The following is a 72,089-nucleotide window of genomic DNA, read 5'->3' as shown; positions in this document are numbered from 1 at the left end:
ATAGTAGTGAGTGTCTCTATGCTGGCTGAGCTGTGGCTGATGTTATAGATGTATACAAAGGACTGTGAGGTATTACAGATGTGAGATAGCAGTAGTGGGTGTCTCTATGCTGGCTGTGCTGTGGCAGATGTTACAGATGTATACACAGGACTGTGAGGTATTACAGATTATACACAGGACTGTGAGTTATTACAGATGTGAGATACTAGTAGTGGGCGTCTCTATGCTGGCTGTGCTGTGGCTGATGTTACAGATGTATACACAGGACTGTGAGGTATTACGGATGTGAGTTAGCAGTAGTGGGAGTCTCCATGCTGGCTGTGCTGTGGCTGATGTTACAGATGTATACACAGGACTGTGAGGTATTACAGATGTATACACAGGACTGTGAGGTATTACAGATCTGAGATAGCAGTAGTGGGTGTCTCTATGCTGGCTGTGCTGTGGCTGATGTTACAGATGTATACACAGGACTGTGAGGTATTACAGATGTGAGATAGCAGTAGTGGGAGTCTCTATGTTGGCTGAGCTGTGGCTGAAGTTACAGATTATATACACAGGACTGTGAGGTATTACAGATGTGAGATAGCAGTAGTGGGCGTCTCTATGCTGGCTGTGCTGTGGCTGATGTTACAGATGTATACACAGGACTGTGAGGTATTACGGATGTGAGATAGCCGTAGTGGGTGTCTCTATGCTGGCTGAGCTGTGGCTGATGTTACAGATGTATACACAGGACTGAGAGGTATTACAGATGTGAGATAGCAGTAGTGGGCGTCTCTATGATGGCTGTGCTGTGGCTGATGTTACAGATGTATACACAGGACTGTGAGGTATTACGGATGTGAGATAGCAGTAGTGGGTGTCTCTATGCTGGCTGAGCTGTGGCTGATGTTAGAGATGTATACACAGGACTGTTAGGTATTACAGATGTGAGATAGCAGTAGTGGGTGTCTCTATGCTGGCTGTGCAGTGGCTGATGTTACAGATGTATACACAGGACTGTGAGGTATTACAGATGTGAGATAGCAGTAGTGGGTGTCTCTATGCTGGCTGAGCTGTGGCTGATGTTACAGATGTATACACAGGACTGTGAGGTATTACAGATGTGAGATAGCAGTAATGGGTGTCTCTTTGCTGGCTGTGCTGTGGCTGATGTTACAGATGTATACACAGGATTGTGAGGTATTACAGATGTGAGATAGTAGTGAGTGTCTCTATGCTGGCTGAGCTGTGGCTGATGTTACAGATGTATACACAGGACTGTGAGGTATTACAGATGTGAGATAGCAGTAGTGGGCGTCTCTATGCTGGCTGTGCTGTGGCAGATGTTACAGATGTATAAGCAGGACTGTGAGGTATTACGGATGAGAGATAGCAGTAGTGGGCATCTCTATGCTGGCTGAACTGTGGCTGATGTTACAGATGTATACACAGGACTGTGAGGTGTTACAGATGTGAGATAGCAGTAGTGGGTGTCTCTATGCTGGCTGAGTGATGGCTGATGTTACAGATGTATACACAGGACTGTGAGGTATTACAGATGTGAGATAGCAGTAGTGGGCATCTCTATGCTAGCTGAGCTGTGGCTGATGTTACAGATGTATACACAGGACTGTGAGGTATTACAGATGTGAGATAGCAGTAGTGGGTATCTCTATGCTGGCTGAGCTGTGGCTGATGTTACAGATGTATACACAGGGCTGTGAGGTATTACAGATGTGAGATAGCAGAAGTGGGCATCTCTATGCTGGCTGAGATGTGGTTGATGTTACAGATGTATACACAGGACTGTGAGGTATTACAGATGTGAGAAAGCAGTAGTGGGTGTCTCTATGCTGGCTGTGCTGTGACTGATGTTACAGATGTATACACAGGACTGTGAGGTATTACAGATGTGAGATGGCGATAGTGGGGTCTCTATGCTGGCTGTGCTGTGGCTGATGTTACAGATGTATACACAGGACTATGAGGTATTACAGATGTATACACAGGACTGTGAGGTATTACAGATGTGAGATAGCAGTAGTGGGAGTCTCTATGCTGGCTGTGCTGTGGCTGATGTTACAGATGTACACACAGGACTGTGAGGTATTACAGATGTGAGATAGCAGTAGTGGGTGTCTCTATGCTGGCTGAGCTGTGACTGATGTTACAGATGTATACACAGGACTGTGAGGTATTACAGATGTGAGATAGCAGTAGTGGGTGTCTCTATGCTGGCTGAGCTGTGGCTGATGTTACAGATGTATACACAGGACTGTGAGGTATTACAGACGTGAGATAGCAGTAGTGGGTGTCTCTATGCTGGCTGTGCTGTGGCTGATGTTACAGATGTATACACAGGACTGTGATGTATTACAGATGTGAGATAGCAGTAGTGGGTGTCTCTATGCTGGCTGAGCTGTGGCTGATGTTACAGATGTATACACAGGACTGTGAGGTATTACAGATGTGAGATAGCAGTATTGGGTGTCTCTATGCTGGCTGTGCTGTGGCTGATGTTACAGATGTATACACAGGACTGTGAGGTATTACAGATGTGAGATAGCAGTAGTGGGTGTCTCTATGCTGGCTGTGCTGTGGCTGATGTTACAGATGTATACACAGGACTGTGAGGTATTACAGATGTGAGATAGCAGTAGTGGGTGTCTCTATGCTGGCTGTGCTGTGGCTGACTTTACAGATGTATACACAGGACTGTGAGGTATTACAGATGTGAGATAGCAGTAGTGGGTCTCTAAGCTGGCTGAGCTGTGGCTGATGTTACAGATGTATACACAGGACTGTGAGGTATTACAGATGTGAGATAGCAGTAGTGGGTGTCTCTATGCTGGCTGAGCTGTGACTGATGTTACAGATGTATACACAGGACTGTGAGGTATTACAGATGTGAGATAGTAGTAGTGGGTGTCTCTATGCTGGCTGAGCTGTGACTGATGTTACAGATGTATACACAGGACTGTGAGGTATTACAGATGTGAGATAGCAGTAGTGGGCGTCTCTATGCTGGCTGAGCTGTGGCTGATGTTACAGATGTATACACAAGACTGTGAGGTATTACAGATGTGAGATAGCAGTAGTGGGTGTCTCTATGCTGGCTGAGCTGTGGCTGATGTTACCGATGTATACACAGGACTGTGAGGTATTACAGATGTGAGATAGCAGTAGTGGGTGTCTCTATGGTGGCTGTGCTGTAGCTGATGTTACCGATGTATACACAGGACTGTGAGGTATTACAGATGTGAGATAGCAGTAGTGGGTGTCTCTATGCTGGCTGAGCTGTGGCTGATGTTACTGATATATACACAGGACTGTGAGATATTACAGATGTGAGATAGCAGTAGTGGGTGTCTCTATGCTGGCTGAGCTGTGGCTGATGTTACAGATGTATACAAAGGACTGTGAGGTATTACAGATGTGAGATAGCAGTAGTGGGAGTCTCTATGCTGGCTGAGCTTTGGCTGAAAGTAAGATGCATACACAGGACTGTGAGGTATTACAGATGTGAGAAAGCAGTAGTGGGCGTCTCTATGCTGGCTGAGCTGTGGCTGATGTTACAGATGTATACACAGGACTGTGAGGTATTACAGATGTGAGATAGCAGTAGTGGGTGTCTATGCTGGCTGAGCTGTGGCTGATGTTACAGATGTATGCACAGGACTGTGAGGTATTACAGATGTGAGATAGCAGAAGTGGGCATCTCTATGCTGGCTGAGATGTGGTTGATGTTACATATGTATACACAGGACTGTGAGGTATTACAGATGTGAGATAGCAGAAGTGGGCATCTCTATGCTGGCTGAGTGATGGCTGATGTTACAGATGTATACACAGGACTGTGAGGTATTACAGATGTGAGAAAGCAGTAGTGGGCGTCTCTATGCTGGCTGAGCTGTGACTGATGTTACAGATGTATACACAGGACTGTGAGGTATTACAGATGTGAGATAGCGATAGTGGGGTCTCTATGCTGGCTGTGCTGTGGCTGATGTTACAGATGTATACACAGGACTATGAGGTATTACAGATGTATACACAGGACTGTGAGGTATTACAGATGTGAGATAGCAGTAGTGGGAGTCTCTATGCTGGCTGTGCTGTGGCTGATGTTACAGATGTATACACAGGACTGTGAGGTATTACAGATGTGAGATAGCAGTAGTGGGTGTCTCTATGCTGGCTGAGCTGTGACTGATGTTACAGATGTATACACAGGACTGTGAGGTATTACAGATGTGAGATAGCAGTAGTGGGTGTCTCTATGCTGGCTGTGCTGTGGCTGATGTTACAGATGTATACACACGACTGTGAGGTATTACAGATGTGAGATAGCAGTAGTGGGCGTCTCTATGCTGGCTGAGCTGTGGCTGATGTTACAGATGTATACACAGGACTGTGAGGTATTACAGATGTGAGATAGCAGTAGTGGGTGTCTCTATCCTGGCTGAGCAGTGGCTGATGTTACTGATGTATACACTGGACTGTGAAGTATTACAGATGTGAGATAGCAGTAGTGGGTGTCTCTATGCTGGCTGTGCTGTGGCTGATGTTACAGATGTATACACAGGACTGTGAGGTATTACGGATGTATACACAGGACTGTGAGGTATTACAGATGTGAGATACTAGTAGTGGGCGTCCCTATGCTGGCTGTGCTGTGGCTGATGTTACAGATGTATACACAGGACTGTGAGGTATTACGGATGTGAGATAGCAGTAGTGGGAGTCTCTATGCTGGCTGTGCTGTGGCTGATGTTACAGATGTATACACAGGACTGTGAGGTATTACAGATGTATACACAGGACTGTGAGGTATTACAGATGTGAGATAGCAGTAGTGTGTGTCTCTATGCTGGCTGTGCTGTGGCTGATGTTACAGATGTATACACCGGACTGTGAGGTATTACAGATGTGAGATAGCAGTAGTGGGTGTCTCTATGCTGGCTGTGCTGTGGCTGATTTTACAGATGTATACACAGGACTGTGAGCTATTACAGATGTGAGATAGCAGTAGTGGGTGTCTCTATGCTGGGTGAGCTGTGGCTGATGTTACAGATGTATACACAAGACTGTGAGGTATTACGGATGTGAGATAGCAGTAGTAGGTGTCTCTATGCTGGCTGTGCTGTAGCTGAATTTACAGATGTATACACAGGACTGTGAGGTATTACAGATGTGAGATAGCAGTAGTGGGTGTCTGTATGCTGGCTGAGTTGTGGCTGATGTTACAGATGTATACACAGGACTGTGAGGTATTACAGATGTGAGATAGCAGTAGTGGGCGTCTTTATGCTGGCTGTGCTGTGGTTGATGTTACAGATGTATACACAGGACTGTGAGCTATTACAGATGTGAGATAGCAGTAGTGGGTGTCTCTGTGCTGGCTGAGCTGTGGCTGATGTTACAGATGTATACACAGGACTGTGAAGTATTACGGATGTGAGATAGCAGTAGTAGGTGTCTCTATGCTGGCTGTGCTGTAGCTGAATTTACAGATGTATACACAGGACTATGAGGTATTACAGATGTGAGATAGCAGTAGTGGGTGTCTGTATGCTGGCTGAGCTGTGGCTGATGTTACAGATGTATACACAGGACGGTGAGGTTTTACAGATGTGAGATAGCAGTAGTGGGTGTCTCTATGCTGGCTGAGCTGTGGCTGATGTTACAGATGTATACACAGGACTGTGAGGTATTACAGATGTGAGATAGCAGTAGTGGGTGTCTCTATGCTGGCTGTGCTGTGGCTGATGTTACAGATGTATACACAGGACTGTGAGGTATTACAGATGTGAGATAGCAGTAGTGGGTGTCTCTATGCTGGCTGTGCTGTGGCTGATGTTACAGATGTATACACAGGACTGTGAGGTATTACAGATGTGAGATAGCAGTAGTGGCTGTCTCTATGCTGGCTGAGCTGTGGCTGATGTTACAGATGTATACACAGGACTGTGAGGTATTACAGATGTGAGATAGCAGTAGTGGGTGTCTCTATGCTGGCTGTGCTGTGGCTGATGTTACAGATGTATACACAGGACTGTGAGGTATTACAGATGTGAGATAGCAGTAGTGGGTGTCTCTATGCTGGCTGAGCTGTGGCTGATGTTACTGATATATACACAGGACTGTGAGATATTACAGATGTGAGATAGCAGTAGTGGGTGTCTCTATGCTGGCTGAGCTGTGGCTGATGTTACAGATGTATACAAAGGACTGTGAGGTATTACAGATGTGAGATAGCAGTAGTGGGAGTCTCTATGCTGGCTGAGCTTTGGCTGAAATTAAAGATGCATACACAGGACTGTGAGGTATTACAGATGTGAGAAAGCAGTAGTGGGCGTCTCTATGCTGGCTGAGCTGTGGCTGATGTTACAGATGTATACACAGGACTGTGAGGTATTACAGATGTGAGATAGCAGTAGTGGGTGTCTATGCTGGCTGAGCTGTGGCTGATGTTACAGATGTATGCACAGGACTGTGAGGTATTACAGATGTGAGATAGCAGAAGTGGGCATCTCTATGCTGGCTGAGATGTGGTTGATGTTACATATGTATACACAGGACTGTGAGGTATTACAGATGTGAGATAGCAGAAGTGGGCATCTCTATGCTGGCTGAGCTGTGGCTGATGTTACAGATGTATACACAGGACTGTGAGGTATTACAGATGTGAGATAGCAGAAGTGGGCATCTCTATGCTGGCTGAGATGTGGTTGATGTTACATATGTATACACAGGACTGTGAGGTATTACAGATGTGAGATAGCAGAAGTGGGCATCTCTATGCTGGCTGAGCTGTGGCTGATGTTACAGATGTATACACAGGACTGTGAGGTATTACAGATGTGAGATAGCGATAGTGGGGTCTCTATGCTGGCTGTGCTGTGGCTGATGTTACAGATGTATACACAGGACTATGAGGTATTACAGATGTATACACAGGACTGTGAGGTATTACAGATGTGAGATAGCAGTAGTGGGAGTCTCTATGCTGGCTGTGCTGTGGCTGATGTTACAGATGTATACACAGGACTGTGAGGTATTACAGATGTGAGATAGCAGTAGTGGGTGTCTCTATGCTGGCTGAGCTGTGACTGATGTTACAGATGTATACACAGGACTGTGAGGTATTACAGATGTGAGATAGCAGTAGTGGGTGTCTCTATGCTGGCTGTGCTGTGGCTGATGTTACAGATGTATACACATGACTGTGAGGTATTACAGATGTGAGATAGCAGTAGTGGGCGTCTCTATGCTGGCTGAGCTGTGGCTGATGTTACAGATGTATACACAGGACTGTGAGGTATTACAGATGTGAGATAGCAGTAGTGGGTGTCTCTATCCTGGCTGAGCAGTGGCTGATGTTACTGATGTATACACTGGACTGTGAAGTATTACAGATGTGAGATAGCAGTAGTGGGTGTCTCTATGCTGGCTGTGCTGTGGCTGATGTTACAGATGTATACACAGGACTGTGAGGTATTACGGATGTATACACAGGACTGTGAGGTATTACAGATGTGAGATACTAGTAGTGGGCGTCCCTATGCTGGCTGTGCTGTGGCTGATGTTACAGATGTATACACAGGACTGTGAGGTATTACGGATGTGAGATAGCAGTAGTGGGAGTCTCTATGCTGGCTGTGCTGTGGCTGATGTTACAGATGTATACACAGGACTGTGAGGTATTACAGATGTATACACAGGACTGTGAGGTATTACAGATGTGAGATAGCAGTAGTGTGTGTCTCTATGCTGGCTGTGCTGTGGCTGATGTTACAGATGTATACACCGGACTGTGAGGTATTACAGATGTGAGATAGCAGTAGTGGGTGTCTCTATGCTGGCTGTGCTGTGGCTGATTTTACAGATGTATACACAGGACTGTGAGCTATTACAGATGTGAGATAGCAGTAGTGGGTGTCTCTATGCTGGGTGAGCTGTGGCTGATGTTACAGATGTATACACAAGACTGTGAGGTATTACGGATGTGAGATAGCAGTAGTAGGTGTCTCTATGCTGGCTGTGCTGTAGCTGAATTTACAGATGTATACACAGGACTGTGAGGTATTACAGATGTGAGATAGCAGTAGTGGGTGTCTGTATGCTGGCTGAGTTGTGGCTGATGTTACAGATGTATACACAGGACTGTGAGGTATTACAGATGTGAGATAGCAGTAGTGGGTGTCTCTATGCTGGCTGTGCTGTGGCTGATGTTACAGATGTATACACAGGACTGTGAGGTATTACAGATGTGAGATAGCAGTAGTGGGCGTCTTTATGCTGGCTGTGCTGTGGTTGATGTTACAGATGTATACACAGGACTGTGAGCTATTACAGATGTGAGATAGCAGTAGTGGGTGTCTCTGTGCTGGCTGAGCTGTGGCTGATGTTACAGATGTATACACAGGACTGTGAAGTATTACGGATGTGAGATAGCAGTAGTAGGTGTCTCTATGCTGGCTGTGCTGTAGCTGAATTTACAGATGTATACACAGGACTATGAGGTATTACAGATGTGAGATAGCAGTAGTGGGTGTCTGTATGCTGGCTGAGCTGTGGCTGATGTTACAGATGTATACACAGGACGGTGAGGTTTTACAGATGTGAGATAGCAGTAGTGGGTGTCTCTATGCTGGCTGAGCTGTGGCTGATGTTACAGATGTATACACAGGACTGTGAGGTATTACAGATGTGAGATAGCAGTAGTGGGTGTCTCTATGCTGGCTGTGCTGTGGCTGATGTTACAGATGTATACACAGGACTGTGAGGTATTACAGATGTGAGATAGCAGTAGTGGGTGTCTCTATGCTGGCTGTGCTGTGGCTGATGTTACAGATGTATACACAGGACTGTGAGGTATTACAGATGTGAGATAGCAGTAGTGGCTGTCTCTATGCTGGCTGAGCTGTGGCTGATGTTACAGATGTATACACAGGACTGTGAGGTATTACAGATGTGAGATAGCAGTAGTGGGTGTCTCTATGCTGGCTGTGCTGTGGCTGATGTTACAGATGTATACACAGGACTGTGAGGTATTACAGATGTGAGATCGCAGTAGTGAGTGTCTCTATGCTGGCTGTGCTGTGGCTGATGTTACAGATGTATACACCGGACTGTGAGGTATTACAGATGTGAGATAGCAGTAGTGGGTGTCTCTATGCTGGCTGTGCTGTGGCTGATGTTACAGATGTATACACAGGACTGTGAGGTATTACAGATGTGAGATAGCAGTAGTGGGTCTCTAAGCTGGCTGAGCTGTGGCTGATGTTACAGATGTATACACAGGACTGTGAGGTATTACAGATGTGAGATCGTAGTAGTGGGTGTCTCTATGCTGGCTGAGCTGTGACTGATGTTACAGATGTATACACAGGACTGTGAGGTATTACAGATGTGAGATAGCAGTAGTGGGCGTCTCTATGCTGGCTGAGCTGTGGCTGATGTTACAGATGTATACACAAGACTGTGAGGTATTACAGATGTGAGATAGCAGTAGTGGGTGTCTCTATGCTGGCTGAGCTGTGGCTGATGTTACTGATATATACACAGGACTGTGAGATATTACAGATGTGAGATAGCAGTGGTGGATGTCTCTATGCTGGCTGAGCTGTGGCTGATGTTACAGATGTATACAAAGGACTGTGAGGTATTACAGATGTGAGATAGCAGTAGTGGGTGTCTCTATGCTGGCTGAGCTGTGGCTGATGTTACTGATATATACACAGGACTGTGAGATATTACAGATGTGAGATAGCAGTAGTGGGCGTCTCTATGCTGGCTGTGCTGTGACTGATGTTACAGATGTATACACAGGACTGTGAGGTATTACGGATGTGAGATAGCAGTAGTGGGTGTCTCTATGCTGGCTGAGCTGTGACTGATGTTACAGATGTATACACAGGACTGTGAGGTATTACAGATGTGAGATAGCATTAGCGGTTGTCTCTATACTGGCTGTGCTGTGGCTGATGTTACAGATATATACACAGGACTGTGAGGTATTACAGATGTGAGATAGCAGTAGTGGGTGTCTATGCTGGCTGAGCTTTGGCTGATGTTACAGATGTATACACAGGACTGTGAGGTATTACAGATGTATGATAGCAGTAGTGGGCGTCTCTACGCTGGCTGAGCCTGTGGCTGATGTTACCAAACCAAAATGACTGAAGTACTAATTAAGGGCCTGATTCAGATCCGGACGCTATTTGCGCTCGCTTGTTGAGAAAAACGGGCTGGCTATTTAAATGAACCGTTCGCTCTTTGCGGTCTGTTCACGTCTCTATGTCTGAATGAGTGAACAAAACATGCGTACGTAATTTTGAAAAAAACGCCCCCTGGCCGCTCGCATCATACGTCATGTCCGCTATTTATTAGATTAATCGAGTACATGGAAAGGCATCTGAACTGCTCGCTATTCTTGTGGTTGGTTTTTCCTACCACAATCTTGCGAGCAGTTCTGACTATAAAACAACCAAGTGACGTGGTCAGTGACGCTGCTTTGTTAATTATGCACACCCTTAAAACGCCCGTTTTGACATTTAAGCACGCCTGCGTTCGGATCTCCACTCCCCGTTTGCAAGCACCTTCCCCTGTTACCACCCACAAATGCCTCATCCTGTCACTCAAAATAGCAGACATTCGCTATTTAGCGAGCACACGATTTTCGGCCGCACTGACTGGTTCGCGCATGCGTACTAAAATCCGTACGCATGCGCAGTTGTGCGAACATCGGTAGGGACAAACGAGCGGCTGCTTACGAGCGGCTCTGAATCAGGCCCTAAGTCACCAGTACTCACCCATGGACATATCCTGAAAACCTGGACTGTTAGGGACCTGGAGCAGCCAGTTTGGTTACTATGGGGGCTGCTGGGCATTCGGATTTACCAAGCTCCACAATGCGATGGCGTTAGCTATAGCAGCCTATAGATTACTGTAACTGGGATTTTTCCAGGTCCCTCTCTGTGTCCCCTCACTGACACAAGCATCGGCCGATGACTGCACGCAGTAAGCTCATAGACGCCGTAGAGTAAGCCGTACATCTTCGCCGGGACTGGCTGTTATCGGAGCCCGCCTCTCAACAAGAGCAAATGGTAAATACCCGGGAAAATATTCATTTGTATGATGCGAGTTGAGACGATTAATTTTTATTACATCTGCATTAAATATCCAGATAGTGATAAATATTCCCCTATAAATAGAGGGATAGCTTTGTATGTTGTGCAGACTGATTTTGTTTTTATTTTTGTATATCTGTCTCCTATCTGCCTTAGAGCCACCGTCAGTACCTGTATACGCCAACTGCCTGGACCCAGGAACTGGCGCGGAACCTGTATCCAAGAACATGTATCCGCACCAAGAGCTACAGTTGTTATTCCACTACCTAATGCTTCACAGGCACCACCCTACTCTGAGGGCCTGATCCAGAGATGACCGCCAATGCGATCGCAGCTCCGTATTCATACGCAACGCAACTGAGAAAATATGGTAATGTCTGCAAAGATCACCTGAGCATAAATACACCCACTGCTGTCTTCTTACCTGCGTGCGATGGCGCATATCTGCGTAAATATCGGTACCATCGACGCACATTGGCGGCCATCTTGCCCTTGCGGCAGGTCCGACCAGCCACTGTCTCGGGAGCTCTCCCCTCACGCAGAGGGCTTTTATGTTGCGTATGCAATCACAGTGGCTAATTTATGCATGCCCATATAATGGCGTTTAAACGGAAAGGCACGCCTGCGTTTTTCTGCCACACCCCCCCATCACCACCCCCAAACACTGACAATCTGTCAGTCACTGTGCAATGTATTCTGAAGTGCATCCGTAATGCCTATGTGAACGCAGCGCTCGCGCAGTGTGACAAACGCATGCGCAATGGTAAACAATCGTTCGATCTGCAAACGTAGTCGCCATTGCGTTCATCTCTGAATCAGGCCCTTAGATTGTAAGCTCATTTGGTCAGTGCCATCTTTAGCTTTTCCTTCATGTCAATGCATGTTAATGTCCTTGTACTATAACCCCCTCGCTGTACCGCGCTACGTCATATGTCAGCTCTTTATAAATAAAGGATAATAATAATTTAGGACCCTAGCGGGGCAGGTGGGGGGAAGGGACCCCGGGAGCTACTGCTCTTATTTGGGTATATTAATTATCTAGCTATTATCTTCTAGAACAGGGGTGGGCAATAAGAAGCCCCACATCTGTTGTAGAACTACACATCCCAGCATGCCCTGATCTTGTTTTGCTATTTAGCCATGACAAAACTGTTGCAAGGCATGCTGGGATGCATAGTTCAACAACAGCTGGAGGGCCGCGGGTTTTTAGATGTGGAGACGTTGCCCATAGCAACCAATCAGAATCTAGCTATTATCTTCTAGAAGGTGCTAGATAAATGTTAAGTAGAATCTGGTTGGTTGGTATGGGCAACATCTCCACTTTTAAAAACCTGCACGTTAGTAAATATACCCAATTTCGGACTGGGGCATGAAGGGCCCAGCGGGGAATGCAGTGGTAGGGGCCCATGCTTAAGGGGTGTGGTTATCCATCAGAGGGGGTGTGTCCAGTCATCCAAAATGCTTGGCTAATCAATAAGTCTGGTGTAGATTTTATAGAAGGGAACCAATCACCCATATTGATCAATGGTACTGCTCCACCAGATAACTGACCATCTAATAGAGTAACAATGTATAATTTGAGGTCTGGAACTTGACACCTTGAAGAGGGGGCGGGCCCTTAGGCAGTGGGGCCCACCGGGGATTTCCCCTGTACCCCTGTGGGCCAGTCCAACCCTGAATAAACTCCCTAGCCTCTATCTCCAGCACAGGGATCATGGGCTGTCCGATGTCTGTACAGCCAGCAGAGTGATTAACAGAAATCAGATTGGGAAGAAGTGTGCTCCCTCCGAATACATAGCCTTCTCCATGAATCAGCCTGACCTCGCCATTCCGGCAATTGGTTCTTATTGTTCCTAGCTAGAAGCCCCATAATGGAGGCTTTATGAGAAAGCGCAGCGTACAGACACTTTGTATCATCACTCAGAATAACGGCGAGTGGGTTTTTAATACCAGCATCGAGGTATTGCTGTTTCCTACTCAGGCATTTTATTCCAGCTCAAAAAAAAAAATGTCAGCATCGCTTCACCTACAGCCCATTTCTTCCTTACAGGTATTTATTTAAAATGATAGATTTCTATGCCTGAATCCGCCACTTATCTCTCCATTAGTGCTGCTCCTATTATGGCCTCTGTCGACACTTCCTTTTTTGACAGTTTATTGCATCTAGAGATGGCGGAAAATTGGGACACATGGAGAAAAATGATTTATTAGAGCTCGGCGCTGGCAACTATATAATATAAAATATAATGAGAATGATTTGTTTATATAAGGTGATGCTCACATCTAGTTGGGCTCTGACTCGCGTGACGCTACGCATTCCATTACAGAACACGCTGGCAGCAAGTCACAAGTGAGTGCACAGATGCAGACCGACCGATCGACTGAGCGCACGTACAAATTGCGCCATTATATACTACACCGTGGTAACGTATGCAGTCCCGTGCCCATATGTACTGTTCCCTGATACTATAAGCTGACCTGCAATGTCCCGTGCCACTATATGCTGCTACGTTACAGGACATGCCAGCCGCCATCTTCTCCTATATCTACCATAGAAGTGAAAGTTTGAAATATACATGAAATTAGACTTTTTCGCTTTATTCTGTCTGAGCAGAGTGTCGGTTCTGTTATATTATGTATATAAGTGTATGAGAAAGTATAGAAAACTAGCCAGGAATTACATTACATTGAACATTAATGAGCTAAAGTATATTGCTCATTTGACAGATAATAAAATTAAGATTGAACTTTGCTTCCCTGTCCAAAATAAATATGTTCTATGAATCACCCCTTATATCTTTAGGGCAAAAAGCTACAATGCAAAGCAGAGCATGTCAGTTATGTTTGCTGTGGCACCACGGACCCTACCCCGTATATGATTTTACCACAGAGCAGTCAGTACAGAGCATTTGTTAACCCCAATACTTGATGGCCAATCACACAAACATGGTGGTTATACAGGTATGTAAACGCAGGAATTAAGGGCCTTACTCAGTGGTGCACGCTAGTTCACTGTTGAAGGCAGATTCCCAAGAATCGGGAATCTGCACCGGCGCATGACCCGTTGTGTGCATGTGTAGCACGGGTTTGTGATCCCGCACAGAGAATGACAGCAGACTGGCAGTGATTGACAGTCTGCTGCCGTGAGTGGGCGGGAAGGGGGCGCTGCCGTTGGGGGGGAGGGAAGAAACCAGGATCTCCGTCGGCTGAAGAAGATATCCTGGCTTCGTCCTCTCATCTGCAGCGACCGGCTGCGTGACGGTTCCGCAGAGTATCCGATGCTGCGTTGGACAACACAGCTCGGATACGTAATGCAGCAGGAGGCGTGATGCCCCCCCGCATTACCATATCAGCACAGACAGAAATGCAAAGCTGCTTGCGAGTAGCTTTGAAATTTCGTCCGTAGCTGAATAAGGCCCTAAGTTCTAATTCATTACTAGGTGCTGCATTAGTGGCGGTGGGGGGTGTCATGTATTAATACAGGCCTGACCATATTTGCTTACTTTTCAAAAAGCATTTCAGGGAGAGGGTGAAAGCAGCACCTATGAGCGCAGCGGTAAAGTGGGCGTGTACTGCTACATCTGAGAGGCGTGTCATACATGTGATGGGTGTGTACTGCTAGATCTGAGAGGCGTGTCATACATGTGATGGGTGTGTACTGCTAGATCTGAAAGGCGTGTCATATATGTGATGGGTGTGTACTGCTACATCTTTGAGGCGTGTCATACATGTGATGGGTGTGTACTGCTAGATCTGAGAGGCGTGTCATACATGTGATGGGTGTGTACTGCTAGATCTGAGAGGCGTGTCATACATGTGATGGGTGTGTACTGCTAGATCTGAGAGGCGTGTCATACATGTGATGGGTGTGTACTGCTAGATCTGAGAGGCGTGTCATACATGTGATGGGTGTGTACTGCTAGATCTGAGAGGCGTGTCATAAACCTGACTTGGAGCCTAATTCAGAGCCGCTTGCAAGCGGCTCGATGTTTTGGCACTGCTCATGCACTGCGTCCAGCATGCGCATGCGCGCGCCCCGACGAGCAACTGAGCTTCAGTCGCTGGGGGCTCGCTACAAGATGGGGCAGCTGTCGATGGTGAGTGACAGCTCGGCCCGTTTTGTAGGCGTGTAGGGGGGGGGCTGCACAAACGCAGGCGTTCCCTTAGGAACGCCTGGCGTTTGTGGGAGGACCTACTGATGTCAGTAGTGGACTTCCTGCTCTATTAGAGCAGGGAGTCCACTCAGGCTTGCGACAGCCGAGACCCTACCCCAGGTTCTCGTTGCAAGCTCGATGGTCGCGATAATCGCGACGGTCTCCAGCCCGCTTGCACAAGCTGTGGTTGGATACCCACAGCTTTGCGAGCGGCCTGGAGAAAAAAAAAAAAAAACGCCCACAGACCCTGCGAGCTGCCTGCGGTAGCGAGCGGGTTTGAATCAGGGCCTTACATCCAAACGTAAACGAGCCCCAAAGCAGTTAGTAAGATCTACGTGTTGATGAAAACAGACTGATACTCCTCAGACAATGCATGTAGCCATAGGGATCATTGTGCCTTATACCCAATGCAGGGAAATTATACTAATCATCCCATTTGAATGTATATATCTCTGTTGGTTTTTATATACAGCTTCATAATGGGGATAAGATGCAATCAGGGAGATTGCTGGACTCTTCATGGAGACAGGGAGATTGCTCCTATTTCAGGGAGTCTCCCTGACAATGAGGGAGAGTTGGCAAGTATGGGTCTGGCCAACCAATGGCTCTCCAGTTATTGTGAAACTACAAGTCCCAGCATACCCTCCCACCAATCAGCTGGTAAAGCATGCTGGGACTTTTAGTATCACAACAGCGGGAAAGCCACTGCCTGTATTAGTACATGTCCTGCGGGCATATGGCTGCTTACAGTGTGGGGTCACAGGGCTGACATTACAGGGTGTGTGTGTTTTTTTTTTCTGGGGGGGGGCATGACTGGTATAATATATTGGTTATTTTCCCAGTAATGTATAACTGACCAATGTTAAATGTTGGTCATTGTGGAGTATGATCGGCTTTTTAATATGACTTGTACAGATATGTTAATGTTTGTAGCACCTCACCCCCTTCCGCTAAGTCCCCCCTTTTGTTAGAGTGACTCATTGTTCGGCTATGTACTAGCTCATCCTAAGTTTTGTATTTAATTACCCATGTCTGCCTTAATGCAGCGGGGACACTATACTGTGACAGGCCGCCATTAGGCAGATATCACTAATATTCCTATAATTGTCTGTGCAAAGGGACCTATAATCGTCACCCAACACTGATCTGCATGTGTACAAATGACAGATCGGGGAGGAGTTCTGGAGACTCCTGTAATAAAGCGCCATTTAAATCAGACACTAAACTTGCAGATATAAAGTTATAAACCTCCGCGCTTGTCAGGAGCAGATAAACCCAAATGACTGTGATACTGAACTCGTTAGCGTGACTTTACTACGATGGGAGGTTGCAGCATCTGATGTATTACAATGTTATTACGGAACGGATGACAGAACGCCCACATTGCTGGTCCCCGCTCTGCGCTGCGTTCATTCAGCTGCTTGTGCAGAAAATATTCATGTTCAGAAAATAGCTTATTGTGAAGGAGAGGGGACGTCTCAGTACCCAATGAGGGTCTACAGTTCCCCTGAGGAGTGATCATCCGCTATAATGTGCAGTCTACGAGCCAGAGTTCTTCATGTACATTTACGTCCAGCGACTGTGCCAGCCTTGAAGCAATGGGGAGACAGAGCCACCCCCCAGTATGAAGTGGGCATGGTCACATTCGCACCACATTGGGAAGCCCGGGCACCAGATATTCCACTGGGTGTTGCAGGCACAGACCAGCCAGACACACCCGGCCCTGGGACATTGTACCCATTCCACTAAGCGCCCCTGGATACAGACACTGGGTGAGGGACTGAGTTGTGGGCTCCTAGCAAAATGTTCCATTAGTCCCCAAGCTACGGTTCTTGTGGCGCCCGCTTTGCCGCCGTACCACCTCTCAGCTGGCGGAAACCGTATAGCAAGCACATCATTCTGAAGTAGTAACTTGGCCCTAATTTACATTCTAAGGCGGGTCTGTGGGTGGCATGAGCTCTTTGCTTTAAAACGTACAGTATAAGGGAAAATTTACTGAAGTGAGAGTTTTTAGAAGTGATGTTGCCCATAGCAACCAATCAGAATCTAGCTATTATCTTCTAGAAGGTGCTAGATAACTGTTAAGTAGAATCTAATTGGAAAATATAGATATATTAGTCTAGATGTCAGCTCCCAACACAAAAACAGTAACGAAAACATAATGTCTGGAGGTGGAAATCCGATGTCACAAAGGGCCGTGAGCAGAGACAACCACTTTTATTCATAAATAGTTCATAATAAATACATTTTGCTTGCACAGATCTTCTACAGATAGCCACATGCAGACAATGAGATGGGCACATTCATCCGCTCCCACATAATCTCATTCTCACTTCTGGCAGAGTCCTGCGTGACAAGAACAAGTGGCTGAGATCAGGGAAAATCCTACAGGGCGCGTTCATTGGACTGGCTGCAGAATCCGCACACAACGGAACTCATTGGGGTGAGCGGGGACACCGATGATTTGAATGACAAAGTTATCATACAGTAACAGCAGCAGTTTGTGCGCTGCTTCAAAATCGCAGATCTATCTCACCTGAGGTTTTACCACAAGAAGCTGGAGACGAGAAGGCGGGAAAGTCAGATAAGACAGTTTAGTGTCCTTATCTGCAGCCATGCAGGTGTGGTGGTGCTGTGCCAGTCAACCCGCAATGTAACCCTGACCACTTCACCCCCCCCCCCCATCCATATTTGGTTTGCCTAATGATCTCACATCCGCCATGATGGTACAATTCACAGGTCTCCTAGCCTGACTAAGGCTGGACACAGAACAATGTCGGACAATTTTGTAAAAATAAATAATAATAAAAAAAATATATATATATAATTATATATATAATACAGTATATGTACATACATATATATTTTTTTTCCAGCAATCATAGCTGCACTGCACTCAAAACAGCTTAGCCTAAGATTTAGCAATATCCAACACTATGGTGTCCACTTATGGACATATCTCATATCATGACCGACAAACATAACAATGAATTTCACACTCGTTCCCACGCTGTGTTTGAACCGTTGGCTTCTTCCCCCCGTCTAAATGGCCTCATCCTGTGACCACACTGCCCACAACACAAGATGAAGGATAAACAAAAGCACAGAAAAAAATACTGAAGTAAAAAAATAATAAAAAAACGTAAATAGACAAAGTACAGCCGTAATAAAATACTTCGCTCTTTTATTTCTTTGTCAGAGACAGCTGCTCATGTTTTACATAGGATAATGCATCTCCTGTTTTGAAATTCAAGCACATCACCTCAGGGTAGCACAGCTGCAGGTTGATAAAGTGTCCAGGTAGCCTAAATGCAGCTAAGGCAGCCATTTTGGAACTGTGAACGACTTTACTGAGACAGGAGTTTCTTACTGAACTGATTGATGATGTCATAAGTTCTCTCATTTAGGGGCCCATTTATCAACGAGTTTTATCATGCGCAACGACTTTTAAAACTTGTTGCGTATGATAAATGGTGCTCCAGCCAATCAGCTCCCGGCTGTCAATTTTCAAACAGATGACAGTTAGGAGCTGATTGGCTGGAGCACCATTATCATACTCAACATGTTTTAAAACTAGTTGCGTATGATAAATTTCGTTGATAAATGGGCCCCATAGTATAAAGGAGATGAGGAGATCATTGAGGTAAAGAGGCGGTGGGCGGGGCTTGTTGACACGATTTGCATCATGTGGTTTGGGAAAATGCCTCAGTACAGAACACAATTCACATGAGGCCGCCTGGTGGTGGGCATAGCTGGAGGATGATGATTCGTGTCATATCGCTGTCCACCTTAGGGTTTGTAGGTGCCCTCCGGGAGACTTGCCCACTGTATTGGGGGTCTGGAGGGGGTCCCCCTAATTTGGGGGGTCTCCTGGACATTCAGGGAGCCTAGTAGGACCTATGGGTTACTTTCTCACCCAGTGGTGGAATTGCTGCTTTTGCAGGCGGTGCAGTGTCTTGGGGCCAGGAGCTCTGTCAGGATAGCTTAGGGCCATAGGAAGTTTCAATTGTGGTCTAAAGAGGCACCGGTCTGTATTTGAGCACAAAGTGGGCGCCTCAGTCCTTGCACAATCAGAGGCACGTTTCTACACCAGGGGAGGGCTTGTTGCAGCATTTGCATATAGTCACAGAAGCAATACCAGCAAACGAAAATAAACTAATGAATACTATGGCAATGCCGTCACACAGCCAGCATAGAGACGGCCACTACCACTATCTCACATCCGTAATGCCTCGCAGTCCTGCGTATACATCGGGAACATAGAGTAACATCGGCCCCTCGCGCACAATTACAGCAGCTCTGACCTTACTCAGACATTGCTAACCTCGTCGTACGCAGTGAGTACTGAAGCTGCGTATGCCGTCGCTGTGGCTAATTTATGCACGCTCATGCAATGACGTTCTAACGGACAGGCACGCCTGCGTTTCTCCAACCTCTCCCGGTCACCATCTCCAAACGCTCGCACTGCGATGGATTCCTGTCTGCGTAGGTGATGGCAGTGCAATGCTAACTCACGCATGCGCGCTGGGATGCATGTGCAATACGCGCTATCGGTGATCTGCGTATGCTGTTGCGATCCGTAATAAATCAGGCCCGATGTCCTCTATAATGGTTGGTCAAGCCTGTCTGGTGGCTGCAGACAGCCTTTAAGCATGGGCCCCTTCCACTGCCTTCCCCCAATGGGCCCTTCATTCCCCAGCCGGACACTGTATACACAGTATATACACAGAATGACCTGTATGGAGGGATTTTCCAGTATGCCCTTTAATGCTACAATGCTTATCACAGACTTATTACATGCATAGGGTGCTGGGCCCATCCCTGACTAAACGACCCCCTTCCTTCAGAGACCAGCGAAGCGTGGATTACTCTGCTCCCCCCCAGCTCGCCGCAGCCTCCGAATCCCTGCAATGTTTTCCAGCTCTCTCAGCATTGCTGTTAATGTGATTTTTAAATGAATGCAAAGCGCAGACATAAAGAAAACTATAGAAGATAATTACACTGTGGAAAGCTCCTGTGTGCCGGGGCAGCCCTGTAGCAAGGGCATAAGAACAGGAGGAAGCGGCAGGCAAGACGAGCGATTCTGCTTACCTGCAAAGCGTACCCTTAGTCTGGTGAGAAAGCAGAACACAGAAGCAGGATATTTATGGCATTGTCTGCAGGCTAATAACACCAGATACGATCTGCTGCTTGTTCTATTCTTACAGCGGAGAATAGACCGTGTTCCCAGAGCGCGTAAAGTCGCTGCGTATCCACTTTCCACTCTCTGGGGGGTATTTTGATTTTAAGTGCTTGTGAGGTCGGTTCTGTCTCTTTTTTCTTAGGGCACAATGGAAATATTTCAGCCTCAAAGAGAAGAAAATACTGCAATGGAGGACAGAAAATCCCATCATTGTCTGAGCGACAGCGGCAAATATCCCCCCACACCCCCAATGACTGCGTGCAGGAGCAGACCCCAACGTAGATACTGGTATAGGCCCCAAATCTGCCCTCTTCCTCACCACCCAGCTCTAGTCACTTAACCCTTGTTCTTCATATTCCCGAAGAAAACGCTCTTCTTACCGTCCCCAGAAGGCTCGATCTGCTGTAGGATTACCTTTGGGTCCCCAAACACCTAGCGCCTATACGCCATACAGCACGAGACGCCTGGCGAGATGCTCCGAAAGCTGCAGAATCTTATTTGCCTTGCAGACGCAACAAAAAGCCGCTCATTGTGTTCTAGAGATACTAAGGTGCAACTTAACCGCACAGGAATTAGTGTTACCCACATTCAAAGTAGGGATGTGCAAGCTCGGATTAGTTCGGATTTTCCCGCCAAATTCAGATTTTTCCCGCCAAAAATCAGGTCTTAGAAAGAGGCAAAACGTCATCTTTCATGAACAAACATCATCTTTCCTGGACTTTTGTCCAGGAATGATGATGTTTGTCCATGAAAGATGACGCTTTGCCTCTTTCTGAGATCCAATTTTTGGCGGGAAAAATCCGAATTTGGCGGGAAAATCCGAACTAATCCGAGCCTGCACATCCCTAATTCAAAGTCACGATGAAGCACAACGTAACTTGGCGTGTGAAAAAGCTGCGTCTGCTGCATCGCAGCGCATCTTACGCAGATTCAGACTCAGTCGCACACAGAGATGTACTAGTGTCACCCATAAAACTGATCAGTGTATGCCAGCAGTGTCGTTTTGTAGCTCCCAGTTGTTTTATATATGGGCATAAAATGCAAATTTTCAGCCAGAAAGACACTCGGCGCGGCTGAGTCACCCGGAACTAATTTCCGCGACTTGAGCAACAGTGTGTGATGGCACAACTGTATAAGCAACAGCACATCAGACATGCTGGGGCTTGTAGTTCCACAACAACTGGAGGACAGTAGGTTGCATAATAATTACATACATCCATAATAATAATTTAATACATAAATTGCTATCAACTTTTATATTAAGGTCTGAGGACCTTATTCAGAGGCGGCCGTACGGTCTACGACCGCACGGCCGCCTCGATGTTTGGCCAGTGCGCATGCGCACGAGGGAGCCGGCTCCCTCGTGCGCATGCGTGAGACCCGCTACGACCGACAGCGCTGGTCGTAGCGGGTCTCTTTCCAAAGGGAGCGAGCTGTCGATGTTGATTGACAGCTCGCCCCCGCTTGGAAGGCAGGCCGGGGGGGTGGCAGTCCAAACGGAGGCGTTCCCATGGGATGGTGATGTCAGTGGAGAGCTTCCGGCTCTGACAGAGCCAGAAGCTCTCCGGGGCTTACGACAAGTGAGACCCTACCCTAAGGTCTCGTCGTAAGCCCCGATGGTCGCGAAGGTCCCTGACCATCGCGACCATCACCCGAGCGGTCGTTAGAGCTGTGGGTGTAAACCCACAGCCTAATGACCGAAACAGAGGCGGGCGGTCAGGATGCAAGCAGCCGCCCAGTTTCTGAGCGACCGCTTGCATCCTCCGACCGCCTCTGAATGAGGTCCTGAGCTCCTTACCAGATGACCATACCCCCGAAATGTCCCGATTTTGGTGGGACAGTTACGCTCTTCGGCCACTGTCTCATCTTCCCGCCCATGGGCCGCAGTGTCCCGTGGTGAAGGGTGCCACTGCTGCCCTGCAATGGTGAAAGCTGCTGCACAACATCCACCTAGTGTTGTGAGAGACTGGGGGGCATCCCAGCAGATGTCGGAGCTCTGGGTTCGCCCCCAGCTTGATGAGGAACTGGGCGTTATGTGCAGTCATGAGCACAAAAGGTCACACTGCGGGGGCATGGCCGTGCGGAGACAAAGCCACACCCCTTTTGGTGCGCGCAGGATGTCCCGCCTCTGCCCACGTAAAAGTTGGGAGGTATGAGATGACAATTGTCGAACGCTCTCTCAACCTAGATTGTTGTAGCAGGGGGAACCAGCTCTGTATTCCTCACTTTCTTTGCAGTGTCAAAACATTTGACCGACGAACCCGGAATTCCAAAGGATGACCAGGAATGGGCAGGGAACATAAGCGACTTGTGTTATGTCTATATGACAGTGACATAGGAACTTCCTATAATACCCGAAGGACTATACGCTCAGTCTCCTCTCTTAGAATGTCTCATAGGCAGGCTTATGTCACTGCAATCCTGAGTCTTGGCTGCGATCGGCCTCCGAGAGTCCCCGGGGTGGTTTCCAGATGATGAAGATGATGTGTTCGGTGTAGTTTCAGAATTTGTGGAGTTTTCCCTATTGCTGGCTGGGCCGGGAGCCATATGGAGACCGGCGCGGTCGTTGCCTGAAATGTAAATGTTTTCTTCTGCATCTGTTCTCCAGACTGCGGGTCCCATCTATCATGACAGCCCTGATGGCGGCTATAAGGAAGATTTTGTGTCACAATTTAGCAATAAGATATCGTTTGGCCAACCAAAAAAAGCAGATATGTACTGCAGGTATCTCTGCAATGTATGGGATTGCTTCATTAGTTATAGTATATATGTAAAAATTGGGCGTAGTAGGTATTACTGCCGGCCGGCGGTTCAAATCCCGACAGAGGTGAAGATCCTGACTGCTAATTAGGTAAGTATCACCAGGGCCGTAGCTAGGGTAGTGCGGTCAGTGTCATCGCACAGGGCACCACAGGTCAGGGGGTGCTGTTTGGGCCTGTCAAATTTTGTTTATTATCATTCTCACTTGTAGCTTCCTCTTATTTCATCCCCAGCGTCTCCTAGCCTCCCCTATCTCTTCCCTGGCCCTTCCCCATGAGGCCATGGCCCTCTCTCAGGTGCACTATATTATGTCCCTATTTATCCCCAGCATCTCCTGGCCTCCCCTATCTCTTCCCTGGCTCTTCCCCATGAGGCCATGGCCCTCTCTCATGTGCACTATATTATGTCCCTATTTATCCCCAGCATCTCCTGGCCTCCCCTATCTCTTCCCTGGCCCTTCCCCATGAGGCCATGGCCCTCTCTCAGGTGCACTATATTATGTCCCTATTTATCCCCAGCATCTCCTGGCCTCCCCTATCTCTTCCCTGGCCCTTCCCCATGAGGCCATGGCCCTCTCTCAGGTGCACTATATTATGTCCCTATTTATCCCCAGCATCTCCTGGCCTCCCCTATCTCTTCCCTGGCCCTTCCCCATGAGGCCACGGCCCTCTCTCAGGTGCACTATATTATGTCCCTATTTATCCCCAGCATCTCCTGGCCTCCCCTATCTCTTCCCTGGCCCTTCCCCATGAGGCCACGGCCCTCTCTCAGGTGCACTATATTATGTCCCTATTTATCCCCAGCATCTCCTGGCCTCTCCTATCTCTTCCCTGGCCCTTCCCCATGAGGCCATGGCCCTCTCTCAGGTGCACTATATTATGTCCCTATTTATCCCCAGCATCTCCTGGCCTCCCCTATCTCTTCCCTGGCCCTTCCCCATGAGGCCACGGCCCTCTCTCAGGTGCACTATATTATGTCCCTATTTATCCCCAGCATCTCCTGGCCTCCCTTAACTCTTCCCTGGCCCTTCCCCATGAGGCCCACGGCCCTCTCTCAGGTGCACTATATTATGTCCCTATTTATCCCCAGCATCTCCTGGCCTCCCCTATCTCTTCCCTGGCCCTTCCCCATGAGGCCATGGCCCTCTCTCAGGTGCACTATATTATGTCCCTATTTATCCCCAGCATCTCCTGGCCTCTCCTATCTCTTCCCTGGCCCTTCCCCATGAGGCCATGGCCCTCTCTCAGGTGCACTATATTATGTCCCTATTCATCCCCAGCATCTCCTGGCCTCCCCTATCTCTTCCCTGGCCCTTCCCCATGAGGCCATGGCCCTCTCTCAGGTGCACTATATTATGTCCCTATTTATCCCAAGCATCTCCTGGCCTCTCCTAACTCTTCCCTGGCCCTTCCCCATGAGGCCATGGCCCTTTTTTGGGTGCATTAAGTCCCTTTGAAAAATGAGGGGGGTGCCAATGCTCTTTCTGGCACAGGGCACCAAAAAGTCTAGTTACGTCTCTGAGTATCACTAATCTAATTGCCTACAATAATCCTAACCCTCCTTTAGGGGTGCCTAACCGTAACCTCCCCCCCAAGTGCCTAACCCTAAAGCCCCTCTAAGTGCCTAAACCTAACCCCCTTCCCCGCAGCCTAAACATAAGTCTCCCGGAGGGGTGCCTAACCCTAACCTCCCCCCGGGGATGCCTAACCCTAACCCCCCTTCCCCTAGCCTAAACCTAACCCACCAGGGGGGGTGCCTAACCCTAAGTCCCTCCGGGAGCCCTAAAACCTAACCCCCCATGGCTGTCCGCGCCCGTCGCCCGGCTTATTTCCGTTTGGTATGCAGGGCGTCGGGCTCCCAGCATAGGTTTAATGACAGGTATTGGGATTCCGACACCTGTCATTAGTACCTTGCCGGGATTTGACAGTTGGGAAGCCGGCGGTCGGCATTTAGACTGTCGGCTTCCTGACTACATCCCGTAAAATTCAGGACATTTCTTAATATGAAGTCATTGTATCCTATTTTATTTATCTATGTATTGTATTATTATTATTGAAGCTGAGGTGGGGGCTCCAATCACCCCGTGCAGTACAAAACTTCTGGGGCTTGTGAAGGAAAAGGGCCCAGTTCTCCCCATCCCTCCCAGAACCTAAATTCCTCTTAGGAGGTAAAAAGGGAATCTTTAGGTTCTCCGTCACCAAAGCTAGGAGAAAATCACTTGATATCCCCGACCACAGAGCAAAAAGTCCTTTAGGAGGCCATGGTCTCCATTCTTCAAGTCTTGGGGTTACCCGTTTTTCTCCAGGGTTGGTGGAAGTTTCCCAGTGGAGAATGAATTCTTTGGCTCACCCTGTAAGGAGAGAGCCTCTGATACATTGGGGTCAACCAAAACCTCATAGGAAAAAAACAAAAAAGATGATACCCACACAATAAACGTGGATAGGTGAGGTGTAGTGCTAAAAATGTGCAATATATAAATAAATATAGCAGCACAGAATATAAAAATGATCCTCGCCCCGGCCAAAAGGCTTGGGCAAAGTAAAAATGGTGCTACCTGAAAATCGAAAGCACAAAAAGTACCATACTAAGGCCCTGATTCAGAGCCGGACGCTCTGACAGAGAGCTCGCTCTGAATCAGGGCCGTCCTTCATTTTGAGAGCGGCCTCCTGGCCGCTCGTATAGCTGTGGGTGACCTCCCCCAGCTATACCGAGTGGCAAGGAAGATGGCCGTGGTGGTCAAGACCATTGCGACCATCGGGCTTGCGATGAGACCCTTGTGGTAGGATCTCGTTGCCACAAGCCCTGGAGTGCTTTTCACTCTATCAGAGCCGAGAGCACTCCCACTGACATCACTTGTCTGAATTAGGCCCTAAGTGCAAGGTGGGTCCACAGTGATGTATGACTTTTAGGGCACTCCCGGCTTAGGCAGCACCAGGGGCACATAGCACCTCGAGTTTTAGGCAGCCGGCCTCTTGGCCAGAGGACCAGGTGACGCCCCATTGACTACTGGTGGTACCTTTAAGCCCTACAGTGCACATGGGCATCTACACCTGCTCTTAGCCAAAAGATGGAGAAGTAATTGTATTCTGTTGCACCACCAACATGACAAAAGAGGGGTGGGAAGAACATGATATTAAAATGACAGTGATAAAGTGGAGAGCGATAAAGTACCAACCAATCAGCTCCTAACTGCCATTTAAAACACAGCATGTATACTAACCATTAGGAGCTGATTGGTTGGTACTTTATCAGTCTCCAAGGCTTAGGCGTACATCTCCCCTCTGACAGGTCCCCTATTTGCTGCCCATATGAAGGTGCAGGTCAGCAAAGCATCCTTATAGAATGTGTTATATTTCTCCCGTTTGCATACAAACATCTCGCAGACACTTCTTATAGAAATGATGGTAAATCACATCTTACTATTCACAGATACAGACACCACGTTGCTGAAATGCAAAGAGACACACACAGAGTAGATCCTAATATACATTTACTTGCAAGGGAGCTGTTTATCCATATAGATGTGCCTATCAAACTCAAAAGAGGGGCACCACAGAGGGACAGAGGGGTTCTAGGTACAAAACAGGGACATTTGGTAACTGGAAAGGGCCCTTGCTCTCCAAGCATTTTGGATTATAATGCCTGCACCATGAAAGAGTCCCGAAGCTGCTCACAAACCTGATCCCTGACTCTCTGACCAGTGGCAAACGCAGGATTCCTAGAGGGGGGGTTTCCAAATGCTTGATTTTAGAGTGAGTGTAGCCAGTCCATAAGTAGGGTAGAATTATCACTTAACCAGCTTTAATATGTGTCATACAAAGTATATTGTGTGTCATAATCCCAGCATATAGAGGACCAGCAATCACAGAAGCCATTATATGTGTCATACAAAGTATATTGTGTGTCATAATCCCAGCATATAGAGGACCAGCAATCACAGAAGCCATTATAAATGGCAGTAGGTCCATCCTGCCTGAGCTGAATGCTTTTATTTTAGATGTGGGCACCATTCCAGAGTATTAGAGCAAGTCCGGGAGTCTGGGGGATCAGCAGAAGAACCTAGCACTGCCCTGGACATATATGTACATATTGGGCTCTATAGCAGCATATCCCTAACAGTGAATGTTTTCCAGATATCCTAGTTGGTGCACAGGTTATTTATTAATGACTGATACATGATAAAAGATCCACAGGTGGTGCTAATTATTTAATTTGTAAAATTCTGTTACATTACTATTTCTATTGTGGTCATGGTGTGGGCTTGGGAGGGGGGCTTCCAGGCAGACGGAAACCCCCCCTGCGTTTACCTATGCTGACAGTTGACAAATCTTCCTATAACCTCATTAACACATCCGATCATTTATTGCTTAAGGGGGCTAAATAATATTAATATTGTATTTTTCTTAAAGAAAAAAAAAAAAAGAAGAAGTAGTAAGAGTATTAACTCCTGTAATTTCAATAAAGAGAATTAAGATAAAGATTTGTGAGATTAAATGTTTCAGCTTTGTCTAATTTTCGTCCGGCATTTATTTGTAGTAAAGGAACCGAGAGGAAGGAGGCAGCTAATCTCCACTGTGAGCACTGGGGAGCCAGTTGTGCGATAAAGGCGTCTATACGTCTCGCAGCGCAGTTCTATTTTTATGTCCGTGGTGTTTTTTCTTTTTTTTTAAGCTGTGTCTGCAGCGACCAGCAACAACCTGGCATTTATTACACACTATAAATTGTTACAGACATTTTCTGCTAGTGATAACTCCCCTGCTGCTCCATTACTCCCCTCATTTTTAATTTGATTAAGTATAAAGATGGATTAATGACCGGTAGACATGCGTGTAACTGATACCGTCCAGTTTACACAGAGGGAAGAGACACCGATTTGCCAGGACGCTCGCTGGTGCATGATCCGGAACCAATCTTCTTGTAACCTCTGCCGATTAGTCTGTCGGTGACAGGTATAGCTCATTTACGCTTCTGTATCTTGTCCTAAATGAGTAATTACACACCCCAGATGCTGCTATCACGTTGTCCAACGCTAAAGGCCAACGGGCGAGGGAAAAATAAAGGTGGTAATGAAAATAAAAGTGGCGATAGAGTCCTGTACAGTAAATAAGTGGCTATGGATCAATTTGCAGATTGGACAACATTTACTGAAACACAAACTTATTCAAAATATGTGTAAAGCTGCATATACACACAACGGTTTAGTAAATGAAGGATTTTAGTAAACGATTTTCGTTCATTTTTTCAAGGGAAAACTGAACGAAAATCGTTTACTAAAATCGTTCATTTACTAAATGTAATGAACGATTTTTTTTGAACTACAAACGATTTTTGCATATTCCCTTACTGAAAATCGTTGACTTGGTCAGTCTGACTGAACTACAAACTACAAACGTGAATGCGCATGAACGATAATCGTTCATCGTTTTAACTCAGAAAGTGAACGATTTTTTCAACGATTGAACGATAAACGATATCGTTATTGATAATCGTTCAAAAAATCATAGGCCTTCATTCAGAGGCGGCCGTACGGTCTACGACCGCAAGGCCGCCTCGATGTTTGTCAAGTGCGCATGCGTACGAGGGAGCCGACTCCTTCGTGCGCATGCGTGAGACCCGCTACGACCGACAGCGCCGGTCGTAGCGGGTCTCTTTCCAAAGGGGGCGAGCTGTCGATGTTGATTGACAGCTTGCCCCGCTTGGATGGCGGGCCGGGTGGGTGGCAGCCCAAACGGAGGCGTTCCCATGGGAACGCCTACCGTTTGGGGGAGGCCCCACTGACATCACTTGTGATGTCAGTGGAGAGCTGCCGACTCTGACAGAGCCAGAAGCTCTCCGGGGCTTACGACAACCGAGACCCTACCCTAGAGTCTCGTCGTAAGCCCCGATGGTCGCGATGGTCTCTGACCATCGCGACCATCACCCTAGCGGTCGTTAGAGCTGTGGGTGTAAACCCACAGCCTAACGACCGAAACAGAGGCGGGCGGTCAGGATGCAAGCGGCCGCCCAGTTTCTGAGCGACCGCTTGCATCCTCCGACCGCCTCTGAATGAGGCCCATTGTGTGTGTATACACCTTCGAGGAGCGTACACACTAGACGATATGCTCCCTGAGCGATATCGTCTAGTGTGTCCCTGGCAGGGTGTGCTCAATGTTGTTCATGACATTGAGCACACCCGCTGAACAATATCATTAACGATATAGTTCAGCGCCGGGCTCTCTCCCCCATTCCATAACATGCAGCAACCTGACGACATCATCAGGTTGGCCTGCATGTTAACCCAATGAACGATAATGACGAACGACCCGCGGGAACGAACTTTATCGTTATCGTTCATCTTTTTTGTGTTAAAAATGGACATTAGAGTGGACGACTGAAAGATAACGTTTTTGTTCAGTCGTCCACTTTAATCGCACAGTGGGCTTGTTTCAGAGCCGCTCGTAAGCGGCCGCTCGTTTGCTCCGAGCGATGTTCGCAAATCTGCGCATGCATATGGTTCGTAATGCGCATGCGCCAACCAGTCAGTGCGGTCGGAAATCGTGTGTTCGCAAAATAGCGAGTGCCTGCTAATTTGAGTGACAGAATGAGGCGTTTGTGGGTGGTAACAGGGGAAGGTGCCAAACGGTCAAAACGGGTGTTTTAAGGGTGTGCATAATTAACAAAGCAGTGTCATCGACCACGTCACTTGGTTGTTTCTTAGGGCTCTATTTACTACAATCCGTATATTGAATGCGGATTGTAGTGTGATATTACCGAGTGAATTCGCATTGCGAATTCAGGCAATATCACAGGGATTTACTATAAATCCCTTGCAAGGACAGAGCTTGCGATAAAGCTCTGTCCCTGCGGATCCCATCCGCACTCTAGTCGCGGTATTTTCGGAAAAAATACCGTGACTAAGAGCCCGCGCATGCGCCGACCGACCACCGCTACTACCCCCCCACCGACGCTAAGCCCCGCCCCCGACACTAAGCCCCGCACCCCCGCGATCGCAGACCCCCTGAATGTAGGCTGGGTACAATAAAACCGAGTTTGCGTAATTGTACTTTAGGCAGACCCACAATATGGCTGAGCGTATGAGTGTATCTGATCTACGTCTGATATAAACCTGACACAAATGGATGTATATAGATATTCTTATCGGCGCTTGCCTTCATTGTTTGATTATTTATTTTTTACACATATTGGAACGATTCTGAGTTGGACGCCAGCGGACATGTGGACGTTTCTTAGGGATATCTGCATATTGCCACTGCGCCGGACCAGGCTCATGGACGGATTAATCCATTGGATGACGACGCACTCAGTAAAAGGGGCGCGTCTGGGCAGTGAATGGGGGCGGCGACCATGCAGACGTTTCATCTAGTGGGAATGTTGTGGGCGTGCAAGCCGACGTCCACGCTCGCTCGCAGCACGCGCACAGAGATGGGACGTCTGTTTCAGATGGTTCTTTTGCACTCAGCCCTGGGCGGGTGATTGTCCAGATACTAGTGATGATGGCACGGCTGCTACGGAAAAGCAGTGGATGGGGCGGACTTCTACATGCAGACGGGCGGATACTGGGCATACTTGGGCAGATTCTCGCATTAGGAGAGGATAGTGAGGATGCTGCCGCCGCACTTTTCATGCATCTGACTGAGATCCACCCCAGCATAGTTTGCAAAGCATCACGCAGTATGACCGTCATGCACACGGACCTGCAGTAACGTATGTAGAAATGAGAAGAACCAACAAACCAATCCCAGCTCTGCAGCCGACAACCGATTTCCCTTGAACTCCCCCGGCAAGTCCCCGGCACTCCCAGACAAACGATATCTTGCATAAACTGTCCAATCTGACAAACGATCTTACCAACGCCCTCAATCGTGTTAACGAGATTGTCAGATCTTACCTGCTGTCGGCTCTTGCTCTTTCTCTCTCTGAAGATGCAATGTAAGACCTGCGGGGACTCGTATCGTCATCGCCATCATGAGTGGACACTCACGATTTGGACATATTTTACACGATTTCTCATTCTGATGCGTCCAAATCGGGCAAATCGGGCATAATATCGTCTAGTGCAGGGGTGGGCAATTAGCGGCCCTCCAGCTGTTGTTGAGCTTCAAATCCTAGCTTGCATTGCAACATTTTTCACATGGCCAAATAGTAAAACCGTGGCATGGCATGCTGGGATGTGCAGTTCTACAACATCTGGGGGTGCGCTTATAACCCACCCATAGTCTAGTGTGTGTGCACCTTTAGCCTGTGCCCTGCAGGAGCGAGGGGCTAGGTGACAACAAGAACCAATATAATGGCTGCTTGATCGGTTCCATTATCCTTTACTATCGCCCTCCCCGCGTTACAGGAAAGTTTACCAGTCTGTAAGTAAAACACACATCCCTGATGCTGCCAGCTACCTGAGTATGGGGAGGGGGCATCACAGAGGGCACATGCTGATGGAGACACATATACAGACCATAGGGCCTAATTCAGAGCCGGACGCTATTTGTGGTCGTTCATTCTGAAAAAAGGGGTGGCTATTCAAATGAACCGTTCGCTCTTTTATGTTCTGTTCACGCCTCTATGTCTGAATGAGCGAACAAAACTTGCGGTAGTTTTTTGGGAAATTACGCCCCCTGGCCGCTCGCATCCTACGTCATGTCCGCTATTTATTAGATTAATTGAGTACATCGACCAGCGTATGAACTGCTCGCTATTCTTGTGGTTGGTTTTTCCAACTGCAATCTTGCGAGCAGTTCTGGCTATAAAATAACTCAGTGACGTGGTCAATGACGCTGCTGTATTAATTATGCACACCCATAAAACGCCTGTTTTGACCTTTAAGCACGCCTGCGTTCTGATCTCCACTCCCCGTTTTCAAGCACCTTCCCCTGTTACCACCCACATACGCCTCCTCCTGTCACTCAAAATAGCAGGAATTCACTATTTAGCGAACAAACGATTTTCGGCCGCACTGACTGGTTCGCGCATGGGTATTACGATCCGTACGCATGCGCAGTTGGGCAAACATCGCTTGGAACGAACGAGTGGCCGCTTACGAGCGGCTCTGAATCAAGCCCATAGCGTTAATTACGGATATATGGCCACAGATAAGAGTACTGTTACTGTACATACATTATGTAGCAATGCACTATATGAGTCCTTCTGACAACCCCCTGAAGTTCATATTAATTAGCATATTTCCAGGCAACAGAAATCTGAGAAATTACATTTTCAGGGTGTGATGTTCTGCAAACACGCTGATAATTATATATATATTCTATACTTGAACTCAATAAATGACATTTCTTTCCACAATTACCTGATGGCATTGGTTATACAGAAAAAAAGTAGAGATGTGCGCCGACCCCCGTGTTTTGGATCTGGATCCCCCCTGGTTTTGGATCTGGATTGGTTTCGCCAAAACCTCACCTCCGTGTTTTGTTTTTCGGTTTTGGTTTTGGATCTGGATTTTTTCTTTAAAAATCATAAAAACAGCAGAAATCACATAATTTGGGCCTTTTCTTGTTCCTACGCTATTAATAACCTTAATAACATTAATTTCCACTCGTGATGAGAACACAGATACTTTTCAGAAAATGCCAATGCAGGGAGATGATACTGATGATCCCATTTGAATCATACTTACCTCCCCTCCCGAAATGGTTGTGAGCCTCCTGAAAATTGGGTGGTGCTCCCGGCCACCCAGAAGACTAGGCAAGTATCCTGGAACTGGCACGCGCCCCGTTATCGCCCGCACTCCCCCCGTGACCGCCCACTTACTGTGCAAAAGTGGGCAGTCCGGGGGGGGAGCGATGACGCGACTCATGCTGAATCGCATCATCGTAGCCCCTTCCCCCGCTTTACAATGCCTGTACTATCGGCTCTGTACAGCAGGGGCGGGGCCACAATGACGCAATTGAGCCGCCACGTCCCCCGCGCCGCCCACCTACTGTGAGGAGAGGGCTGACCTAAATGTCGGTAAGTATGATTTGAATGTATATATCGCTGTTTTTTATATATATAAATAAAAGTATTCATAGCAGGTTAGTGTGTGATAGGATGATGATGTCAGAGTGAGTGCAGTGCAGTCACACAGTCTATGTAGCAGGTTAGTGTGTGATAGGATGATGATGTCAGAGTGAGTGCAGTGCAGTCACACAGTCTATGTAGCAGGTTAGTGTGTGATAGGATGATGATGTCAGAGTGAGTGCAGTGCAGTCACACAGTCTATGTAGCAGGTTAGTGTGTGATAGGATAATGATGTCACAGAGGGAGCACAGTGCAGTGACACAGTCTATGTAGCAGGTTAGTGTGTAATAAGATAGTGATGTCAGAGTGAGTGCAGTGCAGTCACACAGTCTATGTAGCAGGTTAGTGTGTAATAAGATAGTGATGTCAGAGTGAGTGCAGTGCAGTCACACAGTCTATGTAGCAGGTTAGTGTGTAATAAGATAGTGATGTCAGAGTGAGTGCAGTGCAGTCACACAGTCTATGTAGCAGGTTAGTGTGTGATAAGATAGTGATGTCAGAGTGAGTGCAGTGCAGTCACACAGTCTATGTAGCAGGTTAGTGTGTGATAGGATAGTGATGTCAGAGTGAATGCAGTGCAGTCACACAGTCTATGTAGCAGGTTAGTGTGTGATAGGATAATGATGTCAGAGTGAGTGCAGTGCAGTCACACAGTCTATGTAGCAGGTTAGTGTGTAATAAGATAGTGATGTCAGAGTGGGCGCAGTGCAGTCACACAGTCTATGTAGCAGGTTAGTGTGTAATAAGATAGTGATGTCAGAGTGAATGCAGTGCAGTCACGCAGTCTATGTAGCAGGTTAGTGTGTAATAAGATAGTGATGTCAGAGTGAGCACAGTGCAGTCACACAGTCTATGTAGCAGGTTAGTGTGTAATAAGATAGTGATGTCAGAGTGAGTGCAGTGCAGTCACACAGTCTATGTAGCAGGTTAGTGTGTGATAGGATAATGATGTCACAGAGGGAGCACAGTGCAGTCACACAGTCTATGTAGCAGGTTAGTGTGTAATAAGATAGTGATGTCAGAGTGAGTGCAGTGCAGTCACACAGTCTATGTAGCAGGTTAGTGTGTGATAGGATAATGATGTCACAGAGGGAGTACAGTGCAGTCACACAGTCTATGTAGCAGGTTAGTGTGTAATAAGATAGTGATGTCAGAGTGAGTGCAGTGCAGTCACACAGTCTATGTAGCAGGTTAGTGTGTAATAAGATAGTGATGTCAGAGTGAGAGCAGTGCAGTCACGCAGTCTATGTAGCAGGTTAGTGTGTAATAAGATAGTGATGTCAGAGTGAGTGCAGTGCAGTCACACAGTCTATGTAGCAGGTTAGTGTGTGATAGGATAATGATGTCACAGAGTGAGTGCAGTGCAGTCACACAGTCTATGTAGCAGGTTAGTGTATGATAGGATAGTGATGTCAGAGTGAATGCAGTGCAGTCACACAGTCAATGTAGCAGGTTAGTGTGTGATAGGATAATGATGTCAGAGTGAGTGCAGTGCAGTCACACAGTCAATGTAGCAGGTTAGTGTGTGATAGGATAGTGATGTCAGAGTGAGTGCAGTGCAGTCACACATTCTATGTAGCAGGTTAGTGTGTAATAAGATAGTGATGTCAGAGTGAATGCAGTGCAGTCACGCAGTCTATGTAGCAGGTTAGTGTGTAATAAGATAGTGATGTCAGAGTGAATGCAGTGCAGTCACGCAGTCTATGTAGCAGGTTAGTGTGTAATAAGATAGTGATGTCAGAGTGAGCACAGTGCAGTCACACAGTCTATGTAGCAGGTTAGTGTGTAATAAGATAGTGATGTCAGAGTGAGTGCAGTGCAGTCACACAGTCTATGTAGCAGGTTAGTGTGTGATAGGATAATGATGTCACAGAGGGAGCACAGTGCAGTCACACAGTCTATGTAGCAGGTTAGTGTGTAATAAGATAGTGATGTCAGAGTGAGTGCAGTGCAGTCACACAGTCTATGTAGCAGGTTAGTGTGTGATAGGATAATGATGTCACAGAGGGAGTGCAGTGAAGTCACACAGTCTATGTAGCAGGTTAGTGTGTGATAGGATAATGATGTCACAGGAGGAGCACAGTGCAGTCACACATTACATGTAGCAGGTTAGTGTGTGATTAAATGGTGATGTCACAGAGGGAGCACAGTGCTGTCATACAGTCTATGTTGCAGGTTAGCATGTGATTAGATGATGTCACAGGGGTAGCACGGTGCTGTCACACAGTCATAATAACACCTACAATTAACTGTAGAGGGCTATGCCAGATAGGCAACTGTTACTCTCAGTTATGGTGCGTACCCACGGAATGGTCAGTCAGCGATAACGATATTACTGACTGATCTCCCTGCACCTTCCCGGTGTGCTGGATGATCGATATCGTTCATCCAGCACACCACCAACGACGGGGCAGCGAATATGTAACCTGAACGATATTGTCCAGGTTGGCCTGCATGCATGGCCGATGGACGATACCGTTATCGTCCATAAGTGCCAGCGCATCGCTGGTCGTTTGAGGGTTGGAAGGCAGAAAAAAAATGAACGATCTGAATGATAACGATATGAACGATATCGTTATCATTCATATCGTCCATTAAAATCGGCCCGTGTGTACGCACCATTAAGCTCCCCACCACCTTGCAAACTTCATAGTGGAACCCTTGCAGTGGGTCTCAGGCCACCTCAGGAGATCTACCACATCTTCTGAAAGACCAGAGCCGTCACTGCAGCAGATCTTCTCATGGGATGGGGTTTTTCCCACTGAAAACGTGTGAGACCCCTATGGCGCGAGTATTACAGATGCTGAGTGAAGGTCTGCACCCTATAATCAGCACTAACACTATAGTGGAGACATAAGAGCGGCTCTGTACACCGGCAATATGCCTTGCATAGAAAGGACCGTAAGGAGAAGGCTGGGCTCCGGTAGAAACCTTATCCTAAAGGTTCGTTTGTCATTCGGAAAACCTGCGTCTGAGGGAAATGTGAACCTCTGTTGTTTATTCAGTAGAAAAGCAATACTATTCTATTAGCCCCCTGGCCCAGGCGCTGCGCAGGATGATATTAACTTCCTCCCTCACAACTGTAAAGAGAGCGGCTGACAGGATATACGGCAGCTATTAACCTCTTTCCGGTGCCAGGATCCACGAGGAATTCCACCTTATCCACCTCTCAGATTCAGAACATAATGAGCTGCCCAATATTAGCCCCTTATGAAGGGAGCAGCGATTTCCCGCCGCCCACATCTGAGGCCTGCAAGGGAGCAGATTATTCAGCGATGTTATCACCGGGCTGCGCTTCTCCGCACGGCAATTCTATGACTTTCACTTCTCGCTGTGGGCAATCACTCCCACCCAGCCCCCAACCCCATTTATAATTAGTTCATAATTACTGCCTGGCTTCATGGGGAACCTCCCTATTATCTCTGCTCCTCTGACACAAATTTCTCAAGGAAAAATCAGCGCAGTAATGGCCTGCTGTGGTTCCTGTGGTATCATACTTATATTAATGGATGAAATAAAATTCATGTCACGGTGCAGAGATACAGGCGCGTATCTGGCGACAGGTGAAGGGCCCTATCACTATCATATTGTCTGAAGTATGGCAGGGGTTCACGCCGAGCGGTAAGACTTGCCGGTATGCATGGGGAATCCCGTTTATCGAGTTCTGCAGTCTTACTTGTATCGCCACAAGCAGCACAAAATCATTGCAAGAAAAATACTTTCTTATGACAAATACCAGCACTTTTATTAAGTCCCATACTATATTTAAATATTTTTTTTTCAATTAGTTCAATATATTTGTAGCCTTTTTTTGTTCATTAGTGGATCTGAAATCCAAATCTAGGATATTATTTCTATAAAGCGCTCGGAATGTCTGTACGTACTGGTCTAACGAAGCAGCAAGTTAACCCTTGGGGTAAATTTACTAACGTTCAGGTTTTTTAGAAGTGGAGATGTTGCCCATAGCAACCAACCAGAATCTGCTTAACATTTATCTAGCACCTTCTATAATATAATAGCTAGATTCTGATTGGTTGCTATGGGCAGCATCTTCACATCTAAAAACCCGCATGTTAGCAAATTTACCCCTTATACCCTTTTTCACACAGGAAAGCAAATGACCTGGTAAAGCACTTTTATACCCCTTTTACACCGGAGCTAACACCCGAGTTATTGCAGGGTTAGCCCGGGCAACTCCCTGGTGTAAAAGGGAGAGAGGGTTGGATCGCCGGGTCGAGTGACCCGGCAATCCAACCCAGGTAACTAGCAGGGTTTAACACAGGCGTAGCCCATGAAACCCTGCTGTGTGTACGGCGCACTCCGGGTCACGATGACCTGGAGTGCGCTGCTAGCCGGCCGATTGGTCCGGCTTCAGTGGCGCTTGGAGATGACATCATCTCCAAGCGTCCACTTTCACGCCGGAAAATCCGAGTCTATGCAGACCCGACTGCAGTGTGAGCGGCGCCGACTCGGGAATATCCAGAGTCAGCGCCGGCTAAATTCCGGGTCTGATCGGATAGGAACCCTGTTCCAACTCCGGGTCAGACCCGGAATTTTGGTGGAAAAGGGGTATTACCCGGTAATGTGATGATCAAAACGTCGTATTTTCCTTGTGAAAGGGTCAACACGGGAGGTAATTCCCAGGACTTCGACTTGGAGACCTGGCAATTTTGACCCGGGTTGACCCTTTCACACAGAAAAAAAACCTGTGTTGATCAGCAAATTACTGTGTAAAAGTGCTTTACCCGGTAATTTGCTTCTCTGTGTGAAGGGGAGGTCAGGCTAGAACCATCAAACCGACCCATCACTCAAATGGCGGTTAAAAACAAGAGATATGGTAAGAACTTACCTTTGTTATCTCTGTTTCTACGAAGTCCATAGGGTCCACAGGGTTGACCTTGGGGGTATAGGTTGGGAACCAAATCCGGGCACCACGCAGTTAAAGCTTTTAGCTCCCAGGATGCACTTGGGTCCACTCTCCCTATAACCCCACCCCCAGCCAGAGGCACCTCAGTTTGTAAGTAGCCAAAGGCCGGAGGAGGAGAAAAAAAAAAAAGAGAGAAAACTGGAACACTCGATAACCATACTCACAGAAATGGGAGACGGAAAACCGGTGACCAGTCACACAGCCCATTTGAAGCCAGGTGCGTCAGGGCGGGCGCCCTGTGGACCCTATGGACTTCGTAGAAACAGAGATAACAAAGGTAAGTTCTTACCATATCTCTTGTTTTCTACTTCAGGGTCCATAGGGGGTCCACAGGGTTGACCTTGGGGATGTCCCAAAGCAGTTCAACCAAGGGAGGGGACGCTCCTGTGCTGAGAGGAGAATCCGCCGCCAAAAAGGAAGCATCCTGAGAGGCAAAGAAAAACAATGCCCAGAACCTTAAAAAGGTGTGGACAGAAGACCACGTGGCCACCTAGCAAGGCAAAACAGCCAAGGCGCCACAGCGAGCCACCCACGAGGGTTACATGGCCCGAGAAAAAACAAGCAGCAACAACAGAAAGGCCTACCCATGGGTAGGCCCCTGAAGAAGACATACGAGGCCGTCCAGCCAACATATGGCCATAGGCCGGCCATCCTTTCCTGTTAAAACCAGAAATCTCAGACCACCAATAAGGAGTCCGATTTCCGTCAGGAACTTGAATGGATCACATAAATCCACAGAGGCCAGACCACAGTCAATGAGGCCACACCAGCCGAGAGGACTGGGGACTGAATGGCCGCACCATAAGTTCCAGAATAATATGGAACCTGAAAATCACTAAGAAGAAACACAGGGTGAGAGCAACTCACACCCTGACAAGATGCCCTCCAGAAGAGGGAGCCACATGAGAACGCTCCCAATTCCGACACTCACCTGGTTGATATAAACTCCCTGATAGAAAGAGAGAAAGCCAAAGCAATAGACCATGTAATGGCTATCACAACCAGCGGTTCCATTAACTTTCCCCGGAGTTAACGAAGAACCACTCCTAACTCCCAAGGAGTCCCTAGGGAGGACAAATGGAGGCATAATCCAGAAAACACTCCAAAGGATGAACTCAGAGCGGAGCAATTCCATAACCTAATCATACTGACAGTGTAGAGATCTGCACTGTCAGGAAGGCCAGGCTGAGGGTGAAACCCAAGCCAGCCGGAAGGAATGCCAGAATATCTGGAAATCCTGGACACCAGAGGATCGTATCGATAGGTATAATACCATAAGAATTATGGCTGCCACAGTTTGTGGTAGGTCCCAGCAAAAGCTGATCCATGTGCTCCAATCATTCCAACGATGACAAAGCCATGGAAGCCGTAAGACCACTGTAGGGACGTAGTCAAAGACAAACGACCCAGGTCCAAGGCAAACCCCAAGACCCTGAGACAACAGGTCTGGGTAGTGAAGCATCAGGAATGGAGTATCGATGGAGAGACTCCGAAAAACCAAGTACCCCTGACATCTGGGGCAATCAGGAGCCACCAGCAGGAAAGCATCTCTGTCTCGATTGAAACACTTCCCTCGAGGAAGAATGGAGACTGGAGAACACAGGTACGTAAATTGGAAGAACCCCTTCACCGACAAAGAGTCACTGAAGGTTGCTTCAGAATCCCCAGAGTTGGACTGTAACACCATAGTGTGATAGAGTCAGAAGGCCATGAGTGTCACCTCAGGAGGGCCGCCCCCCCTGCTCACCAGGAGATGAAACCTCTCTTGGGGAAGAGACAAGTCCCCGGGATGCACGTCGTAACGGCTGAGGACTCCCGCTTCCCAATGGAGAGCACCTGAAATGAACACTGTCGAGATGGTCGGGAGGAGACCCTCAGACAATGTCCGAATGTATGACATACCTGACATTGCCACCCAACGAACAGTATTGCTAAAAAGGAAGCCACTGTTCTGACCCTGTCGGACTGAACTTTTTCAGGTTCACCGGGAAACAAGGGCTATGCCAGAGTGAAGGCCCAAGACAGGCTAAAGTTCCAACAAGTTAATTGACAGGGTGGAATCGACAGACATCCAATTGCACTGAAATGGATGCGAACCAGACACTGTCCTTAGCAAAGAATACCCTGGACGAGATGGTCATAGTCACCCGAAAAGGGACAGACTTGCCTCCGGGGAGAGCAGCATCATTTGAACAGTGATCAGACAGAAAAAAACTTGTTCCATCTGGAGATAAGCCAATTATGGAAAGGCCTGGAATGGAACTAAGCCCATTCCACCCTTTCAAAGGCAGACACTGAATAGTGGACCATGCATCCCAGAGTGCAAAGACATATGTCGACTGCGCAGACATCCATGTACTCCTAATGGAAGAGTGGAGATGCCGTCTTACGCCAGAAGAATTCTCAGATTCTGAGAATCCAGCAGGGCTCCTAGGTGAAGAATACCCAGAGAGGGATGCAGGGAGGACTTTTTCCCCATTGATTAAACTTCTGCACCCTGAAGAAGCCACAGTCAACCTGACCCGGCTGTAAAGTACCCCGGTGATCCTGCTAAGAGCAGGAGGCCATCCAGGTACAGGAGCATTGGGATATACTGAACAGAAGAACTGTCAGAAAATCCAAAACGCTGGTAAACCCCTGTGGGGCTGAGAACAGTCCCAACAGGCAGAGCCCGAAAACCATAAGTGCTGTGATACAGCAAACCTCAGTCCATGCTGAGGCAAGGTCTCTGTAAGTGCCCGTAGGCACGCGTCCTGTATATCCAGTGATACCATAAAGTCCCCAGGTTCCAAACATAGTATGATGGAGCATAGGGATTGCCTCCTGAGCCCAGGTAGCTTTAGGAACTGGTTCAGGGAATTGAGACAGAGAATAGGCCAAAGAGGACCATTCAGCCACCGCACCAGAAAGAAAGCAGAACAACCAGTCCCTCGCTGTGAAAGTGGGGATGGCCCAATTAGCTCCGCTTACCCCAACAACTGTATAGCTTTCTGGATTCGTAAGGCCCTGTTCGGGTCCGAATAAGGGCCTGCGTACCATCACATGGAAATAGGCCGCCTGAGCAAAGAGAGGGCGTACCCTCCTACCCACGTAGCCGCGGCAACTAGACACTAGTACCGGGCGAACTGAGAAAATCGCCATCTCCCAGTGGTAGGCCTGTCTCGTCATGCTGACGATATATCCGTAGGTTCAGAAGCAGGATCGGCTGGCAGTCCAGGCCTGCTCGGTTGAAGAAACAGACCTTTAGGCTGACCCAGAGGACAAAAAGACTTAATAGACTTAGTCTGAGGCCCTGTAGTGGGCATAGCTGAAAGTGGGAAATTTGTACTGCCACTGTCAAGGTCAGGACCCAACAAGATCTACCCTATAGATGGTATCTACACCTCTGCATTCCCAGAACGCAGCCATAGGGTATTACGGAGGATACCGTCGCAGCCGGAACTCTGAAAGTTAGGAGACTGGTATCCAATATAGGCATGTCCACCTATGACAACTGCATATATTACATGAGCGACCAAATACATTTGAACCCCAGACGTGTTGGTGGGGAAAAAACATTACAAATGCATCAGCTCAGTATGCAATAGTATTAACCAACCATGCTATCGCCATGGTAGGATGGGTAACAACCCCTGAAAGCGAGTATACTGATTTCAGGCAGAGTTACCACCTACGGATCAGAAGAATCCGACCACGCAGGAATGGGATGCATAGTAACGTCTGTAATCTGATGAGTAACACGCCCATCCACCCCATGAGGGGCTCGTGATGACCCTCAGGGAATTTGGGACAGGAGGCCAAACACTGTTGTAATACCTCATAACTGACAACAGCCAGAGTCCCGCCATGCGATCCCCCCGCTAGTCAGCAACAGGGAACCAGAAGGCACGCAATACTGAGGGTGTATGATACAGGTGCAGGTCAACATTCACTTTAACCAGAATGGACCTGCCACCAGCCCAAAGCAGGGATAATAATACTTGAAATAGGCTTCCCCCCGTGTAAGAGGGAAAGAGCCCAAAACAGTATCCAGTTCACGCAGAGCCAACAGGGAAGTAACCACAGGGCGTCAACCACGCCAATTTGCGTTTCGGAGAAAACGACATCCACCCAGGGTGGCCGTGGGAATCCCTGCAAGGGGAATGACAGACTATGGTGGCACCAGGGGGATTTCATATACTGCGAAAAACCCCTGCAGGGAGCAGTAGTCTGTGTCACAGGGGAAGAGTGCAAGAAACTGCGAGATACCCTGAGATGAAAAGGGCAGTATGGTGAAGTAACCCCCAGGTGAGGTACAACAATGGGGCCCACCCGGCGATCCGCAATTGAGAGGATCCCGAGAAAACAAACCTCCCAAGGGGGTCGTGAAAGGGGCCACCACCAGATGACGCCACACACAGAACCCTTTATGAAACAAATCCTCCGCACTAACACCTGCAGCACATGACTTGCAGGATAGCAAAAATGGGTGCAGTATAACGCTCTATCTCCTGGTCAAACATGTCTGACCAATCTTGGCGGAAATATCAAGCAGTGCTATACTGGTCCTGACTGATGCTAAAATTAGCCGCAGGGACCCATTTTCAGCGTATGCAACACACAGTTCCAACGAAAATGTGGCAACGTGCAGCACGCAACAGTATGTGACAAACCTCACAAATATCAACGAGTATATAAATGTGAGGTCTCAGAACCACCCCAAGTACAGCTGTATTAGGGCAGATAAGGAAAAGGGATAGATATACACTGACAGGTGAGAGAATTAAATACAGACAGCACTAGCATAAGTCACATACCATGCAGATATATACATATATACATAAACATGTCATATAATATACTGCACTATTACACTGCATTCAACTTACCCAGAGTCAGTGTCTGGGAAGGCTACAGCGCTGTGTACACTGACCTGATGGTGAGGTACGCAGGGGGACTGGACTCACTGCCATCTCCGGAGCTCTGCTGCTGCACCACAAGAAAATGGCCGCTGGAGACCTCAGAAGAAGCGTGGCCCGCGGAGGAAGCAGCTCAGCGACGCCAGACTATACATACTGAAAGGCGCGCTGAGCTGAGCTGAGGGGAGGAGCCGCTGTAACAGGGAAAGCTTCCTCCCCTGGCCGGCTATTAACCCCCGGGACGCCGGCTCCCAGTGCCGATGAGTAAGTCCCTGGTGGTCTAGTGGACACACGGGGTATGGGGGGCCCGCTGCCACTGCCGGCGCCTCCGGTCTGTGCCCGGAGACCGGAGGCACAGGACTGCATATTAAAAGCGCGGATCACCGCAAGCAGTGATCCGCGACCTTACCTGCTCCCCGTAGATCCGGCAGCAGTCCTGGGCGCCCGCAGAGTCTGGCTAGTACAGACTCTGGGGTCCCGCTGAGATCCCCAGATCTGTACTGGCGTCTCAGCGCCAGCGGGGTGACGGAGCGGCAGCTTAGACGTCCTATGGACAGTCCGACGCTGACGCTCTGAAAGTCCAAAGTAAAAAAATAAATAAAAAATAAAGCTTAGGGGCTGCTAATCAGCTCCCACTGCACTAAACGGTGACCCGACTCCGGCCGGGCACAACTTAAACTGAGGTGCCTCTGGCTGGGGGGCGGGGTTATAGGGAGAGTGGACCCAAGTGCATCCTGGGAGCTAAAAGCTTTAACTGCGTGGTGCCCGGATTTGGTTCCCAACCTATACCCCCAAGGTCAACCCTGTAGACCCCCTATGGACCCTGAAGTAGAAAGCTGGGATTTTGCACACATTCTGTGTGAAAGGGGTATTAGTGTCCAGGACAGAGATATTGCTTTTCTCTATCACAGGCTAGTGCTGTGCTCGGCCCAGCCGGCTATAGCTCCGTGATTCAAAGAATGGAGAACATTCAAGGTTTGCGCAAATCCTTCTTTATTATTATTAACGCCATCTCTGAGAATATTCTTAGAAATAAAATTGCTGTTTTTTTTCTAAATTATGCATTTTTTGTCTGAAATACCAATGGCGGTGTCATCAGCAGCGTGAACCAAAAAGTAACACGTGTGCAATTTGGCGAAGCCATGTACAGTAAAGTGCAGGTGGGCGCATGGATGCCTACCCTCCCGATTTTTAGTGAAGCCTCCCCCTGCCCCGCAAAATGTGCGTTAAGGGCCTGATTCAGAGCCGGACGCTATTTGCGGTCGTTCGTCCAGAAAATAGGGGTGGCTATTCAAATGAACCGTTCGCTCTTTGCAGTCTGTTCACGCCTCTATGTCTGAACGAGTGAACAAAACTTGCGGTCGTTTTTTGAAAAAATACGCCCCCTGGCCGCTCACATCCTACGTCATGTCCGCTATTTATTAGATTAATCGAGTACATCGACCAGCGTATAAACTGCTCGCTATTCTTGTGGTTGGTTTTTGCTACCACAATCTTGCGAGCAGTTCTGGCTATAAAATAACCCAGTGACGTGGTCAATGACGCTGCTGTATTAATTATGCACACCCTTAAAACGCCCGTTTTGACCTTTAAGCACGCCTGCGTTCGGATCTCCACTCCCCATTTTCAAGCACCTTCCCCTGTTACCACCCACATACGCCTCATTCTGTCACTCAAAATAGCAGGCATTCGCTATTTAGCGAACAAACGATTTTCAGCCGCACTGACTGGTTCGCGCATGCGTATTACAATCCGTACGCATGCGCAGTTGGGCAAACATCGCTGGGAGCGAACGAGCGGCCGCTTACGAGCGGCTCTGAATCAGGCCCTAACTCCCGGTATCTGCTTAACACCGGACTGCGCATGCGCGAGTCCGGAATGCCGGGGGCGGGGTCTGCGGGGGGACGTCACGTCATGTGACGCCATGTTATTGAAGCCGGCCACTGCGAGGTAGTGGGTAGCAGTGGCTGGCTTGTCAGCAGTGCACACATACCTGTAGTGTGCTTGTCCGCGGCTTCATCGGCGCCCCCCGGCGGAGGTAACCGCAGTTCGGGTGTCGGGCAGCAGTCAGTGGTGTGTGGTGACCTTTACTCCCCCCATGTTGGCCGGCTCCAAAGTAAGTCAACTGCGTCATGTATATAATATATAGGCCCTCATTCAGAGCCACTCGCTAGCGGCAGTACGCTCGTTCCGAGCGATGTTCGCACATCTGCGCATGCGTACAGTTTTTAGTACGCATGCGCGAACCAGTCAGTGTGGCCGAAAATCGTTGGTACGCAATATAGCGAGGGCCTGCTATTTTGAGTGACAGAATGAGGCGTATGTGGGTGGTAACAGGGGAAGGTGCTTGAAAACGGGGAGTGGAGATCCGAACGCAGGCGTGCTTAAAGGTCAAAACGGGCGTTTTAAGGGAGTGCATAATTAATACAGCAGCGTCATTGACCACGTCACTTGGTTTTTTTTAACTCAGAACTGCTCGCAAAATAGCGGTTGAAAACACCAACCACAGAATAGCGAGCAGTTCATACACTGTACGATGTACTCGATTAATCTAATAAATAGCGGACATGACGTATGGTGCGTGCGGCCAGGGGGCGTTTTTATCAAATAAACGAGCGTATGTTTTGCTCGCTTGTTCAGACTTAGAGGTGGGAACAGACTGCAATTTGCGAACGGATCATTTGAATAGCCACCCCTTGTTTTTGAACGAACGACCACAAATAGCGAACGGCTCTGAATCAGGCCCATAGTCCATGGTGGCTGGGTGCTGAGTGTCACAGGCATGTATCCTAGAGTGACAATAGACACACCCATAGGTGGAGCTAGACACTCCCTTTGGGCGGAACATGACACGCCCCTTCAGTGGGAGGGGGCGTGTCCTAGCTAAACTCCAGTGTAATACTTTTCTTTTGTAGCTAAGGATTGGTTCTCAAAGTATAGTCATTTCCTCTGGTGGGCCCGGGGTGCTGCACCCCACTCCAAGCCGGGAGGCTGAGATTTAGGCCCCCATCGAAATAACAAATCACCAGCGTGCGATCTGCAGGGAAGGTGCTACGCCTACACGCCGTTTATATTCAATCCGTCTATTCCGCCACCACTGCCTGCACTAAGCTGCGGGCCTGAGCGTTTGATCCTGCATGTCAAGTGTTAATCCGAGCCAGCAACAAAAAAAAAGAAAAAGGGTTAATGGAGAGGTTAATCTTCCTGGCTGCTCTCAGGATCCGTCCTGCTTCTCCTCTCCATCTTCCTCTGTAGGCTGTGTTGTCACGATAAGCCGTCATTCACTGCAGGTGGCCCTAGTGGGCCTCTCCGGCAGTAATTGATTTGGAGCGAGGCAGGCAAGCTTATATCCCACGTGGAGCCCAAGGCGCAGAACATCTAAAGATTCAATCACAAGCTCGTCGGAGGCTCTTCTTTCACCGCTATTGTCTGGATCCATCACCTTGTTGTGTCCTTACTACGTCGGCTTGTGAGCGGCAGCTGGTGATGTGTAATCGGGAAATTGCAGGTAACAGAGGCCGCGCTTCCCCCTATGGATCCTTGCAGTGACAGAGCGCTGTAGTACCCTGCAATAGGTGCGCTGGGTAATGCCCCACTACACCTGTATGTACAGTATCTGGCGTAAAAGTGTTAATGGAATATGCTGTTAGTATATAATGGACATCACAGGTCAGCCTCTGGCGTCACACACCTGTACGATGAGTGGGGACAGCACTTAGGCCTTAGGGCCTGATTCAGAGACGCAGGCGGTATTGATTCCCAACGCAATCGGCCGATGTTTTCAGTCTGCGCACGGGTTCCAGTCGCACTGCGCTCGTGTCCCGATGGTCACCACTCTGAGGCCCAGAACGGATTTGGATGCAGAGAGACAGTTTCGGTGGTAATAGCGGCTGGTTAGCCAGACGCAGGCGTGTCGCGGTCAGTGCGTTATACGACGGAGATTCTGCGACTCCAAAGGGCTGGTACAATCTACGAAGGTGCATCTGAAGGCGCATCTTAATAGATTAGCGCCGCAGCCGGTGGAAATCTCGGTATGAAAACCATCAGCCACGCCATTAGCATAAAGACACAGTCGCGCTGCGGCAAAGGACACGGCCTGATTCACTACGGATCACTATTCTGCTTATACGCACGCACCTGCGTTGCTAATATCAGCGGTGACATGTAAATGTTTGCATTTGCATTGCGGTCGCAGCCTGACATACGGACGCCCACTTACCCTTACTCACATCCGTATACTTGGCCAACATAGCGAAACAATCGGTAACATCGACTAACATCGGACAGTTAATGAAGCCTAGACCTCACTCAGGAATTGCTTACTTCAGCGCACGCTAAGAGGCCTCAGGCAACCTCTGGTATCATAGTGGCTAATTTATGCACGCCCCTGCAACGCCGTTGAAACTCACTGGCACACCTGCGTTCTCCCGACCACTCCCCCATTACCACCCACAAATGGCACTTCCTGTCAATCACTGCAATGGGTCTGCGTATCCTCTGCGATCGCTGTCCCGATCGCAGTGGCTAGTTCGCGCACGTGCACTTCGTTGCATATGCGTGCCCAGTACGCAAAACAATCGACCGATTGCGTGCATATAAACAACTGCGTTCCTTGCTGAATCAGGCCCACAGTTGCAGCTTCCATGGCGTACGCCTCTTAATCAGGCCCGGATTGGTCTGTTACCCTGGGAGTTCTGCCCCTGGGATACTGTATTGTCCTAGATATATTCATTAGAGATTCCTAGAGGAAAGTACAGAAAGTAGCAGTAATTAGCGCAGACACTGAGATATCGAGTGCTGATAAGTTATGAGCCCCATGTTACCAAAACTGGTGCTTAGGAGGAAATTAAGGTCCTGACCTCCTTCACCCAGGACCTATCCAGGAGACGTCCGCGAGCCAGCTTCACGCCCCACGGGCCCGAGCTTCAATTAATAATGCATTTGACGGTTACTGCAAATAATGTATGTTATTAATAATAAATCAGGTACTGATTATTTTTAGGCCATGCTAGTTACTTAGAACGGTGTGACAACATTTCTGCAGACACACGTAGGACAGAACTGGGCTAGACTTCTACAGTCCACACGCAGAGCGCCCTCAGCTTGAAGGGATAACGTGACCACCGATGAGCCGGCTCGTCACATTTACTGGACAGAATCAGTCAGCTCTCATTACTGTTGTTATACAACCTCTAGGACTGGACTCCTTAATGACTTCACGGTGTCACTTCCAATACTTCACCCTCATCGCCTCTCTTGCGTGTCAGCTCGTGTAGCACAGGACACTGGTGACATACAGGAACATATGTGTGACGTGTATGGCGTGATGAATTCTGCTGGAACGAGATATATAACAATCATCGTGTCTATTGTGTGGCCAAGTGAATTCACTGCACAATCATCTAATTGAGGCAGAAGTACATTTACTATCATTGCTAAGTAAAAGCCTTTGTTCCTGCGCTTGTATACCTGCTCCTTAATTAACCTGAAAACACGGCTTACAGTACGCAGCCAAAAGAGCCTTAAAACACACATTGCAGAGGTTACCGTGCAAATTTAAAAGCCAGACAGATCCACTTGTGAGCCAGTAAAAAGGCATTGTGTTCAGCGTTTCATTTAGAAGATCGGAATAGGCGCAATTTAAATGGAAAGAGGAACAGGATGAGGGATAATTGAGAATCATGCAGAACAGGTCAGCGCTGAACAATACCTGCCATCAATCACATCATATTGTTATATCAGCGAAAGGATGGGGCGTTTGGCAAATTTGCTGGACTTGTTTTTTGGCATGAGCGATGCCTGTGCTGGAGTCCTGCACAACACACATTAAGCACATGCTAAAACTAACATGTAATGGGCCCAAATTGGACAGCCCAGGACTTCACTTTGCCAAATGACAGTAATCTACTATGTGCACGATACGCAGGAACCAGCACACCAGGCCACCGAGTGCCCGTCAGACAGCGAGACTGGCACAGCTGAGAACATAGAGGGAAGAGACCTCTGAGATATATACTGTACTGTGCCACTTAGCAGGAAACAGATGGTGAGCGGATTAACCCAGAGCCAATGTAGCAAGGCTTCCCAGTCCAGAACAGGACCATGTTTAGCCGTGAATAATGTAACACACAGCAGCATCCAGTGGAATTAGTACATTTAATAGGAAAATATGCAGAAGGCCCTATTCATAACGCACAATTGATATTATTTGTCATAGGGATGGTGGAAATATTGGTATATGATCTGTACATGCCATCATCTTGGCACAGAGGGGGTCATTCAGACCCGCTCGCGAGCAAAGGATGCTCGCAAGAGGGTCGATGTTGCCCCACTGCGCATGCGCACGACGGAGGGAGCTCCATCGTGCGCATGCGCGAGACCCGGATAGCGACGGGCTCTCCATCGCTCCGGGTCTCGCACCAAAGGGGGCGTGCTGTCGATGTTGATTTACAGCACGCCCCCTTTGGTGGGCGTGGGGGGCGTGGCTCCCAGATGGAGGCGTTCCCATGGGAACGCCTACCGTCTGAAGCCGGCCCCACTGACATCACTAGTGATGTCAGTGGGACTGATTTTGGCTCTGATAGAGCCAAAATCACTCCAGGGCTTGCGGTCACCGAGACCCTACCGCAGGGTCTCGTCGCAAGCCCGATGGTCGGGATGGTCAAAGACCATCGCGACCATCTTTTTGGCCGCTCGCATATGCTGTGGGTGGTCACCCACAGCTATGCGAGCAGCCGGGAGGCCGCTCCATTTTCAGGTAGGAGGGCACTGATTCAGAGCGAGCGCTCTGGTCAAAGCGTTCAGCTCTGAATCAGGCCCAGAGAGCGGATATCTTTCATAGGAAATCAGTCCTGCACCAGGGATGTGCAGTCAGGGGAGGCAGGAGAGGCAGAGCCTCCCCTGTCCTACTCCCTGCCAGACTACAGAGTGTTAACTATAACAAGAATCAGAATAATGCAAAGATATTTATAACTTATAAATATCTTCTTTATATTATTCTGATCAGTTTTATAGACAAAACTCACTAAAATTGCAGCACTACCTGGAAATACAGGGAGAGATGAGGCAGTAGGAGCTCAGCCTCACCTCTGATCGCTCAGACACTGCCTGGAGCTGGGGGCTGGGCCACAAAAAAGCCCATAAAACAAAGAGAAAAAGAACTCATGGAGGCATGCCTCACTGTGAGGGGGCGTACCTTGAGCTCTGATGGACACCTCTGACGATCAGGTGACCAGTCCAGAAAGTACTCAGGCATCGCAGCTCAGCAGCACAGAGGAGGGAAGGAAATTGGCATATGCAGAGGAAACATACAAAGGAGAAAGAGGTGAGGAGGGTCCACTGCTAGGGGTAGATTTGTGCGTGTGTGGTGGAAACCTTTGTGTTAGGGGGGCTCTGTGTGTGCGGGGGGGAGGAATCTGTGCAAGTGGGGTAGATTCATATGGTATATGTGTGTATAAATCTGGCTGTGATACTAACCCGTGCCTCCCCATCCACTGACCTCACCATACGTCCCTGTCCTGCACATGTGTAGAGCTGATCTCTTTCTGCAATCCGGCCCATCAGCAGCGATGTAGCGGTCTCTGACCGCCAACATCACATGTCAGTGTTACGCCCCAGAATATTATGCGATCGGCATTCTAGAGTACACGTGCCGATAACATGCGTGTACTTCAGTGCAAAGGGGGAACTTAAATTCCCCTCTGAGAGCTATTTCGATGATCTCTGCACTAAGAATCTGATTCTGAGCCGCACGCCAATCCGCACGCAACGCCAATGTTTATGTTGCTGAGCGATTATTTGCTACTGCGCATGCGTAAACATGTCAGAAACCCCCCGATGGCGAATGCGTTACACAGAGTGTAGCCACCTCGGTCTGGTTGTGATCAATTCAGATGGTAGCAGAATAGTGCTGGGTGGTGACTGGGAGGTGACTGGGAGCAGTGGGAGATAACTGGGAGGTGGTTAGCAGTGCACTCTTTCACCAAGACAGGAGTCATACTCAACGGAGAAGCTGCACCTGCTGGTGCAAGTTTCGATGGTGCAACCGATAGTGGCGTATGAGGATGGTAAAAGTGGGCGTCTCAGGGCCTGATTCACTATGGCTCGCTATTCTGCTTATACGCAGTTGCTAATATCAGTGGTGATATGTAAATGTTTGCATTCGCATTGCGATCGCAGCCTGACATACGGACGCCCACTTCCCCATACTCACATCCGTATACTTGGCCAACATAGCGAAACAATCGGTAACATCGGACGTTAATGAAGCCCAGACCTTACTCAGGAATTGCTTGCTTCAGCGCACGCTATGTGGCCTCAGGCTGCGCATGGTATCGCAGTGGCTAATTTATGCACGCCCCTGCAACGGCGTTGAAACGCACTGGCACGCCTGCGTTCCCCCGACCACCCCCCCGTCACCACCCACAAATGGCACTTCCTGTCACTCACTCTGCCATGGGTCTGCGTATCCTCTGCGATCGCTTTCCTGATCGCAGTGGCTAGTTCGATGCATACGCGTGCGCAGTACGCAACAATCGTCCGATTGCGTGAGTATAAGCAAGTTCCTTGCTGCATCAGGACCGCCAGTAGACCCGCTCCTACCAGCGCGCGACCACTACTACCCCCCCAACCCCCTGCCACCCCACAATAGAAAGTGACTCATAGGTCACTTCTCACCCAGCCGCAGTCTTGCTCACCCTCCTACCTACGTCGCAGCTGCCCCATGCAATTAAGTTTTTCTTGTTAGCCGGCGTGACGTGACGTCATGGCGTTATGCCGCGCCGCTGAATGAGAGAGGAGCCATGGCATGTGAGGACTGAGGAGCAGCCAGAACAGGAGAAGAAGAGTGACGTAACTAAGGTAAGTGTCTGGGATTGTAGGGGGGCCGGGTCTGGGGGGGGGGGGCTGCCTATTTTGGCAGTCCTGGGCCCTATAATTTCTGATGGCAGCCCTGTATGGCACTTGGGTGCATTCCCCCAGCATAGACTGGTAGAAGTAGGATAGAGGTCGGAGAGGGGGTGGATCCTGGTGTAGGTTAATAAAAAGGGTAGAACTAAAGTGACATGAGGGTGGTCGTGCTGTGACGCTGACCCTCTTACACAGTTTGACCCACTAACCTGAGTGTAGGCACCATGAAGGGTGCTGGGCAGACCACCTAGGCACATCGGCACAAAACCAAGGCGATTGCCACAGCGCATTCAGTACACCTTACATATGATGTTACAGTCAAACCCACAGATATGGATTCTTCAATCCCGATGGTATGTACGTCAGGCAGAACTCACTGGGTATAAGAGCTATTTTAGTATGTGTCAGTCACCTACCTGTATAGAGCATAGCACAACCCTACCCCACTGCGGCAACTCTTCCATATCCCATATATCACAACACAAGACCTTCAAACAAAGGGTCAGACGACCGTGTCTTATTAACATCTACCGCCATTCCCATATTTCTAATTATCGCTGACTTCTTAATGATGACTTATCGCTAACAATTACAATTAATGACTTTTCTGTTAATTAAATAGTCTTTTAGTGAGCTGGGCTAATGTTCTCCTGGAAAAAGAGCCTCTTACCTGGCACACATCAAGGGCAGGGTTGTCCCGTTAACTGCTTCGGTGCCTGGCACAATTGCAGAGAGAGGTGGCAGAGCCCACAATCCTTACATGAAACATGGATAACCCACTTGGGATCAATGAAGGGAACAGTTTTATGTTCCTCAGTAATTAGGTGACATCATGTTATGTACATTAGTTGGCCATTAGGGCCGACGCAGGATTGAATGGCCGTCGGGTGAAATTGCATCCACTCTGCTCGCACGGAATTACGGGATTCTGGGTCACACACAAAGGCGCACACAGCAGCGCCAATTGGCGGTAGGTCATCTGCGACTTTTTGCAAATTCCTCTACAAACGCCTTCCCCTGTGTACATCCGAGTGGCTGATTGTGCAAGGACCGAGACGCCCACTTATAGCGTCAGTGCACGCTGTAAGACCGATTGGTGCGTCCTTACATTCCACCATCGGTCACACCTCCAAAAATTGCTCCAACGCTACGGCAGGTCCAGTGTTTCTGTCTGACCATGGCCTCCTATACCTGCACCTGTGCGCAGGGGCGTCTCTAGAGAGGAGGGGGCCCGTGTCCATACCCTGTCCAGGGCCCCCTCCTCTCTTCCTGGTGGCCGGCAGCCGACTGATGCGGCTGGCCGGCCACCAGGGCATTAGTAGACTCTGGGCACTAGAGTGTGCCCAGAGTCTACTGCGCATGCGCAAAATGCCGGAAAAATGGCTTTTTATACAGAGCTGACAGCCCGGCGCGGGACCTCGGAGAGGTAAGTTTTAAAAAATATAAGTGCAGGGTGTGTGGTGCAGGCCCCCCTGGACCCAAGGGCCCGTGTACACCGCACACTTTCCATCCATTATGGATACGCCCCTCCCTGTGCGACTGGGAACGCAGTCACATGTATTGATTGACACGCCCACAACACTCCCTTAACACGATTACCGAATGGATCATTTTTGCGTTCATTTCTAGCCACCGCCCAAGAACGTTCCATTGCTTTCCCACAACATTTCCGTCTCGATCCCAGCAGCGCCGTGTAAACGCATGCACCAAATGAGTCTTTGTCATTGTGGGTGGATGTCGCGCTGCTCAGAATTAGGTCCTATATGTGGATATTCGCTCATATGTAATAATAATTGTATTTACATATCGCTTTTCTCCAATAGGACTCAAGGCGCTTAAAGTTGTACAAATCTCTGCGCCCGCACCGCCCCTATCCGTCCGCTTGTGTAATAACCATCAACGCCATCTGTGGGCCCCAGTACCAGCCCTGTCTCTGCTGCGAAAGATGCGAATGAAAATAGACTTAATAATTAGATGCACGCACATCTCTGCAGCGCCCACAATTCCACTGAAATGCCCTACACACGCCTTCACTAAACTCTGCCGCGAACGCACCGTTACCACCACCCAGTTACGCCACTACAGGTGCAAATGGAGATGCTGCACTGTGTCAGTCTCAGGATCGCCTGTAGTTGCGTCGAATCAGCCCCCTGACCTTGCGCAGTGCGAAAACACGCAGGATCTGCCTGCAAAAAGGGCTTGCGTACAGCTCTCACGTTTCTTACATTAATGATGGTGATTGATCAGATCTTTCTGTGGCGCGTGTACTGGAAATAACGTCTGCGTTACATCGAGCGAAGCGTCAGGGAAAATGATCTCTGCCCCCGGTGATGCTTCCGTCTTATGTTTTCCTGACAGATACTGAGATTATAATGAAATATTCTGGCAGCAGAAAACAGCAGCAACGTTCTCACAATATTATTTGTATTGTGTAATCTCTCTCTGGTATCTTCCCATCATTACTCAGGAATACAGTAATTACTCCCTACTCTGCAATAGGCTAAGGGGTATATTTATCAGCAGTGGCATCAGGGCCCCTGAACATATCATGTCTTGTGGCCGGGCATTGGAGAAATTATTTTTCAGGCTAATTAACGATAAACCTTCTTTTCTACTGTATCTGATACTGTAACACTGTAACCGTTCTCTTCTCATACAATCCTTACCAGGGTCGGATTAAGGCTTGTGGGGGCCCCAGGACAATTTAGCTGTGGGGACCCCCTTTAAGCCACACAGAGCCGAGCCTACCCCCCCCCTTCCCCAGCCCCACACAGACACCACTCACACATACACAGTATAGAGTACACACACTAACACATATACACATTAACATATACATACACAGTATGCACACCAACACATATGCACAATATCACTTACATACATACTGTACATACATACATACACACACACTAAGGGGGTCATTCAGACCCACTCGCGAGCGAAGGTCGCTTGCTAGCGGGTCGATGGTGCCAATTTGCGCATGCGCACGATGGAGGGAGCTCCGTCGTGCGCATGCGCGAGACCCGATTAACGATGGCAAAGCCGTCGTTATGGGTCTCGCACCAAAGGGGGCATGCTGTCGATGGTGACTGACAGCACACCCCCCTTTGGTGGGCGTGCCGGGGGCGTGGCTGCCAGACGGAGGCCTTCCCATGGGAACGCCTACTGTCTGAGACCGGCCCCACTGACATCAGTAATGATGTCAGTGGGAGTGATTTTGGCTCTGATAGAGCCAAAATCACTCCTGGGCTTGCGGCAGCGAGACCCTACCGCAGGGTCTCGTCGCAAGCACGATGGTCGCGATGGTCTTTGACCATCGCGACCATCATCATGGACGCTCGCTATAGCTGTGGGTGGTAACCCACAGCTATGCGAGCGTCCATGAGGACGCTCCAAAAAAAGGTAGGAGGGCCCTGATTCAGAGCGAGCGCTCTGGTCAGAGCGTTCAGCTCTGAATCAGGCCCTAAAACAGTACACTTACCCTTGATGCAGCAGCAGGTTGCAAAAGGACCCGTCCGGCACCAACTCAATTCATTAGGCTCTGCCCCCGCGATTAATGACGTGATTCGCGGGGATTTGGGAGTGGGGCTTATCGTATTTGCTTCACCCCCAATGCGGCCAGCAGAGGCATCGGCGGGGGTAGGAGGGATTTATGCACAAGTCACGTTAGACAGACTGTATGCAGCAGCACAGTTAGCTTTGCTGCATCAGCTGTCTAAGGGAGAGAGAGGGCCAGCTTCACTGTGACTGTCACAGTGAAGCTGGCCCTCTCTGTCCCTTAGACAGCTGATGCAGCAAAGCTAACTGTGCTGCTGCATACAGTCTATCGAGCAGCGCGGCTCCAGAGCCTCTACCCAGGAACAGGTGTCGCTGGACACCTGTTCTCGGCAGGGTCACATCGGCCCTGTGTGGGGGCCCCTGGATGACCGCCCCTGTCGCCCCCCCCTTAATCCGGCGCTGATCCCTACAGTAGGGGATAAATTTACTAAAGGCCGATTTTACTCAATTTAAATCGATTTCAAATATATCTAAATCGATGTTTTTCTGAGGCTAAGGGCTCTATTTATTAACATTATTTTTACTAAAATAAAGTGAAAAAGGCTGTTTTGTGTTTTCACACTCTTTTCACATTATTTTAGTATCACCAATAGTTATTACAGGGCAATTGGAGTAGAATTCGTAACATTCTACTCCAACCCCTAAGTATCACTTATTATTAGTAATCAGATCGCATTTCCCATAATTGTAATGGGAAATGTGATCCGACCAAAGTTATTAAAAATAAATTGTGGAAAAATACCGGGGAAAGCCCTGTGATAATAACACGCCACCTGGAGGTGACGTTATCCAGGGTCTCCCCCGGTTACCGGACTCCTGCTCTGCTCTAACGGGGAGAGCAGAGCCCGGAGCCGGTCCCAGTGATCAGCTGTGTGGTCTAAACAGACCGCAAGCTGATTACTGTAAAAAAAAGAAAAAAAAATTGTCAACATTTTTTTTTACTTACCTGACTCCAGGGACCAGTGATCGGGCCTCCGGTGATGTCTCCCCTCCAGTCAGCTGGTCTCTCATACTGCACTGCGGCCCGGTCATCAGGTGATCGGGTCCCAGTGCAGTATGGGAATATCACCTGACTGGACGCATAGAGGACATCACCGGAGGCCCGGATCATGCAGGTAAGTGCTATTAAGGGAGGGGGGTCGCAGGGGGGGAAGGGAGGGGTCGCGGGAGGTCCGCAATCGTGGGGGCGGGGCTTAGTGCCAGGGCTTAGCGCCGAGGGGGTAGCAGTGGCGGCCGGTCGGCGCATGCGCGGTCACTTTGTCACTGTATTTTTTGCGAAAATACCGTGACTAGTGTGCGGAGGGGTTTCGCAGGGACAGAGCTTTCTCGCAAGCGCTGTCCTTGCAAGGGATTTGTAGTAAATCCCTGTGATATTGCCTGAATTCGCAATGCGAATTCATTCGATAATCTCACACTACAATCTGCATTCAATATGCGGATTGTAGTAGATAGAGACCCATATCACACATTTACTAACACTTAAATTTTTTTTAAATTGTCTGTTTGTAAATGTGTGATATAGAGGTCTATGGCGTGATTCAGCACCGATCGTAACTGCGAGTACACACGTAATCGGCCTGTTGTTGCATTCTGCACATTCGAATGCATCGCAGTGCGCATACGCGTGCTCTCCACTGCGATCGGGACTGCGATCACAGTGACTATGCAGACCCATCGCACAGTTACTGACAGGAAGTGCCATTTGGGGGTGGTGACAGGGGGGGCAGCGAAACGAAGGGGCGTACATAAATTAGCTATTGTGAAGCCATACGCAGCTTGTGTACTCACTGCGTGCGACTAGGTTAGAAATTCCTAAGTAGGGTCAGAGCTTGTGCAAGTGTGCGCGAGGCTGTGATTGTACTCGATATTACCGATGGTTTCGCACTCTTGCTAAGTATTACGGATGTGTGTAAGGTAAAGTGGGAGTCCTTATGTTGTGTTGCATATGGCACAGCAATTGCAGACATTACCATACCTTCGCAGTGAAACTGCGTGTGTAGTGCTATTGCAATCACAGTTGCGATCCCTACTGAATGAGGCCACTCTCCTATCCTACTTATCTAATCACTCTCTCAGTGTTCCCCTCTCTGGGTCTCTGCTGTATGTGACACTGTGACTGCTCTCTCCTCATACAGACACTTCATCTCCAGGTCCTCAGGTCACTGTCCTATCCTGTGTTTCATCCTACTTATCTAATCACTCTCTGTGTTCCCCTCTCTGGGTCTCTGCTGTATGTGACACTGTGACTGCTCTCTCCTCATACAGACACTACATCCCCAGGTCCTCAGGTCACTGTCCTATCCTGTGTCTCATCCTACTTATCTAATCACTCTCTCAGTGTTCCCCTCTCTGGGTCTCTGCTGTATGTGACACTGTGACCGCTCTTTCCTCATACAGACACTACATCCCCAGGTCCTCAGGTCACTGTCCTATCCTGTGTCTCATCCTACTTATCTAATCACTCTCTCAGTGTTCCCCTCTCTGGGTCTCTGCTGTATGTGACACTGTGACTGCTCTCTCCTCATACAGACACTACATCCCCAGGTCACTGTCCTATCCTGTGTCTCATCCTACTTATCTAATCACTCTCTGTGTTCCCCTCTCTGGGTCTCTCTGCTGTATGTGACACTGTGACCACTCTCTCCTCATACAGACACTACATCCCCAGGTCCTCAGGTCACTGTCCTATCCTGTGTCTCATCCTACTTATCTAATCACTCTCTCAGTGTTCCCCTCTCTGGGTCTCTGCTGTATGTGACACTGTGACTGCTCTCTCCTCATACAGACACTATATCCTCAGGTCCTCAGGTCACTGTCCTATCCTGTGTCTCATCCTACTTATCTAATCACTCTCTCTGTGTTCCCCTCTCTGGGTCTCTCTGCTGTATGTGACACTGTGACTGCTCTCTCCTCATACAGACACTACATCCCCAGGTCCTCAGGTCACTGTCCTATCCTGTGTGTCATCCTACTTATCTAATCACTCTCTGTGTTCCCCTCTCTGGGTCTCTCTGCTGTATGTGACACTGTGACCGCTCTCTCCTCATACATACACTACATCCCCAGGTCCTCAGGTCACTGTCCTATCCTGTGTCTCATCCTACTTATCTAATCACTCTCTGTGTTCCCCTCTCTGGGTCTCTGCTGTATGTGACACTGTGACTGCTCTCTCCTCATACAGACACTACATCCCCAGGTCACTGTCCTATCCTGTGTCTCATCCTACTTATCTAATCACTCTCTGTGTTCCCCTCTCTGGGTCTCTCTGCTGTATGTGACACTGTGACCACTCTCTCCTCATACAGACACTACATCCCCAGGTCCTCAGGTCACTGTCCTATCCTGTGTCTCATCCTACTTATCTAATCACTCTCTCAGTGTTCCCCTCTCTGGGTCTCTGCTGTATGTGACACTGTGACTGCTCTCTCCTCATACAGACACTATATCCTCAGGTCCTCAGGTCACTGTCCTATCCTGTGTCTCATCCTACTTATCTAATCACTCTCTCTGTGTTCCCCTCTCTGGGTCTCTCTGCTGTATGTGACACTGTGACTGCTCTCTCCTCATACAGACACTACATCCCCAGGTCCTCAGGTCACTGTCCTATCCTGTGTGTCATCCTACTTATCTAATCACTCTCTGTGTTCCCCTCTCTGGGTCTCTCTGCTGTATGTGACACTGTGACCGCTCTCTCCTCATACATACACTACATCCCCAGGTCCTCAGGTCACTGTCCTATCCTGTGTCTCATCCTACTTATCTAATCACTCTCTGTGTTCCCCTCTCTGGGTCTCTGCTGTATGTGACACTGTGACTGCTCTCTCCTCATACAGACATTACATCCCCAGATCCTCAGGTCACTGTCCTATCCTGTGTCTCATCCTACTTATCTAATCACTCTCTGTGTTCCCCTCTCTGGGTCTCTGCTGTATGTGACACTGTGACTGCTCTCTCCTCATACAGACACTACATCCCCAGGTCCTCAGGTCACTGTCCTATCCTGTGTCTCATCCTACTTATCTAATCACTCTGTGTTCCCCTCTCTGGGTCTCTCTGCTGTATGTGACACTGTGACTGCTCTCTCCTCATACAGACACTACATCCCCAGGTCCTCAGGTCACTGTCCTATCCTGTGTCTCATCCTACTTATCTAATCACTCTCAGTGTTCCCCTCTCTGGGTCTCTGCTGTATGTGACACTGTGACTGCTCTCCCCTCATACAGACACTACATCCCCAAGTCCTCAGGTCACTGTCCTATCCTGTGTCTCATCCTACTTATCTAATCACTCTCTGTGTTCCCCTCTCTGGGTCTCTCTGCTGTATGTGACACTGTGACCACTCTCTCCTCATACAGACACTACATCCCCAGGTCCTCAGGTCACTGTCCTATCCTGTGTCTCATCCTACTTATCTAATCACTCTCTCAGTGTTCCCCTCTCTGGGTCTCTGCTGTATGTGACACTGTGACTGCTCTCTCCTCATACAGACACTATATCCTCAGGTCCTCAGGTCACTGTCCTATCCTGTGTCTCATCCTACTTATCTAATCACTCTCTCTGTGTTCCCCTCTCTGGGTCTCTCTGCTGTATGTGACACTGTGACTGCTCTCTCCTCATACAGACACTACATCCCCAGGTCCTCAGGTCACTGTCCTATCCTGTGTGTCATCCTACTTATCTAATCACTCTCTGTGTTCCCCTCTCTGGGTCTCTCTGCTGTATGTGACACTGTGACCGCTCTCTCCTCATACATACACTACATCCCCAGGTCCTCAGGTCACTGTCCTATCCTGTGTCTCATCCTACTTATCTAATCACTCTCAGTGTTCCCCTCTCTGGGTCTCTCTGCTGTATGTGACACTGTGACTGCTCTCTCCTCATACAGACACTACATCCCCAGGTCCTCAGGTCACTGTCCTATCCTGTGTCTCATCCTACTTATCTAATCACTCTCAGTGTTCCCCTCTCTGGGTCTCTGCTGTATGTGACACTGTGACTGCTCTCCCCTCATACAGACACTACATCCCCAAGTCCTCAGGTCACTGTCCTATCCTGTGTCTCATCCTACTTATCTAATCACTCTCTGTGTTCCCCTCTCTGGGTCTCTGCTGTATGTGACACTGTGACCGCTCTCCCCTCATACAGACACTACATCCCCAGGTCCTCAGGTCACTGTCCTATCCTGTGTCTCATCCTACTTATCTAATCACTCTCTGTGTTCTCCTCTCTGGGTCTCTCTGCTGTATGTGACACTGTGACTGCTCTCTCCTCATACAGACACTACATCCCCAGGTCCTCAGGTCACTGTCCTATCCTGTGTCTCATCCTACTTATCTAATCACTCTCTGTGTTCCCCTCTCTGGGTCTCTGCTGTATGTGACACTGTGACTGCTCTCTCCTCATACAGACATTACATCCCCAGATCCTCAGGTCACTGTCCTATCCTGTGTCTCATCCTACTTATCTAATCACTCTCTGTGTTCCCCTCTCTGGGTCTCTGCTGTATGTGACACTGTGACTGCTCTCTCCTCATACAGACACTACATCCCCAGGTCCTCAGGTCACTGTCCTATCCTGTGTCTCATCCTACTTATCTAATCACTCTGTGTTCCCCTCTCTGGGTCTCTCTGCTGTATGTGACACTGTGACTGCTCTCTCCTCATACAGACACTACATCCCCAGGTCCTCAGGTCACTGTCCTATCCTGTGTCTCATCCTACTTATCTAATCACTCTCAGTGTTCCCCTCTCTGGGTCTCTGCTGTATGTGACACTGTGACTGCTCTCCCCTCATACAGACACTACATCCCCAAGTCCTCAGGTCACTGTCCTATCCTGTGTCTCATCCTACTTATCTAATCACTCTCTGTGTTCCCCTCTCTGGGTCTCTGCTGTATGTGACACTGTGACCGCTCTCCCCTCATACAGACACTACATCCCCAGGTCCTCAGGTCACTGTCCTATGCTGTGTCTCATCCTACTTATCTAATCACTCTCTGTGTTCTCCTCTCTGGGTCTCTCTGCTGTATGTGACACTGTGACTGCTCTCTCCTCATACAGACACTACATCCCCAGGTCCTCAGGTCACTGTCCTATCCTGTGTCTCATCCTACTTATCTAATCACTCTCTCAGTGTTCCCCTCTCTGGGTCTCTGCTGTATGTGACACTGTGACCGCTCTCTCTCCTCATACATACACTACATCCCCAGGTCCTCAGGTCACTGTCCTAACCGGTGTCTCATCCTACTTATCTAATCACTCTCTCAGTGTTCCCCTCTCTGGGTCTCTGCTGTATGTGACACTGTGACTGCTCTCTCCTCATACAGACACTACATCCCCAGGTCCTCAGGTCACTGTCCTATCCTGTGTCTCATCCTACTTATCTAATCACTCTCTGTGTTCCCCTCTCTGGGTCTCTGCTGTATGTGACACTGTGACCGCTCTCCCCTCATACAGACACTACATCCCCAGGTCCTCAGGTCACTGTCCTATCCTGTGTCTCATCCTACTTATCTAATCACTCTCTGTGTTCTCCTCTCTGGGTCTCTCTGCTGTATGTGACACTGTGACTGCTCTCTCCTCATACAGACACTACATCCCCAGGTCCTCAGGTCACTGTCCTATCCTGTGTCTCATCCTACTTATCTAATCACTCTCTCAGTGTTCCCCTCTCTGGGTCTCTGCTGTATGTGACACTGTGACCGCTCTCTCTCCTCATACATACACTACATCCCCAGGTCCTCAGGTCACTGTCCTAACCGGTGTCTCATCCTACTTATCTAATCACTCTCTCAGTGTTCCCCTCTCTGGGTCTCTGCTGTATGTGACACTGTGACCGCTCTCTCCTCATACAGACACTACATCCCCAGGTCCTCAGGTCACTGTCCTATCCTGTGTCTCATCCTACTTATCTAATCACTCTCTCAGTGTTCCCCTCTCTGGGTCTCTGCTGTATGTGACACTGTGACTGCTCTCTCCTCATACAGACACTACATCCATTAACGCCCCTCTACTCATTTCTACCATATTACCACCCACCTAATTTATTTTACCTGATTGTCCCTCTGTCTATTCCACCTAAAGATCCCGCTTTACTATTTTAGCCAATAATCCTTGCTCTACTCTATTTTACCAGAGTACCACCCACTACTCTATTCTACCAGAGTACCACCCACTACTGTATTCTACCAGAGTACCACCCCTCTACTCTATTCTACCACTCAATACTCTATTCTACCAGAGTACCACCCACTACTCTTTTCTACCAGAGGGGGTCATTCAGACCCGCTCGCGAGCAAAGGACGCTCGCAAGCGGGTCGATGTTGCCCCACTGCGCATGCGCACGATGGAGGGAGCTCCATCGTGCGCATGCGCGAGATCGGATAGCGACGGGCTCTCCGTCGCTCCGGGTCTCGCACCAAAGGGGGCGTGCTGTCGATGTTGATTGACAGCACGCCCACCAAAGGGAACGCCTACCGTCTGAAGCCGGCCCCACAGTGATGTCAGTGGGAGTGATTTTGGCTCTGATAGAGCCAAAATCACTCCTGGGCTTGCGGTGGCGAGACCCTACTGCAGGGTCTCGTCGTAAGCCCGATGGTCGCCCACAGCTATGCGAGCAGCCAGGAGGCCGCTCCATTTTCAGGTAGGAGGGCACTGATTCAGAGCGAGCGCTCTGGTCAGAGCGTTCAGCTCTGAATCAGGCCCAGAGTACCACCCACTACTCTATTCTACCAGAGTACCACCCCTCTACTCTATTCTACCAGAGTACCACCCCTCTACTCTATTCTACCAGAGTACCACCCACTACTCTATTCTACCAGAGTACCACCCACTACTCTTTTCTACCAGAGTACCACCCACTACTCTATTCTAGCAAAGTACCACCCACTACTCTATTCTACCAAAGTACCATCCACTAATCAATACTACCAGATTACCACCCATCTACTCTATTCTACCAGAGTACCACATCTCTACTCTATTCTACCAGAGTACCACCCACTACTCTATTCTACCAGAGTACCACCCCTCTACCCTATTCTACCAGAGTACCACCCATTACTTTATTCTACCAGACTACCACCCCTCTACTCTATTCTACCAGAGTACCACCAACTACTCTATTCTACCAGAGTACCAACCACTACTCTATTCTACCAGAGTACCACCCATTACTCTATTCTACCAGAGTACCACCCATTACTCTATTCTACCAGAGTACCACCCCTCTACTCTATTCTACCAGAGTACCACCCATTACTCTATTCTACCAGAGTACCACCCATTACTCTATTCTACCAGAGTACCACCCACTACTCTATTCTACCAGAGTACCACCCACTACTCTATTCTACCAGAGTACCACCAACTACTCTATTCTACCAGAGTACCACCCCTCTACCCTATTCTACCAGAGTACCACCCCTCTACTCTATTCTACCAGAGTACCACCCATTACTCTATTCTACCAGAGTATCACCCATTACTCTATTCTACCAGAGTACCACCCACTACCCTATTCTCCCAGAGTACCACCAACTACTCTATTCTACCAGAGTACCACCCCTCTACTCTATTCTACCAGAGTACCACCAACTACTCTATTCTACCAGAGTACCACCCCTCTACTCTATTCTACCAGAGTACCACCCATTACTCTATTCTACCAGAGTGCCACCCATTACTCTATTCTACCAGAGTACCACCCACTACTCTATTCTACCAGAGTACCACCCACTACTCTATTCTACCAGAGTACCACCAACTACTCTATTCTACCAGAGTACCACCCCTCTACCCTATTCTACCAGAGTACCACCCCTCTACTCTATTCTACCAGAGTACCACCCATTACTCTATTCTACCAGAGTACCACCCATTACTCTATTCTACCAGAGTACCACCCACTACCCTATTCTCCTAGAGTACCACCAACTACTCTATTCTACTAGAGTACCACCCTTCTACCCTATTCTACCAGAGTACCACCAACTACTCTATTCTACCAGAGTACCACCCCTCTACTCTATTCTACCAGAGTACCACCTTGGGTCACGCATGCGCAAAGCTGCCGGGAGGGAGTGAGGAGGCGGCGGAGGGATCCCTCTTCGCATCCCCGGAACTCCTTCCCATAAGAGGGAGCAGGGACTGTAGAACAAGCGACGTAAGAAAATGGCGCTTGTTCTCGGCAGCAAACTACGAAAACTTTTAGGTTTTGGAGTTTGCTGAATACCGGGGAGGTCCTATCGGACCCCTAATGATGAATGGCCCGGTAACTTAAAAATGCGGAAACTAGCATTTCCGCATGGTTACCAGGCCATTTATCGGTTGATGAATAGGCCCCACAGATACAGAACTATTAAGAAATGAAAATAACTAAACACTAGTAACATATGAATGAATATTCCACATATATGTCATAGAGTCCCTTATTGTTGTCTTGTGGGACGATCAGCTACCAAAATTCAGTCTACGGGGTTGATTCAATGAACTCGCCCCAATGCATGCGAGGGGGCAAACTCACCCCAATCTCACCCTGGACTCACTGGGTTTTGTACGCAGCCTTATGGGACAGGAAACAAAAATCTGCGAATCTGGATATACCAGAGGTGCGGTATATAGTCACACACGCGAGATGATCCCTCTTAATTGGATCGACCCCTACATGTTTGTTTGTTTGTTTGTTAAGAAGGCGCCAGTATCAGTATGGGCTGGTACAGGATCCCGATAGTCAGAATCCAGACGGGGAATATTTATATTGGGGGCAAGGTGTGCGGGGCACGCGGGCCCTTGGGTCCAGGAGGGGCCCGCACTGCACACCCTGCACCCATAAAACTTACCTCTCCGGAGTCCCACATCGGTTCCGGCACCTCCGCCAGTACAAACGGCTGGAAAATGGCCACTGCGGCCATTTACCCGTCATTTGCGCATGCGCAGTACAGGGAAAATGGCCGCCATGGCCATTTTCCCGGTGACCTGTGCACCGTGGCCATTTTCCCGGTGACCTGTGCATGCACTATAGACTCTGACTCTGGGCGCACTCTAGTGCCCAGAGTCTATAAGTGTGGCGCTGGCCGTGCACCGCTTAGTGTGCAGCCGGCCGCTGGACGGAGAGGAGGGTTCCCATGCCGGAGACTGCTCACGGGTCCCCTCCTCTCTAGAAACGCCCCTGATCCAGACACCGGCACCCAGACTAGATCGCAATTCCGACGCCTAACGGAAAGTACTCCTAAACCCAAAACCTCCCTCCCCGCAGCCTAAACCTAACCTACCCCCCTAGTTACTAAACCTAACCCCCGCCCCCCCCGCAGCTTAAACCTAACCCTCACCCTAGTGCCTAACCCCAATACTTATCTTCGGGATCCCGGCGCCAATATTCTGATAAGTGTTGGGATTCTGGCGTTGGGATTCTGTGCACAGGAATCACATTGGTAGGTGCGTGCTTTAATACATTTATTTCAGAGAGGGGTAATCAGCCTTATGGCTGTTTTGGCCCTTGATTCTGCTGAAACTGGCTGCTACAAGCAAGGTGGGAAAGTGGGCAGAGGAATTCTGCAATGTGTCCAAGAATAAGTCACATCAGCCAATGCTGCAATGTCTGGTTACCGATTACGTCCTAGGTAAACATGACACAATTTGCTAATTTGTCTACAGTTTCTTTGCACTGCAAGGAGTTAAGGTTCTCTCCAACCAACAATTATGGGTTTTTGCTGCATAGAATCGTATAAGCAAATCCAATCTGGGCCATGTGGGGTGGGGTGATGGCTGAATAACATGGGAGCCAACCGCCTCTCGCAAATTCTCTCTCAAAAAGATGCATTTCAGATTAAGCTCTCCAGCTTTAGGGAGTGGAGTCGTTGAAACCCATGTATATTTATACACACACACTCTCACTGATTTAGGTCTCCACGCACCGTGTCCAATTCAATGATAAGCTCGGCTCTCGGCGCTCCCCAGATATCGATGTATTACAGATTGTGCAGACTCAAAGAGATTCTCTTCCTCATATTTCACAGCTGTCCGGTTCATGATACACTACACACCTTATCATTGTACACACGTACGGCGCTGCCAGGGCACGGCAACCTTCAGCCGGAGACCGGTGAGGGACAGAGACATCGCCCTGTCAGACCGGTGTATTTAAACATCTCAACGGCGAAGCGGAGGCCAATGTCAGCTCTGCGTCTCCTGCTTTCACTTAATGTCTGTTTGGAAGGTTTGCAAAATAAAAAAAACCCAGTACTGTTTATTCCAATTTACTTCTCTGCCAGACGGAGCACATATATCAGAAGGTGTCTCAGATGTGCCAGGCAAAGCCTGCAGGCTCGAGCTGCCTCAGTAATCCAACACAATACCAGTACAGCTCAGGCGCTGAATTCCAAATGTCCCCACCAGCTCTGGAATGTGTTATTACCTTCCAGCGACTGATGCCGGAGTCACGGGTAACAGGGCTATATTAAACATGGCCAGGGTGCTCGCAGAGCCGGATCATCATCCATCAGGCAACCTAGGCTCCTGCCTAGGGCCCAGTGAGCACTGAGAGATCCGGGCTACACTAACCAGTTTGGGTTGGGGTAGGGGGGTTATTATAAATGGAGGGGGGCTGTAGCCTAATCCAGTACCTTGCCTGGGGTTTTAATCAAGCTCTGGGTACTTGTGAATAATTCAGGTGTTGATCAAAGTGAACTGGGAATGGTGCTTGTACGTTTAATAGTAAATCCTAACAAAGGGTTTCCTCTGCACAGAACCCATGTTTCGCCCCACGGAGGCTTAGTTATTGTGCAGTCGACCTCACATAATTGTTACAGATGCAAAGAACCTATGGCTGATTTATACCATTGCATTTGGCAATGCCCCTTAATTGCCCCTCCTGATTTGATGTGGAGCCTCCCGAATATCGGGGGCAGCTCCCGACCCCCCAGAAAGGCAGGCAAGCCTCCCGGCTGCCGCCTGCCCCCCCGCACAACTACTAGAAACCCCCGCAGCAGGTATCCCCAATGACGTGATTCGCGCTGAATAGTGTCATCGTGGCTCCGCCCCCTGCTTCACAATGCCTTTATTTTCAGCATTGTGAAGAGGGGGCGGGCCACCATGATGCTTCATGTGGTCACACCCCTGGTCCCACCCCCAAAATTTTGTCATAGCCCGGTCACGCCCCCCGCTGTATGCAGGCATTCAGCTCCCTCCCGGTAGGAGGGAGCTGAATGTCGGCAAGTATGCCTTAATTAGGAGTTCCTGCACCTGAAAAGTACTGTCAGATTGGATTGATTTGAGTAGTTGCCATTTTCTGTTTGTTGTTATGGGAGCATGAATGAGCCAGCATTAGGAGGGCATGCTGGTTCTAGTAGTGCTAGTTGGAGTTCCCAGGGATGACTCCCAGGTAAGCTGGCTCTCAATTTGGATGCATTTATGTATGTGCCTTTATCATGAGGCCTTAGAATTGACAAAATATATATGTGCCTTTATCATGAGGCCTTATAATTGGCAAATATATTACCTTTGGGGTGAGCGTTTGGACGTAGGGCCCCCAGGGCTACTCTGGCTGAGCCTCCTCAGGGCATCACCACTTAATACACATAGTCACTTTTCATATCTCCTTTTATGTTTGTTTATATTCATGTTTTTTTTTCACATATATTTTAACACTTTTTCAACACTTATTAATTATTCTTACACATCTATACTTTACACTGCACTGTCACTCTTTTTCCTTTTTTCGTGTGATGCCCTCAGTTGATCCTGGGCTGGACGATTTTTGGGGTGCCCTGCGCCCTTAGTGTTAGGGACTGCTAGTGACAGAGAAGCCGTGACGTGGCCTAGCAGCTTCCCATGGATTTGCAAAAGCATGCAACTAATATCTCTGATTTTCTATTACCATATAGTCTTCATATATTGTTGCAGGTACTATTCAGTGTGCTGAGGAACAATAGGGGGTTAAAACCCCCCATTTTTCCCACTATCGTATCACCACTGGAATCAGACGCTTGTTAATGGCTGTTGGTGCCGGGGCTTGCAAGGCCATTCTCCAAATGTGGAACCACAAGGCATTGCAGATGTGAGATAGCGGCAGTGGGCGTCTTTAAGCTGGCTTTGCCATTGCATTCATTAGCATATTTTCGCAGCAGACCTCCGTGCATAATGACAGCTGCAATCTGCAGTGAATCGGGCCCCATGTATGGAATAAAACATCAGATTCATGGAAGTTTATACTTCATCTGCACCATTAGGTAGATGGTGATCCTCTCATTTTGCTGTAGTACGGGAGTATGTCTGCTTACTACATGGCGGGGGAGGGGGGTTATCCGGGAGGGAGTAGCCAGATCGGCATATCAGGGGCGTGGCCTGCATAGGGTGCATGGTCAGATGGTTTATCCGTCATTTGTGGGTGGAGCAGGGGCGGGGCCACACAATTGCGTCATTTTGGCCCCATCCCCGCTGCACAATGCCGAGATCACCGGCATTGTGAAGTTGGGGGCGGGGCAAAAATAACGCGATTCAGAGTGAATCGCGTCGTCAGCTTCCCCTGCTGCGGGGGTTTCTCTTATAAACGTGGGCGGGGCCGGAGATTAGTTGCTTACTTTTTATTATAGTTAATCCAGGTGTTCTGCCTTCCCTGCTAGCTCTGCCTCATGCAGCTCTGTGTATATACACCATCAGCAGCACCAGCGAGTCCTTGTCTGTGTAGGAGGGGGCGGAGCTACACTAACTGGCTGGGCAGGCCAGAAAGGGGGCAGTGCTGCTGCCTGGCCATCTGGTTTCATGGTGCTGCACATCAGTGACACTGTGTCAGTGTCTGTCTAATAAGAACAGCCGGATAGTGAAATTAGGGGGCGGGGCCACGGCGGCATACAGCTGCACTGCATCCGGGGCCAGCATTTAGTACAGAGCAGTAAGGATGTATGCAGCCTCAGTGGTGCCCCCACAGATCCCGGCGCCCTGGGCAGCAGCCTAACGCTGCCTAATGGTAGCGCCGGCCTGAGTGAGATAGAGCAAGTATCTGTGCACTTGGACAAAGCATGTGGCAAAGCAAGGGGGGCAAATACATACAGGGTAAATGCTGGCTGTTGTTGCTTGCAGCCCACAAATCACACTTCCCTACTCTCCCGGGACCGTCGGGAGCCTCCCGAAAATCCGGTGCCGCTCCCGACACCCCGCAAGACTAGGCAGGTCCCCCAGAATGGCTGCCGGCACCCCGCAAACCCTTGCGGCAGCCGCAAAAGTGGGCGGTTCGGGGGTGCGATGACGTGATTCGCACTGAATCACGTCATCGCAGCCCCGCGCCCTGCCTTATAATGCCAGTAATATTAGCATTATAAAGTGAGGGGCAGGGCCACTATGACACGATCACGTCGGCGCCCCCGCTCCGCCTACTTGAAACGCCCCTACCCTCCCTTCTGGACAGACCTGCCAGCCCCCTCCCGGATCCCCCTGCAGAAATGTTGGCAAGTATGCTACAAATGCCGGACAGCTTTATTCTTACACTGCAACTTAGATTTCAGTTTGGACTCACCCCTCTCTGCACACCTTACATCTGCTTCCCTGCAGTGTAACATGCTTTTACCAAGGTGCACAGTCATTTGCTCTTTCTTGCTGTATTCCCAACTCAGAATCAGACCCAATAACAGTAGTGCCCCAGTAGTGCCCCACACAATATTCCAGTAGTGCCCCACACAATATTCCAGTAGTGCCCCACATATTACTCCAGCAGTGCCCCACATACAGATATGCCCAGATATATTATTGCTGCTTGCACGGCAAATTGCGCCACGCACAGCGTGAGACGTGAAACCACGAATGGATATGCGCACTGCATACATGGACGCACCTCCATAGGAATGCATGGTGCGATCGCAGTGCGTGCCATTGTGTAGCGATGCGTGAGCGCGTTTGTGGTGCAAACATCCACAATGTAACCCGGCTCATCTGTATTGCACCAGCAGTGCCCCACACAATATTGCTTCACAGCCCCCACACACTATACCAGCAGTGCCCCACACATTATACCAGCTGTGGCCCATACCTCCTCTCTAGAAATGCCCCTGGCCCCAGGCCCACACATTATATGAGCAGTGCCCCACACATTATACCAGCATTCCCCCACACACTAAGACAGCAGTGCCACACACATTATACCAGCAATGCCCCACACATTATACCGGCAGTGCCCCACACCTTATACCAGCATTCCCCCAAACACTATGCCAGCAGTGCCACACACATTATACCAGCATTCCCCTACACACTAAGCAAGCAGTGCCCCGCACATTATACCAGCATTCCCCCACACACTATGCCGGCATTCCCCCACACATTATACCAGCAGTCCCCCACACATTATACTAGCATTCCCCCACACACTATGCCAGCAGTGCCCCACACATTATAACAGCACTCCCCCACACACTAAGCCAGTAGTGCCGCACACATTATACCAGCAGTGCCGCACACATTATACTAACAGTACCCCACACACTATGCCAGCAGTGCCCCACACACTATGCCAGCAGTGCCCCACACACTATGCCAGCAGTGCCCCCAGCTCACACATATGCTAGCAGTGCCCCACATTATACTGGAAGTCCTGGCTATGGCTGAGACTACATTAGATGCTCTCCGCAGATAGATACACAGCACGGAGGCTCAGCAGCATCAGAATACGACTAATATAATCAAACTACAGTATGTCAGGGTTTCCAGTTAACAAATTGCAAGTGTCAATTATATTTACACTTCCGCAGATGTTTTCAACAAGTATTCTGCTGATCGTCTTCCTCTGAACTGTGAGCTCTCTCCCACATGTTAGTATCACAGAGAGAGCACATACAGAGCTGGTGCCAGTCTCCAATGCTGCAGATAGCTGAGGAGGGAACATTTCCGCCCCTTCACACACAGTACCCAGATACCCACCTACGTGCCCTCCTACAGCAATCATTGCGGGCTATGGGAAGCGCAGCAAAAATGCAAAGTCTTTTCCAATATCCTCAGCTGGAAATTCACTTTTAACTTTGCCAAGTCCACCCCAGGAGTCCTTCTCTTTAATGAATTTATTCCTGGCTTTGATGTGATTCCCTGCCTTGTGTGTGCTGGAGAAGAGGAGGCCGCGGATTTAATAGACTTTCCTTCCTTAACTTATTCGCTCACCGTCTTCCCAGCGCTGGGGTAAAATGCAGACTGTGGGGCCTATTCATCAATACTAAAATAACGGTTTTAAGGACATTTTCCTTAATTACCGCTATTTTAGTATTCATGAAGACACTTAACACAGGAGATATCACTGATATCATTATATATATATATATATATATACACATATATATATCACTGATATCTCCTGGTTAGGTCCGCCTGCGTTATTTCCACACTCCCCATACATTAGTACATTAGTATGGGTACATTAGTACATTAGTATGGGGATATGGAAATTATGATATTCATCAAATTCCGAAAATTATGTATTTTCGGAATTTGATGGTGTTACTATATGCCACTCTCAGGTGGTGTATTGCGGGTTACACTTACCTGCTGTCAGCTGGGCAGCTCCTCCTCTGCTCCCTCCGGCGCTCCCTGGTCTCTC

Source organism: Taudactylus pleione, unplaced genomic scaffold, assembly GCF_031769625.1.
Source record: "Taudactylus pleione unplaced genomic scaffold, aTauple2 ptg001334l, whole genome shotgun sequence".
In the NCBI taxonomy this organism is placed as follows: Eukaryota; Metazoa; Chordata; class Amphibia; order Anura; family Myobatrachidae; genus Taudactylus; species Taudactylus pleione.
Note: the sequence above shows the minus strand (reverse complement) of the source record.